We start from the raw sequence: 72089 nt of genomic DNA, 5'->3' as shown, positions 1-72089 counted from the left end.
TTAACGCATGAATATTGTCATTGATTCCCTTACCCCATCACCAATCATATTCGGGGGTCATCATGGAATTTACGATAAATCTTTTCATTTTGTGGTTTGGTTCAAAGTGTTTGATATTTCACGAACCTTTTTTTGTAATTATCACCTTTGTACGCAAACTCACATTGAGCCAACCCTTGCGTTACCGGTATAAACTGCCTCAATACAAGTAGAGTGGCATATCCAACAACTCCCCATATCCCAAGTAGAGGGACTCAGTCGAACTCTCCATATCAGTACAAAATTTCATCAAGGATCATCTAAGGGGCCCTTCATTCAACGTCTTCATCTTGGAGACTCTAGAGAATTGCCATACACTTTTCTTCATAAATGTTGTCTTGTCTTGGAATAGCCACAAATTCTTTCAACAGAGAGTAGTTTTCGGAGAACACTCGATAAGAGATTTTATCTACCTTCTAAAAGTGATTATGAAACCAGATTAGCAAGAGTTGTGCACATCTGATAAATTTTCCTTCATCCGCTCTCCGGTATGCACTTAAAGATCTGAAAGTTGCAGCCAAAATTGCCGAAACGGGTGTGACCCTTTTGTTGAGCAGGTAAAATAGATCTGAAACTGTATCATTTATGCACCCCAGTACTTTGAGGAAGATGACCAACCCGTAAATACTCAAGGCAAAGACGTCGACCCTTTTCCTCGTATTCAGGTGTGCCAAGATCAAATCCTACTAATTTTTCCAAGGGATCCATTTTTTATCTCCCTTTTGTTTAATCTGGGTTGCGACCCATTGCTCGCTCATCCCAGTTATGTTCATTAGCCTCTATAAGAAAGTCAGGACGTTGGGGGCTCTAGAATATGCTTTGTCAGCTTGGATTTTCGGGTAATGGAGCAGAGTTGTGTACTCTTCTATGGTGGGCGCCAAGTTTTTCTTCCCAAAAGTGAAGCAGCTATAGGCGGGATTCCAATACTGGGCAAGAGCTCGAAATAAGTGTTTATCCACTTTGACATCGAGTAGATAAGGCAAATCTCAATGTTCACGGTAGAATAACTACTTGATTTAATCATCCCATTGGTCTCATATTTCTTTCAACTCTTGAATATTATTTTGAGTCAAACTGATGCAATTGAAGTCTCATAATTCTGACATGTACCCCTCCATCAGGCTGTCACCGTTCTCTTGTTGTGTTTTCTCGGACCATATTCGTACGACCACATTGTCTTCCACTTTATCAAGAAATCTCTTTTCCATGACAAGCTCTCTATTTAGCAACTAAATGAGAATCAACAACCTTTTCTATGATGAAAATGTAATGCAATCACAGCCAAAATAAAACAAAACAAGTCAGTACATTTCATACAAAACTATAATACAAAGCAAGAAATAGTAAATAGAACATCTATTCTAGTGACCACTAAAGGTTTGACATGTAACTACCTAGGGTGGGTTCTTTAAGGCTCATTATATGTGGTTCGGTTCTAAAGTAAGGGTACCTGAACCAGCAGATTCCTCAATCCCCATACATTATAGGCTCATATGAACTGAGTTCAGTTCAAGGGAATACATTTCCCTATGGCTATATGGAGGTGAATACCTCACGAAGACATAGGTACGGATGTATCCCGAAAGTGATCCACTATCCTATACGGAGGTCAAGACCTCACGAAGGAATAGCTTCTCACTCCCACTTAAGAAGGGCAAAATGGAACAATTATGCCATGCAATGTGCGGAAATATACCAAGAGAAACTCGAACCAATAAAGCATACATATTGAATCATTATGTAACCTAAAATGATGAAGACATTATTTACCACCAAAATAAAATATGAAGGATGAAATGTAAGGATGGGATCGTTAATTTAAACCAAATTATCAATTTTCGACAAAAAGATCAAAAAGTAATCAACTCGCGGCTTGACTCTCTTATTTTGTCCCCAGTGGAGTCCCCAAGCTGTCGAAACCTTTTCTTTTTTGGAAATCGACTTTATTTTAGAAATGAAAATGGAGTCGCCACTAATCCTTTTTATTTAGGTGTGATTGGATCACCTCAAAATTTAATTATAAAAGGTTAGGTTTACTGGAACAATGATTTTTGGCCTACAAAATTTAAGAAAATAGGTTCAGGAGTCAGTTACTTGTGAGGAAGGATTAACACTCTCATAACGCCCAAAATTGGTACCTAGTTGATTACTTGATGTTTTGATGTCGAAAATTGAAAATTAGAAGGGAACTTAAAATACGATCCCTCTTTGCATCGTGTTACTTGATGGTATTGAAAGAAATCTAATCTAAATTGAATTTTTAATAAGGATGCGCTCTCATTTTGAGTCGATCAAGACAAAACATCATGTCTCATAAGTTGGGGCACAAAATCTCAAATTCTCAAAAATAATGATGCTCTCCGTTTAATTATAGCCCAAATCTTACGATCTTTTTTTTTTAAAAAAAGGGAGGGATATTCAATTATTTTTGTTCAAGGAAAAATCATACCCTGTAAGTTAGGGGCACAATTTACCGAATCTTCGAAATAAAGAATATCACCTTGGTTTCAATTTCTTCTCATGAGTTGTGTAAAAATGGACGCATCACTTGATATGATATGCAATTGAGCATAATACGGGAATGATTAAATATATCTAAGTATAATGGTTAGAATAATAACATAAGAACATAATAATAAAATAACTAAAATAAAAAAATAAAACGTAGATAAAATTTGAAATGACTATCGTAAAATAATAATATAAGAACAAAATAATAGTAGGTATCATTATCAAATGGTGATGAAACAATTTTAATAATAAATTGATGATGATAATAATAATAAAGACGATAATGATTTAATTAATGTGATGTTTAATAATAAAAAACCAAATGATAGTAACAATGAATCAAGGATAAAGTAAAATTTGTTTAATTTAGAGGGTAAAAAATGCACAACAAAAGGAAATATAAATAATATAAAATTTAAGTATTAACAGAGGTAAAGAAATAATAAATAAATAAAAATAATTCATAAAAGGGTGCAATTAAATAAATGAAGGATTGAATTGGAATTTAAACGAAACATAAAACATAAATTGCGAAAAAAAAGGGGAAATAAAAGACTAAATCGAAAACATAACAAAGTTTCGCGCCTAAATTACAAAGAAACAGAATATAAAGGATTAAATCAAAATAAGATAGAAAACTAATGGGAATCAAATGGCAATTATCCCCATCACATTGACATGTGTCGTTCCCCAAATGATTCACAGTGAGTCAGGGGACTAAATTGCACAAGAATTTAAATTATAGGGCGAGAATTAAAACAAATAAAAATGAATAGGACTAAATTAAAGAGATGAAAAAAAGCGAAAGAACCAAAGCTAAAAATATCCCCTCCCCTTGAAAACCACGCGGATCCTAGGGGGATTTGGGTCAGGTCATCAGGTCGGCCTAAAACGACACCGTTTATGACATCTAGAAGTTATGCCCAAAACGACGTCGTTTTAAAAGGCTATATAAGTAAAAAAAATGTTTAAAATTTCATTTTGCTTCAATTTAAAATAAAAACTCGTTTACTCTTTTTTTTTTCATTTTATAGGGCCATGGGAGCCGCCGCAGCTCCGCTGCGGCCATCGCCGTCTCCGTTGGCCGGAAAATTTTTAAAACTACCCTTTCAAGTCCCTTTTTCGCGTAGAACACGAATTTGGGGTCAAAATCTCCGAAAAACAACCCAAAGTTCAAAAAACCTGATGAAACCTTTCGATTTCTTGGTTTTAAAAAAAGAAAAGAAAAGAAAAGGCCCTTGCACATATTCGTCCGACGAAAGGCTCCCACGACGGCAGGGGACAAAGCGCCACGGGTAAAAATCGAGCCTTTTTTATTTTCTATTTTTTTCCTTTTTTAAAAATAAATAAAAATCGAAATAAATAGACTACTTTTATTTTTAGAAATTTTGTTGTTTTCTTTTTTATATTTGATTTCTCCCTCCTTTTTTGTTACAAATCATTTTCGGTCTTTATAGCCAAAATAAAATACTTTATATTATTATTTTGTTTCGTCTTTTCTCTGTTTCTGCTTTTGTTCTTTGTTGTTGTCTTGCAGGTGGTGGTGGCAGAGGTCAACGGTGATGGAGAAGGGCGCCCTTGCCATTTTGGTGAAATGGCGGCAGAGAAGTCGGACCATGGAGCGAGGGGACGTTGGGAAGCATGCCCGCAGACGTGGCGAAGCAGAGGAGCGGCGGTGGCTAGAGTTAAGGTTTCTAAAAATTATTATGCTCTATTTTATAATTTTAAATGTATTTTAAAATTGTATACATAAGAGAATTAATGAGTATGCTCACTTACATGTTAAGTTAGTATTTAACTCACATGGGATTCCTTTGATTTCGAGAAATAGAGATAGTTTTTGTTTTTGTTTACTCAAAAAATGTAAAATGTTAAAGAAAATATGCTTGGCTGAAAATTCTAAAATAATTTTCAAAAAATATAAATGGTAATATGTTATAGTTCAAACACATATAAATATAAAATTATTATTTCTAATATGTTTTTAAATGCTCAAATAGTACTTTAATTCGAATCCATATAAATGTAGATTTTTATTTTATTTCTTATATTTTTATTATAAGAAAATAGATACCAACATATTTTCATGTTTTTTTGTTATTGAAAAACAAAACTTTTTCTATTTATCAAAAAATTATTTTTTAAAAATGCCAATAAAAAATATTTCCAGAAATCGAAAAGGGACAAGTTTCTTTTTCTTTTATTTTTTCAAAAGGATGACTCATGGCTCGATTTAAAATCCATATTGAAACCTATAAAAATAAAATATATTCAATTTTCATTACTAACTAAATGTAAGATATTATTGAATAAATATAATAACTATTATTTAATAAATTTCATTTGTTAAATTTTATTATTACTTAAATAAAAATTATATTATATTTGAAAATCCCCGCAAAACCCAGAGAAAATTCTAGTATCTAACATAAAAGCAATCCCATAGGATTGCTTGATTCAAGATTGAAGATACCCTTGTTGCTGATTCCTAACTAATATTAATAAATTTAAATGGAAGGGTAAGTATGAGAATATAATAAATGGTAGAGGTAATCGTGGGTTGGGTTGGGTTTAAGTATCATCAAGTTTAAAATTTTGTCTAAACTCATTTATATTTGTAAAAGATTAACCTAAGTTAAATTTATGCCCTCCCAAATTATTTTTAATTTTTTTAAATATTTATATTATATTATTTTGATATTTAATAATTTTATATTTTTTTATTTATTGAAACTTTTTATATAGTCATCTTGACATTATTTTAATGTTTACATTAGAGTAGTATATTATATATTTAGTATAGGTTTATTTTTTTTAATGTGTTCTAAATAACATAGTTTATAAAAATAACATTATATAAAGTATTATAAACTTAAAAGCGAGTTGGGTCGGGCCTTGAATGTTCAAGTCCAAGCTTGACACATATTTTAAACGGGTATATATTTTTTTAACTAAATCCTCCTAAATTTTGAGTGGACCTTTAATCCTGAACGGATAACTCGACCCATAAACAAGTCTAATCAGTGGCTTTGAACATGATTTGAGAGATCAATTTAGTTATTTAGTTACAACATAAAACAAATGTGTATTGATGTAGTTAATATTTTAAATAAATTTTTATCCGTCAATAATTTATTAGGTATTTTTACAAGTTTGTGTTATGTTTATGTTATTTTCCATATTTGTGTCTTTTTTTATAATATTTGAGTTAACTTTTGTAAATTTAAAATATTATAATTTTGTCTAACGATTTTTATATATTATAATTCTATATTTGTAGGATTATAAATTTATATATACATTTATATTGTCTTATATAAATTTTTGATAAGTTGGTGTAAAAGAGTGATATTCCTGATTTTTTTTCTTATTATATCTTGTTTTGAATAGTTTATTGTTGGTGTTATACCTCCTTTAGACTTGGACATGTGTCAACATGACAGGCTATCTGAGAAATGCCCACAATTAGCTCTTCAACTCTACATTATCCGTTCTTTTTCACTTGGATGTCTGTATGGCTAGTCCTCTCGAAACTCTGCTCTCCATCCAATCCTCCTACATACTCCCTTCTAAAAGACATGGACCCCCCTCTTCCATAGACAATCTGCCCACTTAGCAAACATCTTCATTTGTCATCCTCTTTTCAGGTATGAACACTCTCTAAGTGTGAACATGCCATTGAAGGTCATTGGATCCCATTTGAGCGTAAAAATTTCATATTGCCATAATAGAATGGGCCCTGTTGTGCACTTCCTTCGTGCTCTCTCTGATGACAATTTCTCTGCAACGATCTATTATATCACACTAGACAAGAGGACATTTCTTATAAATAACTTCCTAAATGATGAAAAAGAGATCTTTTTGGAGTCCTTTAAGATATCCTTGAGCACTAAACCTCCTCAGTTTTCTCCCTATCCTCTTGTATTTTTTGGCCCTCCACCTCTTAAATTGAGCTAGCCTCCTAAACACCACTATTTCCTCTTTCTTGATCTCCTCTTTGTTATATATTGTAATAACAAATTTATATGTTTATATCATGTCCTAATTCATAACATATTTTCACATAATTTATTACATTTTTTATTTAAAATTTGGTTTTGACTTCGTGTCTTGTGTAAAGTAACATTAAGTTATATAATTCATTACACATAAATAAATCATTTTAGATAAGTTTGAATATATCATTATATTCGTTTTATGATAATTTTTCTCATGACATGAACTATCATATAAATTTATCAAATAATTAAATATTTTAAATTTAAATTTATTTATTTAAGAATAAATTATGGTACAAGTCATATTTAAAAGTTAATCCAACTTTGCGAATTGCAGTGAGTAGACATATTCTAATTAAATTATGAAAAAAGGCGACGAATAAAACCAAGATATACGAGTCAAGATCTTGAAACTTATTAGACAAAGATGTCTTGCTTACTTTACTTAATTCATTAATACGAAGAAAGTTTTAAATAAAAAAAATCCTAATTGACTACATTAAATAATAAAAATTAATTTAATTATAAAAATATTTAATAATATATAATATATGAATAATAGAAAGGAATTTAGATTTGGATGTCTTTAACTTATATGAAACAATTATTAAAGTTATTATTAAATGATTCCAATATTCTATAAATAAATGTCTCCCGTCAGAGGAAACTAAGAAATTTCCAAGTGATCAGACTTTTGATGTTATCCCATTTATTTGTTTATTTTTTAGGTCGACATCAGAGTTCTTTTACTTTCTAGAAAGATTGTAAAAAGGTTTTACAGTTTTTTGAGGGAGCAAGGCTCTTGCCTCCATTGATTTAGTTCTTGGCTCCTACAGACGTCAAAATTAGGCTTTGATTTTAGAGATTTTTTACCCAATTTGATTGATTGCAATCATTTGAGATACGGTGTCACAGTTCGACTCAGATTTTTGTGCTCCTTTTTTCAACGCCAAAAAATCTTAAACCCTAATCCTAAGCCTTTCTATTAAACCATAAAATTTAACTGCTTTATTTAAATATTACTAATCTAAGTATTTGTTATATTTATTCTTCGTATGTCTTGTTACAGTCGTGGTATTGTCATTATGTAATTTATTACAGGAAATGATACCGACTCAAATGTGTGTTCAATGTGAGGAATTAGGAAGACTTGATTTGATATCTGAATGATAATGATTTGATTGTACATATAATTACCATCAACAAGCAAATGCATGAATTAGATTGTAAATGTTGCATCCTAATTAGAGATTGGTATGCTCAATATAGATCCTTAAGAAGATTGCTTATAACCATTACAACGTATTTTAGCTTATATTCACCAATGATGAAAAAATAGGGCTAAATATGATATTATAATTGAAGAATTTGTGAAGTTGTAATGTAGGAAGGAGGCTACGAAGATGACAACCTTCTTTACTAAATGAATAATGCAAACTAAAAAATAATAGTTGTTCAGTTTTTCACCAAGTTGCCCATTTTGATGTCAGAGTGGGTAAGAAACTTTTAACTTCATTCCTGCCATTATTAAAGTGTGACATAATTAATCCATTTGATTGTAAATGCTGTGTTATTATTATTTTCTCTAATTTGCTATTATTTGTACTTACCGTAAAAATATAATAATAAAATTAATTGAATTAAACATTTAAATTACATTGAGTCTAATCGAATTAACCATAAAATATATGTTTGATTGGGCGTTGAATTCGACCACCAAATATGGGCTGAATCCAACCCTTTCTTATAATATGTAACACCAAACTACAACCTTTGAAAATCTTAATTCGAATGCTTTTCTAGACCATAGTTTTTGAAGTGTTGGAGCTGAGCTGTATTTGACTTCTTTTATTATTAAAGAATTCGAATTATGTATTTGATTTATAGTTGGATTATGTTGGGACTATATTCCTTATATAATTGGCTTAATTTGATCATATTTAGATTTTATTTTATACATTTACTTTAAATCAAGTATATTGAATTAAGATTATAAATAAATTAATATTGCAAATGGGATCTCAAGGGTCTATTTCTTATTTTTATTAGACGGGTCAGTATATGTTTATAGGAATTTCATATAATGAAAACATTTACCCACGATTCATATTACCGCAATAAGTTCAGGGGGATAATTGGAATTTCACTGATAATTTTATTGTCATTATAGGTACTAGAAAATCAACTGTAGTGGACGGTGCCTATATTGACACCTGCTACTTTAGCAACACTAAAAATTGTTGGTATAGACTTTTAGACCTATCGTCATAAAAGTATATACCGATGTTACATGTATTAACAGTTATATTTTTTCAGAATACCAATATAGGGTTTTTAGACCCATACTGATGATTTTTATTTTATTTTTAGTGACGGTTTTTGAGCCATCACTATTTGGTAGTTTGTTTGTAGTGACAATCCTGTGTACAAACATATTCCAAATTTGGATATCAACTCTACCACCAAATTACCAAACTTATATTTTGGTTATAGTAATCCAACCAATAACCTAGCTCTGGCACCATTGTAGAAAAAAAAATACTAACCGTATACAAAAACACAAACTAATATATATATCAAATCATTGTTGGATTGGTTCAATGTACTGATCAAGAGCAAAATCATGTACTAAGAAATTGTCTATGTTCCACAACTCTAAATCCAAACTCAAGAGAGTACAAAAAAAAAATCCCTTTAAACAACACCTTTTTTTCTTTATTTTTTGAGTGAGAGAATCCACTTTCAACACTTTTCCTTTTTTTCTTTTTCTAAAACCCAAATTCTTGGCTTTTAAAAATAACTAAAATTTTAAATTCAAAGCCCTTTTTTATTAAATTCGTTTTTTTATGTTGCAAATGGGTCACCCATTATGGGCACCCAATCCCAACATTGAAAAAAAGATAAAATTACCTCATTTGCTCTACTTGAAAACTCATGTTTGAATACAAAACATTGTGAATATGCATTCATTATCGAAGGTTAAGGATGATAAAAAGAAATAAAATTATTGATACCAGTCCTCGACAATGGCACCAAAATTTGTTAAGTTGTTAAGACCTACAAAAATAAAAACCTACTTGAAAATATAAAATTAGTAAATAGCAGCAAGTAAGGTCGTATCCACAAAAACTAATAATAACTTTATTTTTTAAAAAAACTTAATAAAAAAAGAAATAATTAAAAGTTGAAGAAAATTTATTAAGGCAAAGCTTTAATCAAAAGTAAATTCTCCATTTGATTCATAAGTCCGACCATCGACGGAAGTATTGCTTCAATGCGAACAAATTAGTTTTAAAATCAAAGCCAAAGGAATTTGTTGCCATGATTTGCCAACTTAAACATGGCAAACTTTCTGATTAGACAGTGTCAGGCACCTAGCATTGGTCCTTGGCAGCACTCAAAAAACTGCCTCAACAAAAGACTGGGGTATGATATCATACATGCTTTCGATATTTTTTATGGAGAATCTAACTTCCAATTGCATCTTGTTTTTCGAGAGTTCTAAAATAGTGTCATTATCGTTTTTTTAGGCTTATTCAAGTAATGGTGATGATCATAGTTATTCTTCACAGAATCCAACCCACTTCCGAAATGGGTCAAGTAGACAAAATGATAGATCATCGTTAGTTGAATCATCTTGTAACACCCTAACTCGGCCTAAACGTTATGGCTAGATTTGAAGAGATTACTATGATTCATTTGAAAATCCAGAAACCATTTGAAACTTGTAAAAATAGCGCTAGATTTTGATAAATAAAATTCATTTTATTTGGAAAAATACCTTTCTTAACCAATTCATTAAATTTATCGATTATATATTTATAAAACACTTAAGTTTGTAGCAAAATTCTTAGTTAAATTCAGTTTTGAAAAACACGGTTTGTTATTGAAAATCCAACGTTTTGCAGATAGAATTAATATAATCTAAAACATCAAAAGAACTTAAAATGAAAAATAAAGTCCAAACTTTAAAAAAATAGGCCACAAGAAAAACGAAGTTAATACGAACAAGTTAAGAGAAACACAATGATAATAAAAAAGCGAGCTGCCGTTGCACTGATCTGCCCTAAGTTTGTGGATTACCTAACAACAAAAAATAGAAAGGTGAGCATACAAGCTCAATGTGCGAACTAACTCAATCAATAAATCAGATGCACAAATTTCACAAGAAAAACATATCAGATCATGCTCGGTTACAGATTTCAGATATTGTTCATTAACAAATTGGATGCAGAATCATTTCCAGAGACAGATTCATAAACAAATGCATATATATATCCTACCCCATCTGCTACACATCGTCTCAGTCCATCCCTACACACCAGTTAAGAAATCAAGTACTCATCCAACCCCACACACTAATAAGTGAGTGTATGCCATTTTATAGAATCACTGCAGTCAAGCTGCCAGATACAATATGCGATAAACCACCAAATTCTGATGTATGTGACTAAGCCATCAAATAAGGTAGATAAATTAAACTACAAACACTTCCTCCACCATATCATAACCCAACCCAATGCAAGTAATCATACTAACAGATAAACAGAATATGGATGTCATACATGCTTTACAGAAATAGTCATGCTTTCAAAATTATCAACACATATATCATACATGTAACTTGCATACCAAACGTATCAACATATACCTCATTTCCGAGTCTTATTTAAGCAATATGGACCCCACCAAGGATCTAATTACAAATTATAGATTAAATTGGCCCTAAATGAAAATTTCCAACAAAATAGGTCACATGCCCGTGTGGCCCACACGACCCAAATGACCAGCCCATGTGGTCCACACAGGTTACTTATCCTACCTGTGTGATTTCACATCCCCATGTGTCCCACAAGGCCTACCTGCTTTGCCCGTGTAATCGCGTAAACCCGTGTAAAGCAAAAGTACTTACAGGACCGGTACTAGAGATTCAAAAATTCATAAACTCATTTTTCATATTTAATGAGAAATACATTTTGTTCAAGAACACTTTTCATAAAAATTTAAACCCAAAAATTACAGCCCAAGATTTGAATCTAGGCTTTGATATCACAAAATCTAACACCCCAAACCCAGCCTAGACGTTATAGCTAGATCTGAAGAGATTACTATGATGCATTTGAAAATCTAGAAATCATTTGAGCCTTGTAAAAATAACATTAGCTTTTGATAGATAAAATTCCTAATTATTTGGAAAAATACCTTTCTTAACTAATCCATTAAATTTCTCGATTATATATTTATAAAACACTTAAGTTTGCAGTAGAAGTCTTAATTAAATTTAGTTTTGGAAAACGCGATTTGTTATTAAATATCCAAAATTTTGCAAATATAATTACTATCATCTAAAACATCAAAAAAACTTAAAACGGAAAATAAAGTCCAAACTTAAAAAAAAATAGCCCCCAAAAGCCTAAAAAAAAGTCCACAAGAAAAATGAATTTAATACGAATAAGTTAAGAGAAACACAATAATAATAAATAATCGAGCTCCCGTTGCACCAATCCACCCTATGTCTGTGGATTACCTTACAGCAAAAAATAGAAAAGTGAGTTTACGAGCTCAATGTGCGAACTAACTCAATCAATAAATCAGATGCAAAGTTTCACAAGAAACACATATCAAATCATGCTCGGTTACATATTTTAGATATTGTTCATTAACATATCAGATGAAGAATCATTTCCAGAGATAGATTCATAAACAAATGCATATATATATATCCTACCCCATCCGCTACACACTGTCTCTGTCCATCCCTACACACCAGTTAGGGTATCAAGTACCCATCCAAACCCACACACCAATAAGTGAGGTATGTCACTTTACAGAATCAATGCAGTCAAGCTGCCAGATACAATATGCGGTAAACCACCAGATTCAAATGTATGTGGCTAAGCCACCAGATAAAGCAGATAAATGTATAAATCGTACCACGATATTTTGAAATGATGTGTGTTTCAATGATTTTGAGGAGATAAGTATGAGAATCCGATGCTGGTCCAAGGTGGAAATTTGAAACTGTAAGATTAGATATGTATATTTTCATATTTATTTTGTGTTTGTTTTCTGAAAATATAGATACTCTAAGTTAGTCACAAGATCGATATGGATTCTGATGGTAAGCATGATCGTGAGGGTCAATCTGGTGAGACTCTATAAGAGTCGTTGACTTTTCTGGGATGTGAGCTTGTTCAAGAGTCAGAAGTCAATGTGGTTCCGTCAGCTTTAGGTAGCGATAACTCAGAGGTTGGTACCAAGGCATTGACTCAGGTGGTGAAAGAGGTGTTAGAGAAAGTCTTCGAGGCTAGTTTAGAGAGGAATAGGGAGTTAGTTCAAGATAGGTGAGTGGATTATGGAAAGAAAAGGGATTGTAGTCCTTTGAGGTTGGAGCCTCAATCTGCGAAGCATATAAGAACAGAGTCGGGTGTTACTAAAGGTTGTACGAATGGTTCTGGTAATGAGGCGAACGTTTTGATTTGTGGGCACTGTAAGAAGCGCCATTCGGGCGATTGTTGGAAGAAGTTAGGAGTGTGTCTTAGATGCAGGTCCACGGAGCATCGAATTAGAGAGTGTCCGCGACGACATTGAGACAGGTATGGTTGTAGGTTGTTGTGATTATGTGTGTTATTTATTTGAATGACGTTAATATTTATTCGTTGGATAACGTTTGTGTGTGTGATGGACAACTGTGTATCTACTTTAGTGGTTAAGTGTTCTGGTTGTGTGTCAGGTATTGAGTTCAAGTCTAGCGTGGTAGCGATTCGGGACTAGAGTGAGCAAGAGCGTAGTGGTATAGGTTGTGTTATACTATCATTCTGTTAGTTGGAAATTTTAGGGACGAATTTTTTTTAGGAGGGTGAGTTGTAATACCTTAAATTTTAGGGTTAGAAATTTTAAGCTTTAGGGTTAGGGTCAGTGAGTAGGTTGTGCTATTGTGTTTAGTTACGCGTTTAGGTGACAGAATGGGCCTGCTGGTCTAGTGGTTTGTGGTGTGCTAGTGTACCTCTGGGTTCTGAGTTTGAGTCATCATGTGAGTGGTTTGGGGAAATAATTTTGCTTTTTTTTAAAGTCCAAAATACCTCTTTTAATTTTAAAATTTAAATTTTTAGGGATAAAACTTCCCAAAATTATTTTCACATTTTCTTATTTTCTCTCCCTACACTCTCTTGTCAGTTTTAATTTTTCTTCTCTTCTTTTTATATGGATTTTGAGTAGTTCAAGGTTTTGAGTAGAAATTTCAGAATTGTGTTGAAGAGGCATTCTGATCTTCTTTGGTGTTTGGAATCGTGAATTCAGGTGTAGGTTTGAAAACTTTTCCTTTTTGTTATTGACGAAATTTTGATTTGGTTCTATGAATTTCGTCATGGTTTGTAGGCTTTTGAAATTTATCAACTGAAGTGTCGTTGTTGCGGAATCGTTTAGAATTCTGTGTGTTTTGACTTATTCTTGTGTTATGGAGGGTTGAGGATCGTTTCGACATCAAAGGCACGTTTTGCAACCTTTTTCGATGTGGTTTTGTGACCACACGGGCATATGCCCCACATGGGTGGTTATACGGGTGTGTGCCCTACATGGGTGGCTCACACAGCCGTGTGAAATTAGGAATTATGGTTTTTGGGTGAATTTTGGTGCCACACGGGCATGTGTCCCCACACGGGCATGTGAGATCTCCACACGACTGTGTCTCCCCTGCTCTTAATTTTTAGCATTTTTGGACAGTGAGTTACACAGGCTGCTTACACGGGCATGTGGCCCCTCCACACGGGCTTGTCTAGCCTTCACACAGGCATGTATGGCCTTATGTCGCTAATTTTTGTACTGTATCTATTTTTGACTTGTTTGTGATCCTGTGTGTTTCGACCCTCGGTTAGGCCTTAGTATGGGTGGTTGGGACTCTATTTTGGCCCGGACGTATATGTTATAAGCAATCGTTGCATTAGTTAAGTGACACGTTAATGTGATGTTGCCTAATATTTGAGTATTGTGATGTATGGTCCCGGATTTGGTCGATTAAACATGCGTACTTTTGATTATGTTTAACTGGTGTGTGACTATCTAGAAACTATGTACATCGATTCTATAATTGATTGACTGATTACGAGCTTATGTGTTTGTGTGATTGACAGTGATTGGTGTGTATTTTTACATTTGCATTATGTTTTCGGGTTTGGGATATAAAGAGAAGGAAGTCTGTGTCTGATCTGACAGTTTAACTGCAACTTATTGGTACAGTGGTTTACCACAATGCACAGTACGACATACATGACAACTTTGCTATATATTAATATTTGAGTGGCTTTGTTCCTCATGCGTGGTGTGTCCGGTTGGATGGGTCTTTCGAGGTCCTATGTGGTGTGCAGGGCTAGTTGAGTTTCATATAGCTCATTTGTGGTGTGAATGGGGGACGAAAAGGTGTTTGGCTGGATGGGTGGGTTTCATGTTGATGCATTTGTTCCGCATTTTGTCTATCTGCTTGTTTGATTATGAGATTAACGGTATATAGTTAGATATATTCAGTAATGATGTGTCTGTTTTGGTTGTGATGATTATTTGGATATCGAATTGTCATTGTAACTTTTTCTTTTATTATGGTACTTAATTTGCATTTTTTCTGTCGTTTCAATATCACACTAAGCTCGTGTAGCTCACCCCCCTTAGTTTTCCTTTTTCAGGTATTTTCGTATGCTGTTGCTGGACTCGGCACGTCGGAGGTCTCGGACAGCCACATTATAGAATCAACTTTAAAAATATTTTCATAAATTCTGCATTTATAAATAAATGATTTGAATTGTAAGTTTTATTTTGAATATTATGGTATGAAATTTGGGTTTTACGTACGTAAGCGTCTTTTGGACTAAAATTTTTGTAATATCAGGATTTTACAACGGAGAGTTTTACGTAACTTAAATAACATTTGTATTCTAGCTGGTTAAACTAAAATTTTACCTATGATCACTTCGGTGATCAATGTAACCTCCGAGATTCGATCTAAACTTCTAGGTCAGGTTTTGGGGCGTTACCATAAATGAGGATATGGTTGGAAACGAACTAATAATTGTTACCATGGTGGTTGTAATAGTAGTACTTCTAACCACTAGAAAAAGAATAATAAGGAAAAACAAGAAAATGGTGGTCAAAATATTTGAAGGTTATTGAAAACTCATGCTACCAATGTGGTATAGAAATGCATCGGTCACATAGTTGTCATATGTTTAAGCATCTAGTAAAACTTTATCAAAGCATCCATTAAAAAAAAGGGAAACAATATTGAGACCAATTTCATTATCCCAAAATGATGAAATAGAGGATTATTTTTGGGCAAAAGATGAAAATTTTCAATATTATGCTAAAGTTGACCTTGCATACAAGGATGATTAAATTATTCTTAGTTTGTGTCAAAATTTTGTTGGGATCCAAGCATTGGAATTTAATTGTTTGGTTTAAAAATCATTAAAATCAATGGCTACTTGATATTTGCTTGAGGATGATCTCTTTGTCTTCATTACAAAAGATGCATATAATCGCAACTTCTAATCTATGGTAACCTAAGTTAGTCTAATCAACTTCTTTTGAAATTTGATTTGATTTCTATTAAGAAGTTCAGTTTATATAATTTTGTATTTGTAACTATGAATTTATAAAACTCTTCACTCATTTAGTTATTGAGATTTTTATATGGAGATAAATGTTTTTATTTTCTATTGGTTCATTTTTAATAGAATTGATTGGTTTAATTTTAATTTTGATTAAAATATATTATTATTGCGGAATGGGAGTTAAAATACTTACTTGTCATAAACTTTGGGATATTTACCTTGTCTGGATAGTTTCATGATTGAGGTAGAGGTTAGAAAATGTTTATGTTTAAACTTTTATGGTTGTAAAGTTACTTTAATCTGACCTTATAATATTTTGTATTTTGTTGTGTTATTGTAACATGAATTTATTATTTTTTATGTTTAATATATGTTTTATTTATACCTATTCATTTTATTTTTATATGAATAATAAAGTTTTGAAGATAAATTTTTTTGTCACTCATGTTGAAAAGAAGTACAAAAGTGTATATTATTTAAAATAAATTAAGCATTCATTAAGGTTATATAATAAAATGATTACATGTTTCTAAAGAGCTAATATTGCATCAAACTATAAAAAGTCTTTAAGAGCTAATATTTTACCTCCTTATGATGCAAAATTTTGTAAAATATAATATTATTTTTCAGATCAAGAAGATATATGTTGAAGGAAATCTTTTTGTGTTATATATATTCCCAAAAGATTACATTATATTTATATGATTCAGATATGAGATAGTGAAAAGAAGTTCATAGTGTTGGTATGACCGGTTAGACCATCCCAAGTTAATGATGATGCAAAATAATTTAATGAAAATTTATATGACTTTAATTAGAAGTTATATTTTAATAATTATCATGAATACTAGTTCTTTGGACAACATATTGAACTAACACCAGCTAAAGTTAGAGGTCGGTTATATTTTTGGATGATAGCCAAAAAATATATGAGCTCATGTATCACATGTGTGCAACCTGAAGTTTGAGATATTATTTCTTGAAATAATTTAATTGTGCACAATCTCTGTAGTATGCAATTTGTGCTAACAATGCTGATGCATTATATCCCAAGCTTGATTTTCATAGTTTTAGCTGGGATAATACTAGTTGTCTATGTCTATATATGTTATAATTAATGATTAGAAAAACTATGCCTCCATTTAATTGCTTAACCATTAATATAAGAATAGATTTACAATAAGCATGTAATTTTATTTACATCAAGCCAACATGTAAGAAATATTTGTCTTGTGAGAATTGACTTTCATTTATAAGCCGATATGTAACACCCCGGAATTTGGGGTTAGAATTTTTGAGATTTGTAGGTAGGGTCAGTGGCTAGATCGGACAATTGGGCTTGTTGCTGTGTTTTATGCCAGAATGGGCCTGCTAGTCTGGTGGTTTATTTTCTGCTAATTTGCCTTTGGGTTCTGGATTTGAATATTCATGTGTTTATGGGAGTAATTTTATTTTAGATTTGTTTTTTTAATTGCTAAAATATTTATTAGTTTTAGCTATTTTAATTTATTTTTTTTATTTTGAGAATGGAAAAAAAAATCCCAAAAAGAAAAAAAGAGCCACGTTCTTCTCCTCTTCTCTATTTTGTTCTCTGTAACTTTTCAATTTTCTTTCTTCCTAAAAAAAATATTCAGTTTGTTTTGATTCATTGCTTCTTCCATTTTATCGTTGTTGTCGATTGTCAAGGGAGTTTTGTTCTCGGGTGTTCGGTAAATCAGAAAAGAAGAAGGTAGGTTTTACTTTTGAGGGTTTTGATAATGTCTCTTTTATTTTCTATTTTGTTATTGAATTGAAGTTTTCGTTAATTTGTACGTTAATTGAGGTTTTTTAATCAGTTTGGAGGAGCGAATGGAATGATTCTGGTGTTTGCTATCGCGTCTAAGGTGTGTGTTCGAAAACTCTCCCTTTTTGTTATCGAATTTCTGATTTGTTTCCGGGAAATTCGACATATTTCATGTGATTTTCAATTTGACCAGTCGAAGTATTGATTGTAGTGGAATTGCTTGAAATTTTCAGCATTTTTGGTGTGTTTCTGTGTAATTGAGGGTTGGGGATCGTCTCGACATCAAAGGTATATTTTATAGCCTATTTCGATGTGGTTTCGTGACCACACAAGTAGCCACACTGGCGTGTGTCGCACACAGGTGATCCACACGGCCGTGTGCAATTGGGAATTTAGTGTTTTTGATGATTTTTGGTACCACACGGCCTGGCCACATAGGCAGGTGTCCTCACACGGGCATGTGAGATCTTCACATGGCCGTGCCTTCACTACTCTTTATTTTTAGCACTTTTGGACAGTGATTTACACGTGCTGCTCACACTAGTGTGTGTTCCCTCCATACGGACATGTAGCCTTATGTCTCCAAATTTTGTACTGTGTCTATTTTTTACCTGATTATGATTCTGTGTTTTTCGACCCTTGGCTAGGTCTTTGTAAGGGTGGTCGGGACTTTGTTTCGACTCGGACTTGTGCGTTATTCGCAATCATAGCTCTAATTAAGCGATTCAGTTGAGTGTTAATTGATGTTATGTTATATCTGATTCTGATTCTGGGCATTTGAATATGTGTATTTCTGATTCCGTACTCTGTTTCTATAAGTCTGTCTTCAAATGGTATGCATTTTGCATTTGCATTAATCTTTTTGGGTTTGGTTGTGAAGAGAAGGGAATCTGATCTGTTTTGGTAGTTTTAACTGCAACATATCTAAACAACGGTTTACCGCAATGCACAATACAACATACATGTCAGCTCTGCTGTATATTAACATTTGAGTGGCTTAGTCCACATACTTGGTACATAGGGTTGGATGGGCCTTTCGAGCTTCTATGTGGTGTGCATGGTTGGATGAGCTTAAATAGCTCTTTTCGGGGTGTGATTGAGGGACGGAGAGGTGTTTGGCTGGTTGGGTTGGTTTTTATTACTTGTTGCATTCATTCTACATTTTGCCTGTCTGTCTGATTACGAGACTAATTATTTATAGATCGAGGTGTTTCAGTGCTGATACATTTGATTTGTTTGTGAAGAATATTCGTATATTGGATTGCTATTTTTTTGTAACATTTTCGTGTTCATTTATCTATCATTTTCGAACTCACACTGAGCTCGTGTAGCTCACCCCCTTAGTTTATTCCATTACAGGTACCTTTATTTTCTGTAGCTGGACTTGGCATGCTGAAGGTCTCGGAGTGACATCTTTTAAGCCGAACTAATAAAAGAACATTTCAAATTTTTAAATTTGTGAACTATTTTTGTAACACCCCAAAAATGCATATTTTTGTTTGTAAAAAAATGACACAAATATCTGTTTGTTTCAGTGGTTAAGTGTTCTAGGTGTGTGTATGAGGTCCCAAGTTCAAGCCATGCCTTTGGCGAAATTTTGGAATTTTTTCTGATTAAAGTCTTGTCCTTGTTTAGTGGGCTTAAGTTTAATTATTTGTAAAACCATATCAGAATAAGCCTGCTGGTTCAATTGGTAAGGGAGTTAGTGGATTCTGAGTAGTGGATTGTTAGTGGGTAGTTAATTGAGAGAAATTAAGGGAGTTGGGATTTTGGGAGTTATTAGGATTATTTTTGTTCTTTTTTTATTTAATTCTTTTCAAAATTCATTTCTCTCATTCTCTCTAAAATTCTGACGTCGACTTTCTTCTTCACTTTTCTTTTTCGATTTTTCACGACTTCCTGTTGGATTTTTCGCAGTCAATCATTGTTCTTGCGTTCGTGACCTTTTTTCATCTAGTAAGTGATCTCTTTTGGCCTTCTTTCTTTGATTTTGGGTCTAGCAAGGTTAGTTTATGGTATTTAATCGATGTATCATGTGTTTATGGGAAGATCAAGGAGCTGGGGTTTCCCAGTCGGTGCTTTAAACGTGCGGATTAATGTTGCTCGACCTAAGGTAAGATTTTAGTCGATTTAAGTGGGTTGTCCATCACTTTAGGTTCGATTTAATGTCATTCTAAGTTTTTAATTCTAGGTTCTTTTTTTCAATTTTAGGTATTGGAGTGCTCGAGAGTGTTTTTGCAACGAAACAAAACTAGGTGTGTACCCGAAACACAAAAATAAGGGATTCGACGAAAAACCAAAATTACTTGCTGTTTGGAGAGCAGCAGTAGGCTAAATTTAAAAATTTTCCATAAATTGTGGAAATCGAATTAGAGGATGGAAAAAATATGGTATTAAATCTTATTGAGTCTAGTTTTTCATAGAAGAAACGGTGTAAGTAATGGAATTGTAAATCATGAGTTATAATAAACTTAGTGAGACAAGGTCAGAATGAATTCGAGTTTCCCTGTTCTGACTTTGTAAAATTATCAAATATTTGAGAAAAATAATTAGGGGTTAAAATTTACATGATTAAACTATTAATGAGTCTATTTTCAATAGAAACAAATAAAAACATCATCCAAATTTTATACTAGGAGATAACTAATTTTTAGCAAAGAAGAGTCGAAGCTGTCAGACAGCATAATAGGGTTAAGTTTAAAGATTTTACTATACTTATTGGCTAAACAAAAAATTCTGGAAATTTTATGGTAGAAAGGTATTTGAGTCTAGTTTCAAAGAAATCAAACAGATCTTAATTCAGAATTTTGTAACTCAAGATATAAATAATTTAGTAACAGTGACTCAAGTACACAGCTTTGAAGGATCATAAAAGTAAATAGTGGAAACACATATGAACAATTAACTAGCACGGGTTACATTAAAATGGATCACGAGGCCCATTGTCACCGTTTTATTTCCAAGGTTGCACGGGTAGCCCGAGTCGACTGTGGACCTACTGTAGGGTTGGTAAGCTTACCTAGACCCCTAATTGACTGAAATGACTGTATGACTGATATGATTAAGCATGACGATGTCCCACTGATTTGATACTATATGCCCTGTTTACATGCATGATATTATGTTATAGCATGTCATATTTGTATATTGCATTGCACTAGGTTGAGGGATTATAATGTTCAGAGGAAGTGCACTGAAAGGCATTGAGCCTAGCTTACTGGCAGCTCAGCTGCAAACTACTGTCTAGTGCCGCATTCGATACTACTTGGAGTGTAGGGATAGGTGGGTTGATTATATCCCCACACAGAGTGTAAGGTTGGACAAAAATGGTGTGTAAAGGCTAGATGGGTAGGAATTTTGTGACTGCATATCTGTTACTGCTACTGATACTGTGATAGAATAAGGGCCCTACTGTATGACTATTTTTGTATTGAGATGGGCTAAGGCCCAAACTAGACTGATACTGATACTAAAAAGGGCTTAAGCCTAGACTGTGATTATCTGTTTATTGTCTGTTCATTTGTATGGGGATTACACATTGAGTTTACGTAAACTCACCCCTTCTATTTAATCTGTACAAGTAATCCTCAGATATAGGTGGATCGGTGTAGCGGAGAACTCAGTGGTGGCCACACGACTTCTTTTACACTGTTTATTACCTATTTGTGATTTTACTTTTATTTGGGATTATTTTACTGTAATTATGACCTTTACGGATTTTGGTTTAAATTTGGATTTTATACGGTTTTATGATTTAAACCTGCTAGTGTTAGGTAAAACTCAGATTTTCAAATGAAATTAATGTTTTATAAAAAATACCACAAATATGCAAACTGTTTAAAAGCTTCCGCAATAAAAAAAGTTTTGAAATTGAATAACGATTTGTAAATGTATAATGTTTTGGAAACAAACGACACGATTTGAAATTAACATAAGATATTGAAAAAAAATGGTTAAATAGAAAGGGGATTTAACGACTATATATTTTTTGAAAAGCACTACCATGTGACATCGTCAGATTCTGCCATAACGTCTAGGCTGGGTTTGGGGTGTTATATTTAGTGGTATCAGAGTAGGGTTGCAAAACTCGACTATGGGTGTGGGTTTTTAAGATGTGATTTCTGAGAACTGATTTCTAAATGTTTTTATTGAAAGTGTGGTACACCGAGTCTTCGGCGCCAATCCAGTAAGTTTTCTGAAACTGTGAATTGTTTAAACTGAAACTGAAACTGTCTTTGATAGTACATCCTAAAACTGCTATAGGTAGTATATACTGAGAGTACTATAGATAGACTATACTGAAAACACTTAAAATAGTGTATATTGAGACTGTAGTAAAACTAATGGACATTGATTGACATTGCGATGTACGAAACAAACTTTACACTTCTGATATTATTTTCATAAAATATCTATTAATAAACACTAGAATTGTAAACTGATCCATAAAACTGTTAATACAGATAAAATGCAATTAGACAATGAGCACCAGAGGTACTCGCGGTCGGGGTACAATATGTAGTGGTAGAGGCTGTAGAGGTGCTTGAGCTGGGTCTTTGTCATCTGGCAATCTGCCTAATTTGGATACTAGTGAAACATCAGCTTCACCTGTGACTAGGACTGGGTCTCATGATCGAGTGCCTGGGGACAACGCACTGTCCCAAGCCATGTTGAGGATTTTAGAGAGGGTCGTTGGGCCCAATACTAGAGCTGGAGGTCGCAGGTCAGTTACGGAATGACTCTGGTCTAACAGAGATGTGCTTTTAAGGGGTATTGCTGGAGTTTCCCCTAATATGGCTGAGTACTGGATAGATGCCACAGAGAGAATTGTGGACGATTTGGACTTTACCCCTGAACAGAAATTGAAAGGGGTTGTTTCCTTGCTTCGCGATGAAGCATACCAATGGTGGCTAACCGTTAAGGACGGCACTTAGCCTGAACGACTGACTTGGGATTTTTACAAGTCTGCTTTTCAAGGTAAATATGTGGGGGCAAGCTACATTGACGCTAGAAGACGTGAGTTTCTGAATCTCACGCAAGGGGATCATTCAATGGCTGAGTATGAGGCCGAGTTTTTTAGATTAAGCTGCTATGCGCGAGGCATGGTGGCGGTTGAATATGAGAGTTGTGTTCACTTCGAGGATTGATGATTTTTTTTAACCAGTTTCGAGGCGTCTGTGTTCTCCAAAATTGACTTGCGTTCTGGGTATCATCAGTTGAGGGTTAAGGAGGTTGATATGCATAAGACAGCATTTAGGACTCGTTATGGTCACTACGAGTTCCTAGTGATGCCATTTGGACTGACTAATGCACCAGAAGCTTTCATGGATCTAATGAACCGAGTGTTTCAGCCCTACCTAGATCAGTTTGTAGTGATGTTCATCGATGACATATTGGTTTATTCGAGGACTGAGGATGAGCGTGACGAGCACCTTAGGATTGTTCTTCAATTTTTGAGGGAAAAGTAGCTCTATGCTAAGTTCAGCAAGTGTGAGTTCTGATTACGTGAAGTAACATTTCTGGGTCATGTGGTGTTCGCTGAGGGAATTTGAGTCGATCCTCGAAAAATTGAGGCTGTATTAGACTGGAAGTAGCGTAAGAATGTGTCTGATATTCGCAGCTTTTTGGGGCTAGCAGGTTATTACTGACGGTTTGTAGAAGGATTTTCACTGATCGCAGCACCCTTGACTAAGCTATTATGTAAAGGTGTATCGTTTGACTGGACTAATGCGCAGCAAGAGAGTTTTGGAAAGCTTAAGACTGTACTAACTGAGGCTCCTGTTTTGGTATATCCTGAACCTGGAAAGAAGTTCACGGTTTATAGTGATGCATCACATGTCGGTTTGGGATGTTTGTTGATGCAGGATGGTAAGGTGGTTGCATATGCGTCTCGTCAGCTTAAGACACATGAGACGAACTATCTAACGCATGATTTGGAGTTAGCCGTTGTAGTCTTTGCATTGAAAATCTAGAGGCCTTATCTGTATGGTGAAAAATGTATCATCTACACTGATCATAGGAGCCACAAGTATCTCCTCACTCAGAAGGAACTTAATCTTACGCAGCGCAGATGGATTGAGCTGCTTAAATACTATGATTGCACAATTGAGTACCACCCTAGTAATGCCAATGTGGTGGACGATGAGTTGAGCCGTAGGGTTATGACCAATCTGAAAGTAATGTTCGGTCGCAAGGGCAATCTGAGCCCTCAATTTATTGGATCTTACCACATTCTGAAATGTATGGGACATTTCGCATATCATTTGGAGTTACCTCCGGAGTTGGACCGCATTCATGATATTTTTCACGTCTCAATGTTGAGGCACTACGGCTCTGATCCTACACATGTTATTTTTGTTGAGGAGATTGAGGTTAGGCCAGACTTGACTTTCGAGGAGGAGCCAATTCAGATTCTTGAGCGTGATGTAAAGGTCCTTCAAAAATGTCTATTCCCTTAGTGAAGGTCCTGTGGCGTAATCATAGCACTGAGGAGGCCATGTGGGAGCCTAAGGATGCGATGCGTCAACAATATCTTTATTTGTTCTGATCAGGTAAATTTCGAGGATGAAATTTTTTTACAGGGTAGAATTGTAACACCCTAAAAATGTATATTTTTGTTTGTAAAAATATGACACAAATATCTGTCTGCTTCAGTGGTTAAGTGTTCTAGGTGTGTGTATCAGGTGTCAAGTTCAAGACATGCCTTTGGCAAAATTTTGGAATTTTTTCTGATTAAAGCCTTATCCTTGTTCAATGGGCTTAAGTTTAATTATTTGTAAAACCATATCAAAATGAGCCTGCTAGTTCAAGTGGTAAACGAGTTGGAGTGTTAGAGGTTCTGTATTTGAATCTTTGCGCGAGAGAGAATGTTAATCTTTTTACTCGGTTTCCTGGAAGAGTTGTGTAGAAGATCGATTCTGAGTAGTGGATTGTTAGTGGGTAGTTAATTGAGAGAAGTTAGGGGAGTTGGGATTTGGGGAGTTATCAGGATTATTTTTGTTCTTTTTTTTTTATTCTTTTCAAAATTTGTTTCTCTCTCTTTCTCTCCAAAATTCTAACATCGACTTTCTTCTTCACTTTTCTTCTTCGATTTTTCGCGACTTCCTATTGGATTTTTCACAGTCAATCATCGCTCTTGCGTTCATAGCCCTTTTTCATCTGGTTAGTGATCTCTTTTGGTCTTTTTCCTTTGATTTGGGGTCTAGCAAGGTTAGTTTATGGTAGTTAATCGATGTATCATGTGTTTATAAGAAGATCAAGGTGCTGGGGTTTCCCAGTCGGTGCTTTAATGTGCAGATTAATGTTGCTCGACCTAAGGTAAGATTTTAGTCGATTTAAGTGGGTTGTCCATCACTTTTGGTTCGATTTAATGTCATTCTAAGTTTTTAATTCTGGGTTCGTTTTGTCAATTTTAGGTATTTGAGTGCTCAGGAGTGTTTTTGCAACGAAACAAAACCAGGTGTGTACCAGAAACACAAAAATAAGGGATTTGGCGAAAAGCCAAAATTACTTGCTGTTTGGACAGCAGCAGTAGGCTAAATTTGAAAATTAGCCATAAATTGTGGAAATCGAATTAGAGTATGAAGAAAATATGGTATTAAATCTTATTGAGCCTAGTTTCTCATAGAAGAAACGGTGTAAGTAATGGAATTGTAAATCATGACTTATAATAAACTTAGTGAGACAGGGTCAAAATGAATTTGGGTTCCCCTGTTCTGACTTTGGAAAATTATCAAAAATTTGAGAAAAATAATTAGGGGTTAAAATTTACATGATTAAACTATTAATGAGTCTATTTTCAATAGAGATAAATTAAAACATCATCCAAATTTTGTACTAGGAGATAACTAATTTTTAGAAAAGAAGAGTAGAAGCTGTCAGATAGCAAAATGGCTAAACCAAAAATTCTAGAAATTTAATGGTAGTAAGGTACTTGAGTCTAGTTTCAAAGACATTAAACGGATCTTAATTCGGAATTCTGTAGCTCAAGATATAAATAATTTAGTAACAGTGACTCAAGTACACAACTTTGAATAATCATATAAGTAAATAGTGGAAACACATATGAACAATTAACTAGCACGGGTTACATTAAAATGGATCACAAGGCCAAGGCAAATTTGGTCCGTATAGGCCACACGGGCGTGTGGGCCCACACGGGCGAACATCATAGGCTTATAGGCCAATTTTCACTGTTTTATTGCTAAGGTTGCACGGGTCGCTTGAGTCGACTGTGGACCTACTGTAGGGCCGATAAGCTTACCTAGACCCCTAATTGACTGAAATAATTGTATGACTGATATGATTAAGCGTGATGATGTCCCACTGATTTGATATTGTATACCCTGTTTACATGCATGATATTATGTTGTAGCATGTCATATTTGTATATTGCATTGTATTGGGTTAGGGGATTATAATGTTCGGAGGAAGTGTATTGAAAGGCCTCGAGTCTAATTTACTGGTAGCTCAGCTGCAAACTACTGTCTAATGTCGCATTCGGTACTACTTAGAGTGTAGGGATGGGTGGGTTGATTATATCCCTATATGAAGTGTAGGGTTGGACAGAGATGGTGTGTAGAGGCTGGATGGGTAGGATTTTTGTGACTGCATATTTGGTACTGCTACTGATACTGTGATGGGCTAAAGGCTCTACTGCATGATTGTTTTTTGTACTAAGATGGGCTAAGGCCCAAACTAGACTGATATTGATACTGAAAAGGGCTTAACCCTAGATTGTGATTATTTGTTTACTGTCTGTTCATTTGTATGGGGATTACACACTGATTTTACGTAAAATCACCCCTTCTGTTTAATCTGTACAGGTAATCCCTAGATATAGGTGGATCGGTGCGACGGAGGACTGAGTGGTGGCCACACGACTTCTTTTACACTGTTTATTACCTATTTGTGATTTTAATTTTATTTGGGAGTATTTTGCTATAATTATGGCATTTACGGATTTTGGTTTAAATTTGGATTTTATACAGTTTTATGATTTAAACCTGCTAGTGTTAGGTAAAACTCGGGTTTTCAAATGAAATTAATGTTTTATAAAAATACCATGAATACGCAAACTGTTTAAAATCTTCTTCAATAAAAAAACGTTTTGAAATTGAATAACATTTGTAAATGAATAATTTTTAGAAGTGGACGACATGATTTGAAATTAACATAAGATATGAAAAAAAATCGATTAAATATAATAGGGGATTTAGTGATGACATATTTTTCAAAAAGCACTACCATGTGACATCGTCAGATTCGACCATAACGTCTAAGCCGGGTTTAGGGTGTTACAGTTTTGGATTGTAAACATCTATAAAGACTGTGGCACAATCTAATTTTGGATTTTCGTAAGAAGTTTTGTTTTGATTTCTAGAAACTTCGAAACTTTATTTTCAACCGCTTTCAATGTGACTTGAATACTCATTTTGAATCCTAGAACAGCTAAATGGTTTAGTTCAATTTTAATAACTGTGTTCGAATAAGATTTTAACAACTCATTTTGTAAAATTATTTCAGATCACTTCGGTGATCAACGTGACCTCCGAAATTCAATCTAAACTCTTAGGCTGGGTTTTAGGGCGTTACACGATAGATTTCATCTAAGAATATTTGGATGTGCAATATCTATTTTATATTCCACTGTAACGCACTAAGATGGATCATCAAGTATGAAGTTGGGAAATTTTAGAATTTTCATTAGATGTGAAAATGTTTAAGGGAGATCTATTTATAATTTTGAAAACTTATAGTCATGTTGCAAATTTTCTTAGTATTAAGGGGAGAAAAGTTGGTTAAATAATTATGCCATCACTTTTTGTGATCCTCACTAATATTATGTGCACAAAGTTGGAAAGATAAAATTATTTGTCAGACATGTTTAGTGATGAAATTTCAAGATTGCATATACTAGTTGATATATATATCAGCTAAAATGCTCCAAATAATTATATGTCCCAGGAGGAAAATGTGATAAAAATAAGTCTTGAGCATACTAGAAGCATGATAAACTAGTCGGTTCCATGAAATGAAAAATTCTTCAAAGAAAGGAGAAAGAAATGAAGATAATCACATGCTAAAAGAGACGAGTACTCATGAAGATACTCAAGGGAGAACTTTTGATAAAATCCTAGAAGAGGTTCAAGTACCTGAACTTATGAATATAATGAGATATCTCAATTAGTTATGTCATAGCCAAAGATGATGGAGTTGACAAAAGGAAGTATTATGGAAAACTGAGGATTTTGAATGAAAATATACTTGAAAGCATTCAGATGAGAATAAGTCATCAAAATAAATAAACACTTCTATTATAACTTAGAAATTGTATCTCGTACATGAAGTCCAAACACTCGGAAGGTGTAAAGCCAAGTGGAGTACATGTGACCATAATAGCAAAAAAATACAAATCATAATATATAGAATTGACTTGTAACACAAATTTTCACAATACACTTGGTTTTGGTTATGAAAAATGATTAATGTATTATGGATGCAATATTTTGACACTAAATAAAATTATTTATTTAGGTCTAGTGAATTTGTATTCAGTTGATATAAATTATTTGATAGTATTGATGCCTAAAGTATAAAACTTAAGTTTCATGATAAAATCATTAAATGTAAGTATGGTCTTGTTCAGGAGTTTTTATTAATTAATTTATTTATACATATAAGTTATTATCATCATTGTTGATATTAATGTATCAATTATCATTGGAGTTATTGAATAATTTTCAAGAATAATAATTATTCGGTAGATAAATTTTATAATGAAAGTATATCTAAAAATTAAATTTTGTCTCGACCTAAAGATCGAGCGTTTAATAAGAACAAATGGTCATACAATGATGTTATGAAACAATGGTTCTGAAGTATTAACTATTTATGTGTTCAGTGCACTCATTGTATTGGTAATAATGAATGATACAATACATCATGTTGTATGAAGTTGCTGGCAACATCTAAAGCATGAGAATGCAATTGAATTTAATTACTATATTGATACGCATCAACAAAATTTGTTGTATATGTTGATGATTTACCATTGATAAATAATGTTAAATGACTCAATATTGAGTTGTAAAATTATGTTCAAATAAGGGGAGCAAAATATGCACTATTGTAACACCCCTCACCCAATGCAAAGAATAATCAAGAAGTCAATTAGGCACTCCCTACCGCTACATTTGAGAAGTTACTTTTCAGCATTGGATTATGTCCTTTCAAATATCTTAAGTGATGCTTACATGAAGGGGAGTAAATTTGCACTACATTTTTCTTTTAAGGTTGTGACATACTGTATATTAAAGGATTGTGTACTCTTTTATCCTTCACTAAGTCTTTTTCCCACAGAGTTTTTCCCAATAAGGTTTTCAATGAGGCATATCTTTTACACAATAAACATCCAAAGGGGAGTGTTATGAATGCTATTAAGTGGATGTTTATTTCATCTTCTTTAATTCTTCACCTTTCATTTTATTGTAACCTCTTTCCTATTTATATATTAGAAAATAAGGAGTCTAATCTCCTTATATATATAGGAGTATACTACTTGTAATGGTAATGAAAAAGAAGAGAAATGCAATACAAATCCCCCTTATTCTAATCTATTATGCTTGTGTTTTTGTATTATTATTTCCTAACATTTGAGAATCAATTTAGGTGGAATTATGATTAACTGTAATGCCCTAGAAATTCAAGTATTTGGTTTGTTGGATTTACTCAATAAATAAGTATATGTTTCAATAAGTTAAATGCCTCGATTTTGTGTTTGAGGTTTTGGGTTCGAATCTAATTTTAGGAAATTTTAATTATTTTTGTTCCTAGGCTTTTCATTGATTGTTTGGCTTAAACAATATTTTCGGTCAACTTATGTCAGAATGAGCTTGCTAGTTGAAGTGGTAAGGTGTTAACTTTCCTTGAGATCTTGTGTTCAAATCCCTGCATAAGCGCATGGTAATATTTTTTGCTTCTGTGTGTGCCTGCCGTTTGTGTAGTAGAGGTTTGGTGGAATTAAAATTCTATAATAGTTGGATGAGTATTAGTGTGTCAAATTTAGTTGGTAGTGGGGAGTTGAGATTATTATTTTGAATTTAATTTAATTTTTTGTTTTTTGTTTTTATTTTGTTCCCAAAAAAATCCCTCTTTTCCCGATGTTTTTGTTTCTCTGTAATTTTATTCTGTCGTTTTTTGGTCCCTTCCCATTTTTTGCTTCTTTTATTAATTTTGGCCTCTAATTTTTTGATTGAATCGTTACGATTTGGATTTCCTTTTATTTCTTATTTCGGCTTGGTAAGTAGGGTTTTGTTCTTCTTTATTTTCTTGGTTTTTGTATGTTCATTTGGTTAAAGGATTTTGGAGTGGTGAAGTTGTGATGATGGTTTTTGTAACAGGAATTAATGGTTGTGAATCTATTTATTTAGGTGAGAATCTTGAGTTTAACGCTCCTTCGACGAATTAATCCTCGTAGGAAAGTGTTGTTCGTTCAAGGATAAGTGATTCTATCCATTTGGTATAGTTGTGGTTGTTGAAGTTTTGACTTATTAGGAAGTCGATGGACTTTAGTTTCGTAATTGGAGTGTTCGAGTAATAGCCCGTTTTCGGTAAAATCAGAACAATGGTTTTGGAACAAAAAATCTAATTTTGGAAAAAAAAATTATATTATTTTATAGTCTATAGTATGATAGTAATGTCGTATAAAAATTTCGTAAAGAAATTTTACCGATTACATGTTTAATTTGATAAAGGACCAAATTAAACAAAGTGAAAAAGTTGAGTTCTAATAGCTAAAAGGATTAAATAGCTATGAATTTCAAAATTTGAGGCCCTTATATGACAAATAGAACATTAAAAATGCTTAGTGGTTAAGGATGATAATTCATCCATGGAAAATAAAATAAAGAAAAGGATGAAATTGGAAAGTGAAATAATAAAAGGTGATATATACCAAAAAAATAAAACTATCATCATTTATATCATCTTTCCCAAATTAAAAGCATGGAAACCCTAGCCATGGAAACCTAAGCTCAAGCCAACTTATTTTGCTTGATTAGGTAACTATTCTTGCCCGTTTTTAATGATTTTTATATTTTCGAGATCGTAATAGCTTAATCTAGCTATTTCGGGGATTAATTTGCAAAGTTATCAAGGTAAGTTATCAAGGTACTAAGGTTTTGCCATGGATTAACATAGATGAATTATGAGGTTTTATGGTAGAAAATGAAAGGTTGTTGATAGATAAACAACTTTTGTAAATGGAATTTTGATGAAATTATGATTTAGGGACTATATTGAAAAGATGTAAAATTCATGGAAAATTTATAAATTTTATGAAATACATGGGCTGTAAATTTTATATGTAAAAATCGACTAGGCTTGGAATAAGGATTAAATTGCATGAATTTTATTTTTCGAGCCTAGAGACGAAATCGTCATTAATTAAAAGTTTAGGGGCAAAATGGTAACTTTTCCTAAGATGTGAATTAAATTGAAATGAACATGAATTAATTTTAAATTCATTCATATAGATTCGGATAGACCAAATTTAGAGTTAAAACGAGGAAAAGAGAAAATATCGGATTAGTAGATTTTACGTATACGAATATTTGTCAAGGTAAGTTTGTGTAACTAAATTGTGTATATTTATATGATTGAATTAAATCTTGTGTATGTGAATTGTATAAAAGCCAAATGTATGAAATTGGTTACATATCCGACAAAGCCCGATAAATATTAAATCCCGTTTGAATAATGGAATTTGATGGATACAAGATTTCCTGTTTGGTTGTGGTCTTGCATATGTTGTGGACACACCACAGCTCCTACAAGCATCCCATTATAAGCCTTCTCGAGCTTCCCGTTATATGGTTCCTGTGAGCATCCTAATCGGTAGTGATCTTGTATGTATTGCGGACTACAACAACTCTTTGTGAGCGTTCTGTTATATGATCGGTTGTGATCCTACATATATTGCGGGCACAAATGTAGCTCTTTGTGAGTGTCTTAAAATGGCTCGCTTGAACTTCCCGATATATAGCTATCCGGAGCTCCTGATTAAAGGCTCTTCGTGAGTTTCTTGATTAAAAGTTCTTTGTGAACTTCTTGATTATGGCTCTTATGAGCTTTATGTTATATAGCCCGGATAAGCTTCGTGATAGGCTCTTTGTGAGCTTCCCAATTAATGGCTCTTTGTGAGCTTCCTGTTATATGTCTTGGGAGAGGATTTCCTGATTATGTGCTTTAAAGAGCACTCCTGAATATGAATTTTCGAATTTCTGATTTGTACACTTCGAATGTACTACCTGTGTATTCATCGATTTTTTTCAATCATTTAACGGGCAAAATCTTGACATGAGAAAATATGAACATGAAATGAATTAATACACGTATCTGCCTGAAATACATGAAAATGATGATACATGGTATACAAAAATACAAGATGATAATATATGAACATGGAATTTATTTGATGAATATGTTCATCCATGATTATATATTTGTACACCTTGAGTGTATTACCCGTGTGACACTGACATTTCAAATGATTTAATAGGCAAAGTTCCGACATGAAATAATCTGAACTCGAGACGAATTATTATGCAAATGTACTTGAAATATAAGGATATGATTTGTATATGTTATATGATTACATAATGTAGAAAGTATATGTACATGGAAATCTAATTATTGTTGAGCCCATACATGTTTCTTGATATTTATATGAAATATATGACTAACAAGGGTGATGAGGATATGTGTTAGGGCTCGTGATCAAGTTGATTGAATGTGCCTTATATGTTTATATTGAATTTAAATGAGTGGTAAGTTAATTACCATGTTATACGAATTTACTAAGCATTTCATGCTTACTCTGTTTTATTTTCCCCTGTTCTATAGTAATTCGGAGGCTCGTTGGATTGGAAGCTTGGTAGAGATCACTTACACTATCTATCAACCTATTTCGATATATATATATAGTAAATCAATTATGGTTATAATGGCATGTATAGGTTGATTGACCAATATCGGCATATAAATGCTTTAATTGTAACTAGCCATTGGAATAGCTTGTGATGGATATGTTTGGTATGTGTTTGAAATGGTTGATTGATAGATATTATATTGGCATATTGATGAATGAATTAAGTTAGCATATTTGATAACATATGCATATATGTGAACTTGGTAATTTAAGTAAGTGTGCAGACTTGATTATATGAGGTATTATATCATGTATAGGACTTGATTTTGAGTTGGGTTAAATGACCTATAATAGCTTGTAAATACGTTAGAGTGTTGGTGTAGGAGGATGACAAAATAGGGTGAGAAATATGGCTTGAAAAATAGCCTATTTTTGTCTACACGAGCAGAGACATGGGCGTTTGTCTCAGCTGTGTGTGACACACGGCCTAGCATATGGGCATGTGACCTGACCGGGTGTCCCCTACATCTTTAAAATTTCAAAACAGAATGCTCAGGTATTTACACATAGCCTAGCACACAGGCATGTGGCTTGGCCGTGTGACCCAAGTCAGAGAGTTACACAGTCTGAGACACGGTCGTGTCCCTTGGCCGTGTGAACCACACGGCCTGACCACATAGGCGTGTGACCCCTACACCTAGGAAAAATTTTGAAATTTTGCGAAAAATTATCTGAATACTCGGTTTAGTCCCAACTCATTTCTAATGCATGTTTTGGACCTCGAGGGTTCATATAAGGGACTTTATGTTTGATTTCTAACATGAATATTGTATAAAATGAAATATTTGTTTACTTGATCTGTATATTCCGTAATGCTTCGTAACCCTGTTTCGGTGACGGATACAGGCTAAGGGTGTTACAGTTCGTAAAGAATAATTTGTTAAGTTTGTGATGTTTTTTAGGTACTGGTTATCTCGTGGGAGCGCTCGTATCGAATCTAGACCAGGTGTGTATTAAAAATACAAAAAAAAAAGCAATTAGTGAAAGTCAAAAAATTTCACTGTAGACGCCACACGGCCATGTGCTGGACCGTGTGTAAAACACGGTCTGGGCTAATTGGATCGTATGGACCAGATGGGCGTGTCGGCCCAAAATTCTAAAATTTTCCCTAAGGCCATGCGGAAGGTCTCGATCGACTGTGGGTCTTCCGTAGGGTCAGTATGTGAATAAATGTACTAAAAAACATGAAATATGGACATTTGTTAGTACAGTTTCTGTTATTTGTAAGAGTAATTAAGATGCTGATTGATAGATAAACCCGAAAACTAATGTTAAGTTTATGATTTGTATCAGATATGATGTGCATGTAAAATTATAGCATGTATAATTCCTGCTTTGAATATGCATGACATTTATTATTTTCTATATCTGCATTTGGGTTGGGTTGTAAATAACATGTAGAGGAAGTGATTCTGTGGCAAAGGCGTTAAATCACCTGTTGATCCAGCAACTCAGCTGCAACTATTCTATAAAGTGTCTGATTGACATTAAGTGGTGAGTAGGGATGGATGACTGTTTTATACCCATATGGTGTGTTAGGATGGTCAAAGATGGTGTGTAGCGGTTGGGGTAGGATTATATGTCATGTTTGTTCTATTCAGTTCTAAATCTGTTTCTGATAATCTGTTTAACATGCATCTAACTGCTTTAAGTTATTTGATCTACACTAAGTTTCAAAAACTCACTCTTTGTCTGACTGATATTTTTAGGTAATCCTTAGACTTAGGCGGATCGGTGCAAACGGGAGCTCGGTTAATGTCATAATCTTTTTAAATTGGATTATTTAAGTTTTGGTGTTTTGGTCTTGTAAATTTTTGGACTCCCTAGACTATTTAGATTATTTTTAAAACTTATTCTCGTATTTTGCTTAATATTGCTAAAATGATCTAGTCGACAAAATTTGCATTCCTACCAAAATAAAGGTTTTTCAAACAACGAACTGTATCTTCTCAAATATCCTTTTTTAAGGAGTCTTTCGCTGTGAAATTTATAAATTTTAGAAAATATAAACAAAACAACGTTTTAAGTAAATAGAATGATAAGAAATGATTTTGAATAAAATCGGGATCTTTGAATTTTATAGATATAATTGTCGTAAATCATATTAAGTAGCAACTCCAGATTTGGCCATAACGCCTAAGCCGGGTTTGGGGCGTTACATTAATTGTTGAATTTTATTGATATAATTGTTGTAAATTTTCGAACTAATCCGATATTTTTTATCATATCGATCTAAAATATTGTTTATACTAATATATTGAATGGTTAAAAGATTTTTACATAAATTGAAAGTTTTGTTTCACATAAAGTAAATATTTAAAAAATTTCAAGTAACTCCAAGTTTGATATACATGATTTACATGAATAAAATATGAAATATGACGATCAAAATATTAAAACATTGATTGTAAAAAAAATTATGAAAATATATAAAAATATATTTATATAAATTAAATTTTAATTATACAACATTGGAAGTAAAATTTCACTTTAATTAAAATCTTCATTATTACTATTCAGATAAAAACACGAAATAATTTAAAGATACGAAGAGTTGAAATTTTGGAAATCTACTCAATATTAATTTGGAATTAAATTTGAACATTGATATTCGATCATAAGATAAATAATAAAAAATGGTTATTAGTATACCAAAGCATTTCAAAATATTCCATAAATTAATGATTTTATTTAATGTTGTTAAACAAGTTTTATAAGTCGAACTGAAATTCAATTATTTATTTAAATTTAAGAAAATAAGAAATAATCATAAAAGTAAGTTGCAGCTAGCCATCATAAAGTAATTTGAACTAGCTAACAAAAGAAAATTTGGAGATGGTTATCTCAATCCAAGGTCAAGGCATGCCATTGGCATCATAGAAAGCTGAAAATGATACTTACACAACACTTGCCATATCAGATTACTGATAAGAATCAAACCTCAAAACATTATTTATCGTATTATGATAGCAACTTTTAATCTGCAAAATAAATAAATAAATATAAAGAAAAGCTATCTCAAAAGGAAGTTGATTAAATTCTATGTATTCTACGTAAGCTTACAATATATACAGAAATAATTGCATTCCTTACCGTATTAATCTTCTTCTATGTCATTCATAAATTTTCTTTTGATGTTCTTGAGCATGGAAAGAACATTGTTCATATCAGTCCTATCTTCAGGTAATTCAGCCGAGCAATCTAAAGCCAATTTCATAATTGAGGATATACAATTTGCTTTAACAACAAAGTATTTGTCATCTTCTTCAAGTAAACCAGAATCTCCTACCCCAATTATTCCATTACCTAGTGATGTTTTCACCCAATGCTTCATGCTCATTTCTCCAGCAAAAATTTCATCTGTAGGCTTTTTTCTTGTGAAAGTTTCCATTAATAAAATACCATAACTATAGACATCACTTTTCACGGAAATAATTCCTGCTGATCCATACTCTACATTTTAAACATATAATTAAATCAATAATGATGCTATGATGCAATTAGAGATTACTTTAATATCAATAAAAAATACTAAAATGTCACAACAAAGAAAAACAAATAGAAATCAAAACATCACCTGGTGCCATATAGCCAATGGTGGCAAGCGTCATTGTTTGCTTCATGGAATCTCCTTCTCCTAATAATTTGGCAATCCCAAAATCTCCCACATGAGCAATCATGTCTTTGTCTAGTAAGACGTTACTTGGTTTTAGGTCGCAATGGATTAGAGGAGTCGAATATCCCGAGTGGAGGTATTCTAGTGCCGATGCAACATCTATCATTATGTTGATTCTTTGTAGAATATCCAAGAAATGATTGTTAGAGTATAGCCATTTGTCAAGGCTTCCATTTGGCATGAGTTCAAGCACTAGGGCTTTGAAATCAGTAGTACTAGAACAACAAGTAATGACCTTGACGAGATTACGATGAATGATCTTACTGATCACTTCGCATTCGACGTCGAAACTCCTAAACGCTCCCTCTATTTGCAAATTAAAAACTTTTATTGCAACTTCGGTCTCATCAAAAAGTATTCCTTTATATACAGTGCCGAAACTTCCCGAACCAAGAATGTTTCCTCCGCTAAATCCATCTGTCGCTTTCGATAACTGATCATACGAAATTCTTTTCCATTCCTTCAAAGGAAATGAATCTTCTATCGTAGTGGAGCTTGTACTCTTCCTCTTCTTCTTCAGTGGTGTGCAGACAACTATTAAGGTAACGACTATGATGATTGAAGCAACTATTGGTAAAACATACCTCAAAACATGTAAAAGGGTCTTCTTTGAATTTCGATGGGTGTTACTTTTGCATGGTGAGACTTGTAATCTAGGTGAACCACACAGTGCGTAATTTTTCATGAATGATTGGCTTGTGAAGTTCGCAAAAGGCCCTCCACTTGGTATCTCCCCTTCCAATCTATTCAGAGACACATTAAAATTATTGAGGTGACGAAGCCCTTCTAGAGATCTGGGAATGACTCCGGAGAGGTTGTTGTCTGATAAATCCAAGCTTTCCAAACTCACCAAGTCACCGAATGACGTAGGGATAAGGCCTTGAAACCTATTACTTGAAAGGGCTAGAACTTGCAGATCACGAAGATTTCCAATTGTGGATGGGATGTCATTTGATAACGAATTCATTGACAAGTTCAAGTGTTGCAGTACGCTCAACTTTCCGATTTCAAGTGGAAGGGAACCGTTGAAATAGTTGGACGACAAGTCTACTTCTAAGATATCTTTCAAGCTCCATAAACTGAAAGGTATTGATGAATGCAACTTGTTGAAGGACAAGTGTAGTTTTCTCATAGAAGTCAACTCGCCCAAACATGGAGGTAAAGGTCCATCGAGCTCGTTATCATCTAATGATAATTCAAACAATCCCTTTAAACCGCAAAGATCATGTGGGATGGAGCCTTTCAACTTATTTCCACTAAGACCCAAGTATTGGAGATTCGTTAACCCTCCTATCGTTGTTGGAATGGATCCAATAAGTTCATTGTTGGTAAGTTCCAAAATCATTGCATTGTTCAAGCGACCGATTTCCGTGGGAATGGTGCCTTCAATTCTGCAATCCGCGCAAGAGAAAACTTGAAGCGTTTCGGAGAGATTGGAGATGGAAGTTGGAAGAACTCCCTTCAATGGGTTGACCGATAAATCTAACACCTTCAGATACTTGCAATTCAGCAAGGAAGCGAAGAAGCTCCACTCACCATTTGAATTAGTTTCAATGGTCAAGTTGTTCTTCCAAAGGCGTAACTCCTCGAGAAATTTTAGATTGCCAAGACTATTTGGAATATGACCAGAGAATGAGTTTGCCATCAATGCGATGTTTCTGAGTTTAGAAACATTAGAGATAGATTCAGGAATGTCTCCACTAAGATTGTTTCCCCATAGGTGAAGCTCCTCAAGATTTGAATCCGACCTTATGTCTGGTAATTTACCTTGAGAACGGAAAAAAAAATGTTTGCATCAGTACCTAAAAGACATAAATTAATTTCTTTGTTTTATTATTTTGCAAGATTGTATGTGGTAAGCTAATGTTTAAGTAATGGTTTAAGGAAAAACACGATTGCTAATGAAAATATTTGGAAGTCCTAGCGTTGGTGTTTGTATGCTTTGTGTGAATGTTTAGAGTAGCCTCTTTTTCTATAGAATTTATATGCACTGTTATGTGTATGTGTTGTTTTCCTTAGGTTTTTCATATTGTTGCCTATCGTCTTCTATATTTTAGGTGATATTATCTACTGTCTCTTCTTATTTCAATGAGTGATGACTGACTCAAGTATATTATAGATGAATATTAAAATTTGTCTCTATATATTATTTTAATCGATCTTTGTCATTACACTTTGAATATAAATAAATCTATCATTCAACTATTATATAATTGAATTTTTCTACTAAACTTTAAATTTTACTAAAATTTGTCATTAAATTTAATTCATATAATTAAATTATTTTTCAATTTATAAAATATTAAATTTATAAAATATTAATAAATTAACTTAGAATTCTAATTTAGTGGAAGAAACACTTGCATTTTTTTAAAAGAAAAATAAAACAAAAATAAGTTTTTTTATAAAATAATTGTGATTTTTATATTATATTATTTTAAGCTATTAAAATAAAATACTTGAAATAAATTTTAATTTACAATCAAATTATTTTAAATTGAAATTAAATCGCTAAATTGAAAGAAAAACCAAATATTAGTACCAAAATTCAATCAAGTAAAAATAACAATGCAAAATTCAATATAGAGTCTATGTAGTGGTAAATGTACGACAAATTTTGATTAATGCAAAATAGAGTGAGAAGTTTCAATTTTCACTTAAAAGTATAATGACGAATTTACATATTAACCCGCTTCTTTTTATGTACTCCACAAACTCAAGTAGTTCTTGATCACTTTTAATAAAGGTTAATTTGAATGAGGAAAAAATTTATTAATTTTTTTACATAATGTCTAGGACTATTCATAATAATTGTTGACAATATAGGGCGTAAGTTCAAACACGCTAAGATATATTTATCCTTATATTTAAAAGTTGAAGAGAAATTATGCGTAATTTTAAACTTTGTATGAAATAATTTTTCTTCACTACACCAAAACAGACTTTTAGCGGCGTTTTTAGAGGCGTTTGGATAAAAAAACGCAGCTAAAGATCTTACATTAGCGGCGCTTTACGGAAATCGCCGCTGAAAATAAGCATTAGCGGCGTTTTTGAGAAAGCGCGGCAAAAAACTAAGCCCAACGACGCCGTTTTGTGAGCTTTTGTTGATTTAGCGGCGTTTTTAAGAAAGCGCCGCTAATGCTCAGGGCTTTACCGGCGTTTTGGAGGAAGCGCCGCAAAAAAACCTAAGCCCAACGACGCCGTTTTGTGAGCTTTCGGGGATTTAGCGGCATTTTTAGGAAAGAGATGCTAATGCTCAGGCCTTTAGCAGCGTTTTTGGGGAAGCGCCGCAAAAAAACCTAAGCCCAACAACGCCGTTTCCTGAGCTTTCGAGGATTTAGCGGCGTTTTTAAGAAAGCGCCGCTAATGTTCAGAGCTTTAGCGGCGTTTTTGGGAAAGCGCCGCAAAATCACCTCAGTCCAACGACGCATTTTTCTGAGCTTTCGAGGATTTAGCGGCGTTTTTATGAAAGCGCCGCTAATGCTCAGGGCTTTAGTGGCGTTTTTGGGAAAGCGCTGCAAAATCACCTCAGTCCAACGACGCCGTTTTATGAGCTTTCGGGGATTTAGCGGCGTTTTTATGAAAGCGCCGCTAATGCGCAGGTTTTTAGCGGCGTTTTTCGGAAAGCGCCGCTAAAAATATTTTATCTTAATTGGTTTATTCATATTAAATAAAATTCAATTTATTTCTAATTGAATATTTAAAATCTTCAGAAAAAAGTAATGACACGTAGAAATAATTTGAAATAAAACACACGGAAAAATTAAAATGCTATTATTTAAAATAATTGTAAGAGAGATAATAATAAATTTGTTTAGGGTTTTTGGTTTAGGGTATATGATTTATTTAAGATTTAAGGCCGGTTTAAGAGTTCATATTTTAAGGTTTAGGGAGTTTGGGTTTAGAGATTATGGATTAGGGGTTGGTATTTAAGGTTTAGGGGTTAGAGGGTTAGGGGTTTGGGGGTTAGACGTGCTAGGGGTTAAAAGTTAGAGATCCAGGGGTCGAGTTAGGGTTTTGGGTTTAGATTAATTATTTTTTAATTTATATTTTAAATATGTTCTTTATAATTGTAAAAGGGATAATAATAAATTTGTTTAGGGTTTTTAGTTTAGGGTATATGATTAATTTAAGATTTAAGGGCAGTTTAATAACTAATATTTTAAGATTTAGGGAGTATAGATTTAGGGATTATGGTTTAAGGGTTGGGATTTAATGTTTAGGGGTTAGGGGTTTAGGGGTTAGATGTTAGGGGTTAAGAGTTAGGAATTTAAGGTTTAGGGATTTAGGGGTCGAGTTAAGGTTTTGAGTTTAGATTAATTATTTTTTTTAATTTATATTTTAAATATGTTCTTATATAATTGTAAAATAGATAATAATAAATCAAATATATTGAAATTATGAGTATTGTTTAAATTATTTAAGAGATATATAATAGATAGACTTTATATGTATTGAATGGTTAATTTAGAGGGTTTAAGGTTAAGGTTTACTTGAGATTTGTTAAATGATAAAATTTTATACAATTAATTAATGCTTTTATATTTAAAAAAAATTTAATCTAAATCATTTGATATATTTAAATATTAGTTTAAATAGAATTAATAAATAAGTTAAAAAAGTAATAGATTGATATGGATATTTATGCATAATTATTTATTTTGGAGAGGACCAAATTATAAGAAATAAATACAAAAATAAAAATGATATGAATATATAGGAAATTATTTAATTTAGATAATTCTAACTTAATAATTAATTACAACCATTTTATCATTTGTTTTCTTATTAAAATATTTATTTTGAGAGTACTTGTTTTTTTTATAAAAATTATTTTGTTCAAAATAAATCAATTAATAAAAACCAAAATAGCAAAACGGCGTCATTTTGTTCAAAATGAAATAGCGGCGTTTTTAATAAAAACGCCTCAAAAAATAAATCAATATATATAAAAATAAAATAAAAACTAGCGTCATTTTGTTCAAAATGAAAAAAAATTTGCGGCGTTTTTCTCAAAAACGCCGCTAAAGGTAAGCAATAGCGGTGCTTTTATAAAAGAGCCGCAAAAAATAAATCAATTTATAAAAATTAAAATAAAAAATTTTTAGCATAGCAAAACGGCGTCATTTTGTTCCAAATGAAAAAATTTTTGCGGCGTTTTTTTGGAAAAAATAAATCAATTTATTAAAAAAAATAAAAAATTTTAAGCATAACAAAACGGAATCATTTGTTTAAAGTGAAATAGCGGCGTTTTTAAAAAAAAACGCCGCAATAATAGATCAATTTATAAAAAATAAAATAAAAAAATTTTAGAATAGCAAAACGGCGTCATTTTGTTCAAAATGAAAAAAAATTTGCAAAAACGCCGTTAAAGGTAAGCAATAGCCCGCAAAAAATAAATCAATTTATAAAAAATTAAAATAAAAAAATTTTAGCATAGTAAAACGGCGTCATTTTGTTTTGAAATGAAAATTTTTTGTGGCGTTTTTTTAGAAAACGCCGCTAAATGTGAGTAATAGCGGCGTTTAAAACGCCGCAAAAATAAATAAATTTATTAAAAAATAAAATAAAAATTTTAAGCACAACAAAACAACATCATTTTGTTTAAAGTAAAATAGCGGCTTTTTATAAAAAAACACCACAAAAAACATTTTAATTTAAAAAAATTAGGCCATTCTATAAAAATTCGCCCTCCGAAATCCCCCAACTTTCCCCCCTAAAATTCCTAATCCCAACTTTCCCCCCTCCGAAACGTCTTTTTCTTGTTCCTTACTAATGCAACATATTATGTTTTTTATATGATTAATTTTTTCGAAAACACTGTCATGGCTATGCAAACCGGAGTAGGTTTGTCGAAGATCTTGATCTTAGCCGGAGCCGGTACCGTTCCAACTGAATTTCTTACTTCAATTCTTCTTTTTTATTTTTCTTACTGTTTTAATTTTGACTTCAACTTGTTAATTTCGTTCAGGTTATACGGGTACTGTCCTCCTGAAAAACGGTAAATTATCGGACATATTAGGCGAATTGCAGGTTAGTTTTGATCGTTTTGTTTGTTTTGATTTGCTAGTTTCTCCCTGCCGTATGATTCAAATATTTTTCCTTTGGATTTTGTGTTGATTGACTAGGTTTCTACTTTTCATTCTTTTTCGTCTATTAATTTTAGCTTTTAACTCCTTTTTTCCTGATTTGGCAGTCACTGGTGAAGGGACTCGAAAAATCGGGGGAGCAAGCTGATGATTCAGATGCACTTCTAGCTCAGGTATATGAGGAAATAGAGCTTAAAGTTTAAATCTTTTGGTTGTAATATTGATCTTTTTCTATCAATTTGTAGGTGCGTCGTTTGTCAACGGAGAGCAGGCAACTGGCATCAGCACGGCAGATAACTGTTCTGAATGGGGATTCTGGTGGTATTTTCTTAATTATATTTGCTTAAATAGTAGTTCTTTTAGGCGCATATATGTGAAACCAGTTTATAATTGCATTAACGGGATTAGATGAACCATTTTCTAAGTGGATTTGCTTTGGTTGTATTAGTAATACAGAGACCTCGCAGGTAATTTAACCAAATAATTTAACCAAAAAGCAATTTAAGTATTTGAATTTTGGTTCTCAAAAGAAAAAAAATAGTGATTTTAATGTTAATGGAGTGTTTTACATAGTAAATAGTTAATAAAAAAAAGCATAAATTCTGTGTTTTGTTTTAATGTTAATGGAGTGTTTTTAAGAAAACAATTTCAGTTGGTTCACTTTCATATATAAGTCAGTTTCTAAATTACATTCTTTCTCTTCCAGTTTAATTGCTGCACGGTAAGATCAACTTAGTTCAGTCTGCTATATGTCTTTTATCTTTTTGTTACTAATGATGTTGCTCTTGTGACAGGAAAAGTATGTATTCAAACACACCCGGCCAAAAAGACCAAAATCACTTAGAATTTATGAGTCACATGTTGGAATGAGTAGCCCAGTATGCATCTCCCTTTTCCTTGGCATGTAGCAAATTGTTAGTCAACTCTTCCACAAGTTCAGTTGCATATGGTTTTTCTAATTGTGAAGGAGGATCATAATAAGTTCTATAAAATCTTCATTCAATGCTATAATATGTGGGATCTTATTTTATATTCTATTTCTTTCTAGACTTGTTAGAATAAATCTTCCTCCTAGGCATTAGGACTGAAAGTAAAGCAGTAGTTTTTTAATAAAATACATTTTACAGGAGAAGTTTTCTTTACATGTGCAGTCTTCTATTCGTCAAAGTTGAGCATCCTGTTTCTTTCTCTTCACTATATGAATTGTTCTGTTTACAGGATGAAGATTCATTTATGATATGTATAAGGTGATTGTTGTGCATTTTAATTTCCTAACTATGAGTAGTTGATATTTAAGTTTGTGATAATCACACTAGATCTTTCTTTATACTAGTTTTGGTGGTGATGGCATTTCTTAATAAGCAGAGAATATTTCTAAAGTTTAGGTTTTAGCTTCGGTGACATTTTCAAGAATTAACCTTGAAGCTTTGTTTTAGCTGCTAGTTAGTTCTCCTGCAATTTCTTCGAGTTTTCTTGATGATGGATTGAAAAAGATACGAAACATTGCAAAATTTGTTTGTTCTCAAATGTTCGCCTCTATTCTGTTCTTTGCAAGTGATGACTGCTGCGTTGTGTTTAATGTTTGTATCTTAAGACTGATCATTAGGATAGCATGGCTCTGAATGGAATTGAGGCTGGTTATTTTGAGCTATAGATCTAGTTGCCTTATTTACTCTTCTTTCAACAGTGTGCGGAGAGGTTACCTGCTCGGATGACTAGTTAGATCAGATAGCTTTCTTGATTTTTACTTAAACAACATTGTGAAGTTGATTGTTCTGGCAATTATCATCTTTGAAATCGACGGCAAGGATTTACATTAGTTAAAAAAGCAAACCTATTTGTCATTCACCATTTGAGCCTTGCATCATTTTTGATCTTTCCTTTTTTTTTATTTTTTAGTTTTTATCTATATTGATTTTTGGGCAGCTATAATAGAAACTCCTCTTTTTTTTTTCTTGGCAGGGATTAGGACCTTATTCAACCAGCATAAAAAAAGTTGAAAAGGAGATCAAGGAGATGGCAAAGAAAGTACGATTTATGTGGTATGTGTTTCTACTTTTTCTAGTGCTTATGTTTACGAATCCATTTGCTGGCTTTATTTCTGTTTTCACTTATTATTTGGAGCTAGACATAGGATTGTGTTTAGGCATATATTTTGGCTTGTTTTTTTATGTTTTTCTTTACAGCATCTTGAATGCAATAAGATACATTTCTGTGTACTATATGCATCTTTGCCCGAAAAGAAAAAAAAAAGGGGGGGGTCTATAAATGTTTATATTTCCATGTAATAATCTGCGCAAACGGTTAATGTAGATCAAGCGTAAGCTAGCTGCCTGGGAAATATACAACCTTCTTGTCTCTAAATTCCACAATTTGCAGTATCTAACCAGTTTTGAAATGGAAATGCTTCCCTAATGCCATTGGCACATTTGTACAATCTCTCTACCTTTCGTTCTGCTTTCTCTCTATAGCATTAGGTGTTATTGTCACACTAAGCTATTTCTTAATGAATAGCTTGTTTAAAGATTTTGGCTTCCTCCCTTCCAGTTGTAAATATTATTTCTTAATTGTTGCTTTAGGTACTGAGGTATCTTCTTTCAAATGCAAGATGGTGGCTGGAGGAGTATAAGTTTGATGGGTACAGATTTGATGGTGTGACTTCAATGATGTACAAGATTTTCTTGATTAAGTAAATGTATTATATCTTTTATTACCAAGATTTACTTGATTAATAAAATGCATTGTATGTTTTATTATCTTGCATATGTATTATTTATTTTAGTTTTGATTTTAAATTTTTATTTTTACTTAAGAGTTCTAACTTTTGGATTTTAATTGTGTTATTAATTTATTATTTTAAATTCTAAATTTAAATTCATTAATATTTAGTTTTAAAGTTAAAATTTTCGTATAAAATTTCATTTAAATAATATTTTTTATTTATCCTTAAAATATAATATAATATTTATTATAGAAATAAATATTATTTAAAAAAATATTTTTTAAAGATGTTTTTAGCGGCGTTTGTGTGAAAAGCGCCGCTAAAGGTCTTGATCTATAGCGGCGTTTGTAGAGAAAGCGCCGCTAAAGGTATTGATCTATAGTGGCGTTTGTGTGAAAAGCGCCGCTAAAGATATTGATCTATAGCGGCGTTTGTGGAAAAATCGCCGCTAAAGGTCCTGATCAATAGCGGCGTTTGTGGAAAAAGCGCCGCTAAAGATCATGATCTATAGCGGCGTTTGTGGAATAATCGCCGCTAAAGGTCTTGATCTAAAGCGGTGTTTGTGGAAAAAGCGCCGCTAAAGATCATGATCTATAGCGGCGTTTATAGAATAAACGTCGCAAACATTTGCGGCGATTGCAACAGTGGCGTTTTTTGCGGCGCTTTTAAAAACGCCCTAAGGCATAAAAAACACCGCTAAAAACCTATTTTGGTATAGTGCTTTTAACTAAATATTTATTAAGTGATTGAACTTGAGGCTTAATGTATTTGATTCTTATAGCTATACTTAAAAGATAATATGTAGTAAATTTAGGATTCAAATTCTTAAGTTACAGTGCTCTCTATAACAATATATATTCGTACGAGAATTATGATTAATTATAATTTATTTATTATAAATCATATATTTTTATAATTAAGTAATTTTTACATAATATTATTTTTATATGAAATGATTTGTAAATTTATACATTAATTTTAAAAAAATTATTTTAACATTAATTACATTTTTTAATATTTCTATCGTTATCTTAATTATTTAACACATATATGGTTATCTCTTTAACGTACAACACATGAGAGTTAAAACTAGTGTCTATATATATATATATATATATATCAGGTACAATCTCAGTAAAAGTTTCACACTAGTGTCTATATATATATATATCAGGTACAATCTCAGTAAAAGTTTTACAAGTAGTGTTAAAATGATGACAAGTATTATATTAATTTATTTTTTAAAACTATATCTTAAGAGGTACTTGTCATGATTCTAACATTGATTGTAGAGTTTGGACTTAGCTCTTTGACTGAGCTTAAAGTTTTGCACAAAATTTAGACAAAAAACATTAAACTTAAAAAATAAGATTAGACAAAAAAAAGTCTATTTAAAATTTGAGTCAAGCTTGAGGTCCAATATTTAAAGTTGAAGGTTAACTCGACCCATTTTGAAGTTTATAATATATTATTTTTTATGAATTTTATAATTTTTATCAATGAAAATTAAATATAATTTAATATAATACAAATATTATAAAAATATATTAAATTATTTATATTTAAAAATTTAATAAAATCTATAATAATATTAATGTATAATAACTACTAAATATTAAATAAAAATAATTTTATATATATATTTAAAAAAGTAATATATGCCAACTTAAAGATAGTTAAACAAAATTTGAAATGTATATTCAACACCTTTTCTTTTAATTCCCTAATTTAATTGCAAAGGTAATTTGGTGTTTTGCATTATTTGTTATATAACCACCAACTTCGAACATAAAAAGAAGCTTAAACTTACCAGATAAATGATTGAGCATGAGATAAATGGCTGTCAAAGAAGAACCATTGAGAATAGAACGTGGAATCTCCCCATTTAAGCTCATATTTGGTGCTGAAAATATCTCCAATGAATGAATATTCCCAATCTCCCATGGAATTTCACCTGCATATGTCAGCATCCACTTCTTTTTAGACTTTCAAATTTTAGGCACCATGAAAATTAATTAAAATATTATATTATATTATATATGAACATATCAATATTTATAATATTTTATATTTATAATTATATTTAATTTTCTTTTTTGGCCAGACAAGATTAAGGTAAAAAATTATTTTGTCCAAGTTTGACCCATAGACATCTCTTCTCTTCAAATACTAAAATTCTTTTTTCATGAGAAATAAATACGAAAAGCTTTGAATAAAAAAAAGAAAGGCTATTTTCTTTTAGGCCATTCTATTAATTTTATAAAATACATTTCTCTCTTTTTTATTTATTTTTGTAATATAATAATAAATGTTAGTTAATTAGAAGTACCTTCTAAAAAATTAGGACCTAAATATATCTTCTTGAGGTTGGTTAAATTGCCGATGCTTGTGGGAATGAGTCCAGTAAGCCTCATATCCATAGCGAAAAATATCTCCAAATTCAACAGATTTCCAATTTCCCAAGGGATCTCACCTGTTCAAATAACATAAATCAAGTTGCCACACCCTCTAATCTCACTTTATGGATTATTTCATTTCTTTTTATACTCTAAAATATCATCACTTTTTTTCTTTAAAACTTACCTCCTAAATTATTTCCACCCAAATATAGCTCTGTAAGTGCAGTTAGATTTCCAATACTCCTGGGAATGCTGCCACTCAACTGATTGTAATCTAATGCTAATCCTTGAAGATTCCTGCATTCATGTATAGTTGTTGGAATCTGACCTGACAACTCGTTTGTGCCCAAGTAAAGTGCCTCCAAATTGGAAAGATGGTGGCACATATCATCTGGGATTTTACCAGATAAACTATTCAAGGATAAATAAATCTTTCGCAATGAAGAAATGTTGTAAATGGAAGAAGGTATAGACCCATAAAGCTTGTTCGATTCCAAGTCAAGTGTTCTCATATTCAAAAGATTACTTATCTCGGGAGGGATTGCTCCAGTCAGATTGTTATTGCTGAGAACCAAGTCTGAAACCTGGTTCAATCTTCCAAATGATGATGGGATTTCCCCGGTAAAGAAATTGGAGCTTAAGTCGACGAGTTTCAGACGACTCAGTTGCCCCAACTCTACCGGCAAATCGCCATGGAATCCATTGCCACTCAAATTAAGAGAGGCTAAGAACGAGAGGTTCCCTAATTCCGGAGGGATAGTTCCGGCAAGATTCATGTTGGGAAGATTCAAAGCTACGATTCTGTTATGCTTAGCACCGCAAGTGACACCGATCCAGTTACAGAAAGAGTGGCTGGTGGTCCAGTTGTCGACTAGGATGCCATGAGGATCATTGATTTGGTGTTTAAATTCGAGAAGAACAGATTGATCGGTGGTGAGGTTTCTGGTAGTCACGGCGTAGATAACCATGAAACAGTGGAAGAATATTAATGCCGATGAAAGAAAATGGAAATTGGACATGTTTATGGGTTTGGGAAATGATGAAAGTGGAGGAGGGTCGTTAAGAAAGCATATTTAAAGCATTGGTTAAATAGGAGGATTAAACTCCAAGCGGAAACTCCTTGGTCTTCTTGGTCTTCGCAACAAACAAATTAGCAGCTTTTGAGTTCGGACCACATAATTTGCCCATCACTCCTTTGGCTTTCTCTTTCGCCCCCTTTATTGCGGTACACCGATTCACATCGAAGGTTTATATGAAAAGAACTACTCAAGCTATGGAATTTTTGAAGGGAGTAATGTATTTAGGAATTTATTTAAAAAATAAGTAAATTAGTTTTTATATATTTTGAAACGTGTAAATTAATTTTTTTTTTAGAATTTTATCTGTTAAATTATTTGTTAAATGATGATGTGTAACGTTAAATTTATTTTGAAAATTATTTTTTATGGATAAATTATAAAATTAGTCACTCAACTAGGTCTTTCGTTCTATTTTGATCATTTAACAATTAATTTTTCGATTTAGTAACTAAATTTTTTGAAATTAAATATGTTAGTCACTCTAAACTAATATGAGCTTTTTTATTGGTCTAGTAATAAATTTATCCCTCTAATTTTACAAATCCTATCAATTTCATCCTAAATATAAAAAAATTTTGGACTTCAATATTTACAAAACTGATCATTTTAGTTCTAATTTTAAAAAGTTCAATAAATTTTATCATCAACATTTACAAAATCTATCAAATTGTCATTTTTATTTATTTTTTTTATCTTTTTAGAATTATTTTTAGCTCTTTTTTTTTCTTGTAAAATGGAAAATCGTAACGAATTACTTAAGAAAATTTTTTAATTTTACAGGGAAAAATCATTTAATGTTTTGAATTTCCTTTATTTTTAATGTTTTGAATTTCCTTTATTTTTTTGTCCTTCTTAAAATTAATTTTAGTGTTTCCAACAAAAGCGAAAACATGTGATTTTACACGGAATTTGGGTTTTTATAGAAAAAACTATTTTATCATTTTAAAAAACAGAAAACACGGGATTTTACATAAAATTACTTGAATTTTTATAGGAAAATGTCATTTTATCTTTTTAATTTCCTTTATTTTTTCTTTTATTAGAAGTAATTTTAAATTTTTTTGGTAAAAAAACTTGAAGTTTTCCAGGAAAAACCTAAACTTTTACAAAGAATTAAGATATAGGGAAAAAGTGGGTTTCATCTAAATCACTGAATAACTCAATTTTTAATAAAAACCCTTTTTTGAAAAAAATAAAATTAATTTTAAAAATAAAAATAAATGACTAAAATATAAACTTATTAAAGTTGGGTGACTAAAATGATTGTACAATAAAATTGAATTAACAGTGGTGACCAAAATGAAAACTTATTAAAGTTGGGTAACTGAAATGAAAACGGCTGTTAAAAACAGCACCCAATTTGCAAAAGTTTTTATTTTTGATTCCCAAAATAAAAATCTATAAACATTGGTCATCAATTGTGGAATTTATCCTTTATATAATAACACAAACCCTTTAAATAAAATCGATGAACAGGATAAAAGATTTTGGGAATTAGCATGCAGAAGGTTTCTTGGCCAACCACTTGACTAAACCATGATTGGTGAAATCGAAAAAGATCCCATTCCATCAACAAATTTGTTTTTTTTCCCTCGTTGACGGAAAAAGTATGACCCAATTTTCCACGCCGCCCCCATTATTTCCAAATGCAGGAACTAAAGAATTTTTTAACCTATTTTTTTACTTAAATTTTTATTATTATCATAAGTAGTACTTATAACTTTTTCAACCCCATTTAGATGTTAGATCCAAATTTAGAACATTACATCGGTCACCGAGATAATTTTATATTGATCAGAATTTATAAAGCAATCAATTTAAAATATTTATTTATTTTAAAATGAAAACTTAATCTATTTTCAAAAAAGCTCACAAGTTAAAAAAAAATGGTTTAGATTAACTATGTAACGATGCCTAGTTTTCTTTTTAAAACTTAGTTAAATTCTCATTAATTCATTACTTAAATCTTTAATTAAACTTAGTAGCGGAAAAAGTGATAATAGTTTAGATTTTTAATAAAAAATTGAAGTTCATGCATAATTAATTAATATTCATATTTCAATGTCCTAAAAATCAATTAAATGTCATGCATGCTAAAAGAAAATAAATCCTAAGTCTCATGTCATAGTTCAAAATAAAATAAAATAATATAGTCTCTAAATGATAAAAATACCAAATAATATTTTTAAAATATTTTAATAAGTAAAACCGAGCCGAGACCTTCCGGATGTCGTGTCCGAGTCCTAACCTGGTGGGTTATCTAAAAATATGGAAAAATAAAAGGGGAGTGAGCTATGAAGCTCAATTTGAGTTCCATCACAAAAAAATATGTGCAACCGATTGGCATACAAAATCACATCAAACAGAATAATTCACAATAGCAAATTTCAGTATATCGGAATATCAGGTCACTCAATAATTTATACATATGTATATATGTGTCATCTTAGAAAATTCAATGTATATGCACATGCTTTATGAATGTCATAAATTTTCGGTTTAAAAGAAAAGATCCTACCCCACCACTACACATCGAGTTGTGGTTTTAACCACCAATTGTTTGTAGATAAATTGCCAATGGCTATGGACATAGAACAAAATCCCGAAGATGGAATTTGCCTTTGGTTGTGGGTACACAACAAAATAATGCAGATAAAAACTGCCACTAACTATGGATGCACAACATGTTTGCAGGTAAGAGTTGTCCATAGGTTGTGGATGCACAACAATTAACCCGCAGATGGAATCTGCCTCTGGTTGTGGATACAGGGCAAATACCCGCAGATGGAATCTACCTCTAGTTGTGGATACACAACAAATACCCGCTGTAACAGCCTGTTTTCAGTGAAATCGAAACAGTGGTTTCGGGACCACAAATCCGAGCCCGTAAGAAAAATTATTTTAATATTATTTCATGATCTGCATTATGATAGGAATATTGTATAAACATTTTGTTAAGAAAATTTTACCGATTTCATGTTTAATTGAGAAAAGGTCAAAATTGCATAAAATGCAAAAGTGGAATTCTAGTAGCTAAAATGATCAAATAGCTATAGAATTAAAAATTTGAGGTTGTTATATGGAAAATAGACCATTAAGAGGAGTTAGTAGATAATTTTGATAATTCATCCATGAAAAATTAAATAAAGAAAAGGATGAAATTGGAAAGTAAAATAATAAAAGATGATAAATAATAAAATAATGAAAATATCATCATTTTTATATCATCTTTCCCAAATAAAAACATGGAAACCCTATTTTAGAAGAGCTTGAAGATAGCAAGTTATTTTGGTTTAATTAGGTGAGTATTCAAGTCCCATTTTTAGTCATTTTTATATTTTTGAGATCCTAATATCTTAATTTAGCTATCTCGAGGATTAATTTGCAAAGCTATCAAAGTACTATGGTTTTTCCATGGATGGGTATGTATGAATTATGAAATTTATGGTAGAAAATGAAAGGTTGTTGATAGATAAACAACTTTTGTAAAGTGAATTTTGATGAAATTGTGGTTTAGGGACTAAATTGAAAAGATGTAAAATTCATGGAAAAATTAAGAATTTTATGAATTATATGGGCTGCAAATGCTACATGTAAAAATTAGCTAGGCTTGTAATAAGTATTATATTGCATGAATTTCATTTTCCAAGCTTAGAGATGAAATCGTAATTAAATGAAAGTATAGGGTCAAAATGATAATTTTACCTAAAATGTGAATTGAATATGAATTGTATTAAATTGAGTTAAATTTACTCGAATAGATCTGGATAGACCAAATACGGAATTGGTTCGAGGAAAAGACAAAGTAATGGATTAGTAGATTTTGTATACACAAACATTGTCGAGGTAAGTTCGTGTAACTAAATTGTGTATATTCATATACTTGAATTGAATATTGTGTATGTGATTGTATTGTTTCTATGAATATGAAACTAATATTATATCCAACAATGCTTGACAAACATCAAATTCTGATTGAATAAATAAAATTCGATGGATACAAGATTTCCCGAATTGGTTGTGGTTCTACATATGTTGCGGACACACCACAGTTCGAAAGAGCGTCCTGTTATTAGCCCTCTTGAGCTTCTCGTTATATGGTTCTTGCAAGCTTCCCGTTAATAGCTCTTCGGAGCATCTCGATCGGTCGTGATCCTGCATATGTTGTGGGCATATCACAGCTCTTATGAGCATCCCGTTATATGGCTCTTTGTGAGCTTCCTGATTAAAAGCTCTTTGTGAGTTTCCCGATATGGCTCACTTGAACTTCCTGATATATGGCTATCCGGAGCTTCTAGTTAATGGCTCTTTGGAGCTACCTGTTATTTGCTCACATAAGCTTCCTGACTATAGCTCTTATGAGCTTTCTATTATACAGCCCTGATAAGCTTCTCGTTACATAGCTCACATGAGCTTCCTGTTATATGACTCGAGAGAGGGCTTCCTGATTATATGATTTAACGAGCATTCCCGAATATGAATTGACAGATTATAAATTCGTACACTTCGTGTGTACTACCCGTGTATCCATCGATATTTAAAATGGTTCAATGGACAAAGTTCTGATATAAGTTAAGATAAATTTTGAATGAGATATTACGTATAAACACCTGAAAATACATGGAAATTTGATATTTTATTAGCTCATCCCTAATTCTTGATATTCACACGAAATACTTGACTAACATGTTTGGTGAAATTGTGTGTTTAGGCTATTAGCCAAATTTGTTTGGATGCATTTTTGTATACTTACCTTAAATGTAAATGAATGGTAAGTTATTTTTCTATTATATGAACTTACTAAGCATTAAATGCTTACTCTGTTTTATTTCCTCTATTTTATAGTACTTCGGAAGCTCGTTAGGTTGAAAGCTTGGCGGAGATACATCACACTATCCATTAGCTCGTTTCGGTATAAAAAGTAAATTAAATCTTAGGTTATAATGGCATGTATAAGCTAAAAGTGGTCAAGAGTGGCATGTATATGTTTGGTTGAATTTAGCCATTGAAATGGTTGGTGATGAATATGTTTTGATGTGTAAATATATAAGGATATATCATGTTTGGTGTGAAATTGATATGTTTGGTTTGTTAGTAATCTTATAAGTATTGTTTATATGCATTTTTAGAAAAATAGGTAAGTTTGAATATATGGATTTATGAAGTGATATATTATGTATAAGACTTGATTTTTGGTTGGATTTGAATGTCTTGGATTGGCTTGTGAATGTGTTAAAGTGATAATATAGGTGCAAGGCAAGTTCGGGTGAGAAATATGGCTTGAAAATGACCTTATTTTATCCACACGGGTAGAGACACAGGCGTGTGTCTCAGCCGTGTGTGACACACGGTCTAGCATATAGGCATGTGTTTTGGCCGAGTGTCCCTTGCATCTTTAAAAATTAAAAATAGAATGCTCATAATTTATCACATGGACTAACACACGGGCGTGTGGCTTAACCGTGTGACCCTTGCACCTACACAAGGCCTAGCACATGGACGTGTGACCCAAGTTAAAAAGTTACACGGGTAAGATACAGGCTGGGACACGGCCGTGTACCCTATTTCGAATGCCCACACGGCCTGAGACATGGGCGTGTCTCTTGGCCGTGTGACTGACCACACGGGCATGTGTACCCTGCACCTAGAAAGAATTTTGAAATTTCACAAAAAATTCTTTGAGTACCCGATTTAGTCTCGACTTGTTTCTAATGTGCATTATGGGCTTCGATGGGTCATATAACGGACTTTATGAATAACATCTTACAACAACCTTTACCCCCTCCTGTTTCTCAATCAGTTCCTGATATGCCACAAGGTACAGAACTTATTAGAACCAGTAAGCCTTATGTAGATAAAATTCGTAAGTATAGGGCTAAAGAATTCTTAGCTACAGGCAAAGATGATCCTGAAATGGCTAAATTCTGGTTAGAAAATACTATCAGAGTTATTGATGAATTATCTTGTACACTAGCTGAATGTCTGAAATATGTTGTATCTTTGTTAAAGACTTAGCCTACTAGTGGTGGAACACGTTAATTTCTATTGTGCCAAAAGAACGGGTTACTTGGGAATTTTTCCAAACCAATTCAAAAAGAAGTATATTAGCCAAAGATTTATTGATTAGAACAGGAAAGAATTTTTAGAACTTAAATAGGGGAATATGACGGTATCTGAATATGAAATAGAATTTATCCGACTGAGTAAATATGACAGATAATATGTCCCAACTAAAATTGCAATGTGTAAATGGTTTGAAGAGGGTCTGACTGAAGACATAAAACTGTTAGTTGGGATTCTTGAACTAAAATAATTTGTTGTACTGGTTGACCAGGCCTATAAAGCTGAAGAGCTTAGTAAAAAGAAAAGACAAGCTGAGATTAAAGCTCGAACTTCAAGTAAAAGATTTACGGAAAAATCACAACAGTCGGCTTCAAAGAAATAGAAGAAATATCATGACCGTTTTACCACTTCTACAGGGTATTCTGGGAAAGACAGAAGTATTCAACGCTCTAACCTGACCTCTCGAGTTTCCTATTATTTGGTTTTTGCGAGATTCTCATTAATAGCTCTTCGGAGCATCCCAATCAATCGGGATCTTGCATATGTTGTGGGCATACCGCAGCTCTTATGAGTGTCTTGTTATATGGCTCTTCGTGAGCTTCTCGATTAAAGGCTCTTTGTGAGCTTTCTGATATGGCTCGCTTGAACTTCCTAATATATGGCTATTTGAAGCTTCCTGTTAATGGCTCTTCGGAGCTACCCATTATTGACTCGCATGAGCTTCCCAACTATGGCTCTTATGAGCTTCCTATTATACAGCTCGGATAAGCTTCCTGTTACATGGCTCACATAAACTTCCTGTTATATGGCTCGAAAGAGATCTTTCCGATTATGTGCTTTAACGAGTATTCCCGAATATGAATTGAGGGATTATATATTCATACACTTCATCTGTACTACTCGTGTATCCATCGATATTTCAAATGGTTCAACAGACAAAGTTCTAATATAAGTTAAGATGAATTTTGAATGAAATATTACCTGTAAACACCTTAAAATACATGGAAATTTGATATTTGATTAGCTCATGCCAAATTCTTGATATTCACACGAAATACTTGACTAACATATTTGATGAAATTGTGTGTTTAGGCTATTAACCAAATTTGATTGGATGCATTTTTGTATGCTTACCTTAAATTTAAATGAATGGTAAGTTATTTATACGAACTTAGTAAGCATTAAATACATACTCTATTTTATTTCCTCTATTTTATAGTACTTCGGAAGCTCGTTGGGTTGGAAGCTTGCCAGAGATACTTCACACTATCCTCAGCTCATTTCGGTATAAAAAGTAAATTAAATCTTAGGTTATAATGGCATGCATAAGATAAAAGTGGTCATGAATGACATGTATGTGTTTGGTTGAATTTAGCCATTGAAATGGCTTGTGATGAATATGTTTTGATGTGTAAATATATAAGGCTATATCATGTTTGGTGTGAAATTGATATGGTTGGTTTGTTCGTAATCTTATAAGTATTGTTTATATGCGTTTTTAGACAAATAGGCAAGTTTGAATATATGAATTTATGAAGTGATAGATTATGTATAAGACTTGATTTTTGATTGGATTTGAATGTCTTGAATTGGCTTGTGTATGTGTTAAAGTGATAATTTAGGTGCAAGGCAAGTTTGGGTGAGAAATATAACTTGAAAATGACCTTATTTTGTCCACATGGGTAAAGATACAGGTGTGTGTCTCAACCGTGTATGACACACGGTCTAGCACATGGGCATGTGTTTTGACCGTGTGTCCCTTGCATCTTTAAAAATTCAAAATAGAATGCTTAGAATTGATCACATGACCTGACACACGGGTGTGTGGTTTGACCATGTGACCCCTACACCTACATACAACCTAGCACACGGGTGTGTGATTTGACCATGTGACCCAAGTAGAGAGCTACATGGGTACAGACACGGGCTGAGACACACTAGCAAATAATATGCTTATAACAAATCACTTCAATAGCAAAAGTCATGCTTATTAAGTGTTTAGTTTAACAATAGTCTTAAGGTAGGTTGTACGTACAATCAGAAATTCATATACAATATATATATCATTAACAATTCATGCAAATATACATAACATTAATTCAACCAATTAGATCATGGATTTTAACATTATTCATACTATTATGGATTTAATTGAATAAAATTAAACACTAAAAATAATTCAGAAACCATTCAGGGAGTAAACTAAACAAATCATAAAATTTTGGGCAAAATTGTAAAACAGAGGACACACGACCGTGCGAAAGATCATGTGGAAAGGTCTAAGCCAAGTGGAGGGGTTACACGACCGTGTGACGTTTGCAAAATTAAGCTCCAGGGTTATTGGCTGTGTGGTTCACAAACTAGCTTAGGGTTTCAAGGAACATGACTGTGTGAGGGACTGTGTAGTAGATTGTATGGCCCTATTTGTATACACGGTTTGCCCCGATTCGCTTGTAAAAGAACACACACCTTTTATCAGGATCTTGATCGACGTTTCTCGCTTTCAAATCTAGTCTGATGCACTTAAAATGAGTATTTTAAATGACAATTCACACTGGTTAACGTTTGTTTTCCAAGATTTATCAAGATTCAACGTATTTAATGAAAGATTCATCAAGAATAGTGAAATTTGACTAATCGGTTTGAAATATTAATATTGGATAGAAATGCTTTTGGGGTCTAAACTTTAGATCGAGATGTACTTACCGAACTTGATAGAATTATGGAGACTATCAACGAAAAATTTAACAATCAGTAGAGATTCGATTTTATCAAGGATTGATTTGACATGGAAAGTAGAAATAATTTTATCAACAAAATATGTGAAACTTGATGTAAAAGAGAGGAAGGAAGAGAAAAAAAAAGAAAATCCTATTTAGGTTTGAAGAGAATACAAAATCCTAGTTAAATTGGGGAAAGTTGGATTAAATATCTACTGTTTGGGAACCTTAGGGTGGTAAGGGCAATTTTTCCAAATTTTTGGGTCGAAATTTAAATAAAAATTTAAAAGAAAAATAAAAGGGAAATTTTGAGAATGGGGTGGCTTAAACTCAAGTATATAAGGGGAAAGGAATAATGCTTAACCATTGGGCTACTACCCACTCTTGTTAAATTTTCAGTACAAATAATATTTATTTTGGTATAGATTTTACCTTAGTTTGTTGAAAGTTAAAGAAAAAAAATGGGAGAGGAGTGGAGTGGTTTGAACCTAGGAGCTTTAAAAGGTGTACTAGCTACTTAACCTTCAAGCTTAAGGCTTATTTCTTTTCTATCCATTACGATTAACCCCCTATATTTCGGGGTGTGACAGTTCTCCTTTCCTTAAAGAAATTCCGTCCTCGAAATTTTCCAGTTGACACGTCAGTTGCTTAATCACAAAATTTGTTATTCCTATTCTCAAAACAACCACCATGCTTTCACTGCACAACCTTGATTCCTATGCATTTTTATACAATACTTCTCTTTAAACTTCCTATGGCCTTACTACGGTAATACCAGTAGTGGTTCTCTTTTGCGCGGACTTCCCTCTCTGACTCGTTTTATAGGACAATACTTAAACTATTTCGAGATGCGACAACACTTAAATTATTTTTTCCCAAGTTGGTATCTCTATTAATCAAACCATTAGTCAAATCGTTATGTTTATTTTTTTAAGAAAAAACTTAATTTATAAACTGATGCTTAAACTATGCCTTTTTCTTATTGTGGTATCTAAACATTTTTTTGGTCACAAATGGTACCTAAACTATTTATTTTTCAAGTTGATATCCCCGTTAATTTAATCGTTGGTCAAACCCTTAAATCTATTTAAAAAAGATTGCTAATTAAAAATTGTCACATGACAAAAAAAAGACATTAACATTATTCTCTTTATATATATTATTTTTAATTTACATATTAATTAAGTAAATTAGGTAAATTTATTTTCATTAAATAAATAATATTTTGAGAATACAAAATTGATTATTGAGTTGGATAAATCATATGAGTTAATTTGAAGTGTTTGCAAAAGGGGGCGGTGCCACCCGCACTATATAGTTCTAGTGGGACTATGTATTTTCTATTCACATATTATTATTATCTCTTGTTTAACTAGAACTTTTATGATTTTTCTTTATAAATAGAGATTATCGGATTCAAGAATAGTGGTAATCATGTTGGTAAAAATTTGGAAAACGACCAAGTCCGCTCAACCCAAAAATTCATGTACTAATTTAATAAAGATTTATTGTTATAAATTGCACGGGACAAAAAAAATATTGAAAAAAATATAAAAATATAATTTTTTTTGAATTTTGGGATGCTTGTTTAGTATTTATAAAAAAGAAAAAAAGAAAATGGATGGTTATTTAATAATAAATTTAAAATTCTTATCCTGTTGAAGGATATCCATTTAGAAAGTTGGTGAGGCTTTTATGAAAATAATTTATTTATAAATTTTTGAACTAAATATTTAAAATATTATGGAAAATATTGTCTTGAGCTTAAGTTGTAGAGAAATAAGTTCTAAGCTAAAATGATTAGGCATCAACATTACTCAAATAAAAAATCCAAATATGGATCTAAAATATAAAAAAAATGATTTGAATACTAAATATCCCATTAGTGTGAGTGCTAAAAAATATAAAATCATTCAATTAACTCAAATCAACTTTAGTTTTTGTTCTTATGTGATTGTAGGGAGGAATAAGTGAGCATTCTGGTGGTTTTGGGGGATAACTTTTAATGTAGAACTCCACTCTGCCTTTCTTTTCATTCAAGCCTAGAGGATTTTTTATTTTTATTTTTTTTATAGTCAACCAAGTACTTCCAACTTACATCATTATCATGCCTTGTGTTCCCACTTCACAAAATTGATTTTTCTATTTTATTTTATTGTATCATTTAAAATATAAAATTAGTGTTACATTTATGATAATCTTAATAAAAGTTTTATTGAAATAAAAAATAAACTTATCTATTAGTTGAGTTGGCACATCGATTTGCTGAAACCCCGCTTGTTCCGGCAATCTTATAAAATATTAAAAACATAATTTTGTATTTTTATAATTAACTTTTAAGAATAATTTTTATAATTCTTTAAGAATTTGATAAATTCACTCAATAAATACATAAATTTAAGAAATAATCATGAATGTTATATTTATACGTATTATCATTTAATTTACATTATTTAAAATCAAATATATATTTCGAAATTTAAATTCCCAGACATTACTTAAATAAATTCAAATAACTTTTGAAAAAAAACTCAATGTAGTGCAAGATATACTTTATAGATATTATTTTATTTTTCAATTGAAATTTTAACACTAAATCTGATTTGTTCGAGGACTTTATTATTTTGCAATCTTATTTCAAATATAAATATTAATTTAATATGTAATTTAATAACATAATTTTAATTTATAGTTAAAGTATCACATTAAAAAGTTCATTTTAACCCCTTTACTATTAAAAGGAATAATTTCAATTAAAAAGTTAATTACATTTATTGATTAAAGTAGGCCAATAAGGTTTTAATTTGATTTAATTTCACCTCAGCCACTGTTAAACCACACCATTTCATTAATGGTAACGTGTAAGGATTAAAATGATGACTTTTTAAATGTAATGGGACTAAAATATTCATTTTGATAGTAAAGGGACTAAAATGAATTTTATGATATACTACAATGACTTGTAGTAAACTTTAACCTTTAATTTAGTGTATTTATATATGTAAAAATATAATTTTGATTCATATTTCATATATCTTTAAAATATATATTAAGTGGTTTTTTTTTTCATTTTAATTATGTATATGTTAAATATAAAGTCGATTTTAAATAAATCATCTCTTTACTTTAATATTGTACTTAATTGAATTAATTTTTAACATTATAATATTAAAACTAATGATAATTAAATTTTTAAGTTTAAAATATAATTTTTTTTAAAAAAAAGATACGTTAGTAACATTTATCAAACTAAATTTCTACTTTTCAAATATGAAAAGAGTTACTTACATTTATGGATTAAAGTAGAGCAAAAATAAATATAAAATTACAAAAAAGAAAACGAGGAGGAAGGATCGATCCTTAATAATGCTAATCAAATTTGGAGAGGAAGAAGAGGAATGATTGATTTTTATCATCTTATACCTTATCCTTTCACTTGGAGACTAAGTTGACTACTTTATAAGGATACAAAGGGAATTATGAGATAACTATTAAAGATATTTCAAGAAATAAATTTAGGCTTTTATTGAGAGTTTTAAGCTTATCAAAATGTTGCTTAAAACTTCTTATATTAGCTTATATGTAGGTTGTTGGTCGACTACATTTGATGTGTCGAGTGCATTTTGGGAGCTTTTGTTGAGTGTCTCATTGATCTTTTGCTTCTTCTTTTTTAAAAAAAAATTCTTGTGTTAGGCATTAATTGTAAGTGAGGTTATTTTGAGTGAGTGATTTGACACATTTTAATATTATAAATTTATTTAAAAATGATAATATGATTTTTTAACTAACAAAAATTAAAACTTATAAGTTAAATAATGATTTAATACATTAAAAGGTGAAATTAAAATATAATTTAAACATTAAAACCTCTTTTAAGCTAGAAAAATAAATTGTTTATTATTTATAATGGCTAAAATTAAAATAAAATTTATTTAAAAATTCACTTAACGTTAGAATTAGAATATAATTTTTTTAAAAGTGTAAAAAATAAATAAATTTATGTGATTAAAATATCATATCTAAAATACTTTATAAATATTTTTAAAACATTTTTAAAATTGATTATAATATGTTTATAATACGATAAGAAACATATTTAAGTTATTAAATAATATAGTTAAAATTAGTTTTGTTTTCAATTAGAATTAAAATAGTTAATTTAAAATATGTTTAAAACAGTTATACCATTAAAATCAAAATCAAAATAAATTAATTAAGACTATTTTAACAATTTTGCAAAAATTAAATTGTTTAAACATGATATAAAATTACTTAAAATTATTTACAATTTTTTTTATTGTAAAAAGTTTCAATTAAATTGATTAGTGCTTTAATAATATCCCCATCCAATACAATCAACAATCACTCTGCCTTTAATACAATATTAATACGAAATATATTATTAAGACGAAACCTACCAAATAAAACTAAATAACCGGGGTTTTTTTACACAAATAGTATAAAAAAAATACTGAAATAGGATGTCAGAAAAAAATTTACCAAAATAGGTTACTTTTTCATTGGAGCCTATTAGATAGGCGCCAATGAATAAAATAATAAATTTTTTTTGAATAAAATATAATTTTATACTTTTCCGGGTTAGTATATAACTTGTATAATACATAGTATTGGCGCCTATCTGGGAGGCGCAATTGGTGGTGCCTACCTGGGAGGTGCCAATGGTGGTGCCATTCTGAGAGGCACCAATGCTGTTATTTTTCCCTATAAATACCCCCAATACAGACATAAATTTTACTCCAGAAACGAAAGAAATAAGAAGGAAGGAAGCAGAAGAAAAGAAGTAAGGAAAAGAAGAAAAAAATTAGGTATTTTGGTTTTTCTTTTTAAATAGAATGTAGAGTATTATTAGTAATTTTATTATTTGAAAGTTATTTTGTCATGTTATTAATTTTGTTAGTTTCTGAATGAAAAAAATTTTGCATTAAAATTTTTATGTAATTTGTTTACGTTTTGAAACTGTTTTAAGAAATTTGAAATTCTTTTTTACAGATCTAGTATTGAAAATGGAGAATCAGTTTTTTGTATGTGTTTATTTCGATGGAGAAATTTTGACAACAACTGTGGGATGTATATTTGAATGTCGCAAACAAGTAGCAATGAGATTTGATAGAAATATCTCGTTTGATGATATGAAGGAAAAAATTAGTGAAAAAATTTATAGACGTTGTGGGAGAAGGATATCAAAAGTTTTTTACAAGTTTCCAGTTTCAACAGATCTAATAAAATTTACCGAAATGGAACTTGTAGACGATGAAGATGTGGAGACAATGGTCGCTCTTTATTGTGGGACTGAGAGTAACAAAAATGCACCGATTCAGTTATTTGCTGAGTTAGCCAGTGTGGAGGCAACTGAAGATCCCACTTCATTAGGTGAAGAAGATGGAGCTGAAGCGCCGTGTATGGTGGTTCCGGTATCGTATGTTGATAGTCAATCACCTACATGGGATAAATATTGATCTTAATGCTGCAGCCGAGACTGATGTGGTTGGTGATAATGTATACTATAGTAGTGATCCTGTTGATTATGAAATGGATAGTGAGAGTGATCCCGACGCAGATGAGGTCCCGGATGATATTGACGACGAAGGCGTGAATGAGGATGGAAATATTAATGTGTCTTCAGTCGGAAACCAGATTCGTCGTATTGTGATACACAATAATCCTGGGGCACACATGTCTCGGATAGACCCCGATGCAGCACAGGCAGTTGAGTTTCCAGAGTACTCTAAAATACCACATGCTTACCGAATGGGCGTATATTCTGATCCAGATGAGTTATGCGTGGGCCAGAGATTTGAAAGTAAGGAAGAATGCATGTTTGCGATTAAGCGGTATGGCATGAATATATCAGTAGATTACAAAGTCATCGAGTCTAAACCAACATTATATATTGGAGAGTGTTGGACGTCGGCAGAAGGCTGCAATTGGTGGATACGAGCTGCATTTATGCAGAAGTCGCAGATGTGGGAGATACGAAAATTTGTTGGGTCCCACACATGCACTTCAACACGTATGACAGAAGATCATCGAAAACTTGACTCCAAAACTATCTGTACATACATCATGCTAATGGTGAAAGACATGCCGACCATTAAAGTTTCGGTACTGATTGCTGAAATACAAGCACGATTCCAGTATCGAGTATCATACCAGAAGGCATGGATAGCTAAACAGATGGCAATGGAGCAATTGTACGGAGATTTCGATGCATCGTACAATAAATTACAGGGATGGACAGCCGCCATGAGGGAACACGTGCCGGGGACTGTAATTGAGTTGCAGACACGATCTTATTACGGGCCAAATGACCAACTACAATCGAGAAAAAGAATTCTCCATCAGATGTTCTGGACTTTTGGTCAATGTGTGCGCGCATTTCCCCACTGCAAACTATTTGTGCAAGTAGATGGAACCTGGCTATATGGAAAATACACACAGATCTTACTTTTAAATATAAGTTTTAATATTTTAGAGCAATACTGTAACTTAAATTTTTTTAATACATATGCAGCGTACGAGCTAAAACCATACATTTTTCGCTAAAGAATGGCCTGGCTTGAGAGTGACATGGAGGGTCAAACCAACACATCTTTCCGGCAATGGCTGGGTACCACAGAGCTGTGGCAATGGGCTTAATTTTTTGACGAGGGCTTTCGTTATGGTCAAATGACTACAAACTTAGTAGAGGGGATCAACGCTGTGTTATTAAAAACACGACATCTTCCAATTTCATCTGTCTTCTCGGCAACGTTCTATAGGTTGGATACCTTGATGCCAAGAATGGGTCAGCAACAAGTGAACCAGATGGAGGCGGGACATGTCTTTGTCGAAGGCATTAGGGATGCAATGGTTGTAAACCGTCGAATGGCGAGGTCGATGACAGTAGAAGTATATTCACGACATAATGAAACGTTTCGAGTTACAAAGACCATCGGTTGTCGACCCAGTATACCACCTAGGTCCTACGGAGTTGATCTCCAAAATAGACGGTGCGATTGCAGGAGGTTTCAAACACTTCATTTTCCATGTGCACACGTCGTGGCAGCTTGTGCTAAAGTAGGGCTCAATGTAGAATAATTTATCGATGAAGTGTACACCAACAAACGCACATTGCGTGTATGGGAAAATGAATTCCCCGTGCTTCCTAACCTATCTACTTGAGAGGTACCTCCGACGACCTTCGAGCTAGTCCTAGACATAAGGTTGCGTAGAAACCTGAAAGGTCATCCGCAATCATCCAGAATCCATAACGAAATGGACATTAGGGAGAAATCTGACGGGAATTTGTGTGGCGTATGCAGATTACTCGGTCATAATTGGAGTAAATGCCCTCTCCGAAACTACCATGTTGGACAATCGTCTCAATCGGGTAGAAATTGATATGTACTTCATTACATAAATATGGTTTGAATCACAAAATTGTCTACAATTTGTTACAGTTATGGAGACATTTTTAAACCATTATAATTTTATTTAGATAAGAACTATCATTACATAAATATGAGGTTGTTTATTACAAAAACCCCTAAAATTGATGGTTTGATGGTGTGGTTCTATGGGTATATTTTTGTGGAGCTCGACGCTCACGTTGTGGGCGATTACGGTTATCAACATTCTCCTCGATAGTATGTTGGGGTGTGTGAAACATATATGAATATTCATATGTCTCAAATGCCATCGATGAACTTGATATGTGATTATTATTATTAATTAGAGAACCCAGTTCCTGCAAATCTGCAATAAAAAAAATGAATTCAGTTAATTTGTTTCAAAAAATTAATAATTACTATTAAATAAATACAAAATCAAATAAAATTTAATTATATAAAAGTTACATTATATAAAAATTAAATGAGTTAACAACAACTATATGATTAAAAAAGTCAGTTATAATTAAACTTTTAATAAAATGATTTTTAATTTTTTTTATAATTAAACTTTTAATGAAATGATTTTTAATTTTTTTATAAACTTTATATGTTAAACTCACCAAATACTAAACTAAACACAACAACTTATAGCTTAATCCTAAATTACTAATAAATTAAATTTTAAATAATTACAAACACAAAAATTTATAACATAATCCCAAATTACTAACAAATTAATTATAAAATAATTACAATATTCATACAAAAAATTACAATATTACTGTAGTGCCCAATTTTTGCCCAGCCAGCTAAAGAGAAAACAGAAACAAACAAAAATAAAAGACCCAATACAGTGGCCCAAAAATTAATTAATTACAGGCCCAAAATAATGTCAGCCCAACAAGCCCAAACCTTAACCAATTTCCAGTCAAATCAGAAACCCTAGGGCAACTTAGCGCCGCAGCAAGCTGGCGCCGCAGCCGCCTCTACCGCAGCAGCCCGAGTCCTTCTCCGCGTAAATCACACCTCTACGACCGTCATACCTGCAAGGAAAACGGATTCAAAGCAACAATAGCAGAAAATAAGGATGTTTTTTTGTATTTTGCGAGATTTTTTGTTTATTTTTCTTTGTTTTCGATTATAAAAACCGAGGAGAATTTAGTGTAAAGGGGGGATTTCAGTGAAAAGAAAGAAGAAAAAAGAAAATATAGAGAGAAATAAAGAGAAAATATTGAAAACACAATTTTTTTAATGTAAAGGTGATCTTTTACTTTTCTTTGCTTTTGTTTTATTTTTTTTTTATTTTTTTTGCTTAAAATAATAAAAGGGGAAGAAGAGGAGACTCACCTTTTGTCTCTGCCGAAACCACCCAGTTGTTGCCGGCTTCGTCGTGATCGGGGCTCTGGCATAGGGCTGAACGGCGGCATTTGGGGGTTGAAGATACCCTAAGGAAACTGTTTCCTTTGCTGAAGGGGGAAACAAAATTAACTTTTGATTTTTTTTAAAACCTAAAGAAGAAACAAGAAACGGCGCCATTTAGCTTTGGGGGGGTCTGCGTGTCTCCACCTAAATGGGGAAATTACGCAGTTAGCCCTCCCCTTTTTGTGACGCGTTTTAATCAAGTCCTTTTTCCTCTTTAAAATTTGGCCCAAATATTTTACCCGCGTGACGATTTAATCCAGTGCTGCGCAACATGTAGGAGGGAGGGATTAATTCCCCTTTTGGTCCTCCATTGTTTCCTGCGCATTCAATTGGGTCCTTTTATTTATTTCGAATTTGTCCCCGATTTTTCGTCTTTTGTTCAATTTAATCCACTTTTTCTTTTTGAAATATTTTTTTATTTAATTATTTTTTTAACAAAAAAACATTATTATTATATTATATATTATCATTATTACTATCATTATCTCTATGTTCATTCACATGCATTTTTCTTATATAATATATATATGCATTTTTTTATATAGTATTCACATATTGTTTTTTATATAATATATATGTATATATATATATGCATGTTTTACATTACACGTCTACCTATATATTTTATACATGTGTTTATATATTTTCTTTTTTTTTTATTTTTCAACCTCTATATATATATACTTTTATATTTTTAGTTTCAAATATTTTTTACGTTTGTAAATATGTACATACGCATTTTTATATATTATTCTTCATAAAGTCTTTTTTTACAAACATATATATATACGTATACATATACATTTTAGAATACTTACATGTTTCCCCATATTTTACAATTTAAAATACACATACATTTTCCATGATATATTTATGCATACATTTTCATATTTTTAAATCATTATAAATATTTTTATTATTTTATATATTGTACATATATGTAAATATTTGGATATATACATAAGCGTATTTTCATGACTTACATATACATATACGTTTATTTTTTTTATTTTGTAAATATATATTCATATATGCTTTAAGTTAAAGTTTTTGTCTCATCTTGTACACTAACTTTTTAACTTACCTTTTGGGAAATACATTTTGGTTTTGACAATACATCAAAATTATTTTCTTGATTTAGAAGTTTTTTTTGAATAAAAGCAATATTCAAGGTCTGGGATTTTCGAGGAAATTGAGCCCTAACGTATTGGGTTCCGATTTTTTTTGCTAATCCTAGATAACCGATGATTCTTTATTCAAAATGCATGAGTATAAAAATCATTTTGGGAACTTAACTTGTTGTGTCCTAACGCATTGGGTGTGGCATGTTACTTTCTCAAAATGAAGATTTTCACATAAAATAAAAGTGATATTCAAAGTTCGGGGATTATGAGGAATTATACCCTAACGTATTGGGACTCGATTTCTTTACATGACTTGAACAATTGATTATCCTTTTTCAAATTTCATCATTTGAGTTGATTTTGAAATCTTTTTTTAAAAACCTTCGACACTAAGACATCAAATAATCAATTTGGTACCGATTTTGGGCGTTACGAGGGTGCTAACCCTTCCTCGTACGTAATTGACTCCCGAACTTATTTTCTTAAAATTCGTAGACCAAAATAATTTTTAAGGTGAGTCGATCACACCTTAATAAAGGATCGGTGACGACTCCAATTTTATTTTTAAAGTCGACAACTGAAATTTTTGTTTTCAAAAAACGGTTCCGACAATTCCAATTTAATTTTTAAAGTCGACAACTGAAATTTTTTGTTTTCAAAAAACGGTTCCGACAATTACAATATATACCCACATTACAATATTCATACAAAATTACAAAATTACAATATTTATACAAAAAAATTGTAATATTCATACAAAATTATAATATTACAATATTCATACAAAAAAATTGCAATATTCATACAAAACTATAATATAACAATATTCATACAAAAAAATTATAATATTCATACAAAATTACAATATTCATACAAAAAATTACTATTCCAAAACTATAAATACAGATTTAATTATAAAATAGTTACAATATTCATACAACATTACAATATTCATAAAAAATTATAATATTCATACAAAAAAATTAAAATATTCATACAAAATTCTAATCTAAACTATAAACACTAAATATAGATAATTTATAATTAATAATTAATAACAAAAAATTCACAATATCTTCTAAAATATATCTTAAAAAATTCACAAACTATAAACTTTTTAAATTATAAACAAAATTATTTATTAAAAAAATACATTACCTTTTTTCTTTCTTTCTTCTTCTTCTTCTCCTTTCTCTCTTTTATTTTCTCTACCGTGTGGCGTTGGGACCATTTGCAATTACTTATAGGCAAAAGAAAAAAAACATGAAGGGACAACACATGCAGCAGCATGCAGGGGCTGCAACGGTGGGCAGAGGGCACCATTGGCGCCTCTCCATGAGGCTCCTTCATTGGCGCCTACTAGACAGGCGCCACCTGACCCGACCCGACCCAACCGTATTTTGACCCGTATTTTTTTAAAAAATATTAAAAAAGGTATAAAATTATATTTTATTCAAAAAATTATTATTATTTTATTCATTGGCGCCTATCTAATAGGCTCCAATGAAAAAGTAACATATTTTGGTAAAATTTGTTCTGACATCCTATTTTAGTATTTTTTTTCTATACTATTTGTGTAAAAAACCCAAATAATCCAATATATACGATTCGAGATTTTGAGATTTATTATTAATTAAAATTTAACTCAATCAATAATAAAGAAGACGTAATTAAATATAATTAATTTAGTTGACTTAATTTATACTAACAAAGTTTAAAGTAAATTTAGATTAAAAAAGTAAAATTATAAAATATTTTATAATATATACTAATTGAGTTTGATTTAATTAACATTATCGACTTAATAATATATTATCGTTTGAAAGAATTGTATGAAAAGATATAATAAACGAATAAAAAAATCTTCTGACAGAGTCAAATTTAGATTTGTCAGACCCATTGAAAGAAGTAAATAGTATCAACTCTTTTGAGTCTTTTCCAAATATTTAATTGCCGGTGTCAAAGGAAACTAAGAAATTTCCAAATCAGAAAGGTCTGCAAAAGGATCAATCAAAATCAAAGCTTTCCGACTTTTCATACGTTATCTCGGTCAACATCTGAGTTCTTTATTTCGGAGTCAAAGGCCCTTGATTCCCCTGTGGGTTCGCCATTTATTTAGCTCAACCTTGGCTACTACATATATCAAAGTTTGAATTTTCTTTTCAAAAAATTTGGGATTTGATTTCTAAGAATTTTTTTTATGAAATTTGATTAATTACTATCATTTGAATATAATTATAATGATCTCCACATTTATAATATCAAGATGTTGTACTTTTTTTAACACTAACGAACCTTAATCCTAAAAGAAAGATTTAAGAATAGAGATCAATTAAAGTGAAAGTTAACAATGCTCTCTCTTAGTGTCCCAAAGAAATAGTGATTGTTGTGGTTTTGTAGGAGGTTGGTGACTGTTGCTAGAAGATGGAGAGACACGAGATCTCACTTTTAGAGGAAGAACTCGTTCAGTTAACGGCGAAAAGTTCGAAAGTTATCCCTGGTGATAGCCTGACGTTGTTGTGCTCTGTTTGAACGAAAAAGTCATATAATCCATATAGCTTTCATGCTCAACTTAAAATTTTATGGAAGACAAGGAAGAAGTTTGAGATCCAGGTGGCAGGTCAAAGCTTATTTTTAATCTCTTTTGACAGTGAGGACGACCTGGAGTTGGTGTTGGAGGGGAGACATTGGTTGTTTAGAAGACAACTCATTATTTTTGATCGGTTGTTGGGTCCTACAGATCGAAAGCAAATTAGGCTTGTTTGTTCACCTTTTTAGTTAAAAATTGGTCCATGCCTGCCAGAATGTGATAAAAAGGACCTTATGCATGTAATTGGCTCGACGTTTGGAGGGGTGATTAGATCAAAAGTAAAAGGGGATTTTTTCCGATTAAGGGTCCAGTTAGAAGTGCGGAAGCCTCTAAGAAGGGACATATTCATTTCGGCTAATAAAAAGAAAAAGGTTTGACTTTCATTTAAGTATGAAAACTTGTCGACTGTAACACCTTAACCCTGGTTTAGACGTCCAGACCAAGTCCAGAGAGTTACATCAACGATATTAAAAACACCACATTTATAACGCAATCAAAAGGAACCATTCATCACATAATATCCAACACAGCAATTAACTAAATAAATAATCTTTCCAAACTTCACAATATCATAGAATACTGAATTTCCTACTAGTAGTACTTAAAAGAAAGATAAAAGCTTGACCGATTCCATGACGCCAACCCGTTCAAGTCTGAGAACCACATGAAATCCAATTAATAACAAAGTGAGTTGTGAGCTCAGTGCGTAAAAGAAGTTTGTTCAATTAGAACACATTAATAAGATAGTTTTTGAATTCAAAGATTCGGTTTGATAACAGAAGCAATTTCAGTTCAGATTCAGGACAGATTAGTTACATTTATAGAAGCAATTTCAGTTTCATATACAGAACAGATCATATTGAGATGCAAACATTCCTACCCCCATCTGCTGCACACCGTCTTCAGCCATCCCGACACATCGTTAAGGGCGTTTAATGCCCAACCAACTTTACACACCATAGAATGTTTGTCTAAAATGTTTATAGAGACGCAACTTAGCTGCTAGATCGAAATGTGACAAAGCGCCAGAATTAGATTTATACTCATGATGGCTTAGCCACTAATTCAGAGCATATTATTTCCTTCTTCACAATATCCCAACCCATGCAAATGCAGAGTACAAATATCCACAATATGTACTCAATCATTCTAAATTGTTTCACAAGTAGATAGTATAGTTTAATATCAGAATAAGTATCACAACACAGATACAGTTATGTTATTCATACTTCAGTCACAGAGTATCAGAGAGTTCTCGTATAATCAAATTCAAATCATTCATACATTGGGGAAGTCAATATCTGTAACACCTCAAACCCAGCCTAGACGTTATGGTCGTATCTGGCAACGTCACACGATAGTGTTTTTGAAACCTTGTTGTTACGATGAAAACATTCCATGTTATTATCTTTAGTAAACCTTTGTTAGAACTTAGGGAGTCGTCTTTATTCATTTAAAACATTTGTTTTGAAACATCCCTCATTGCGGAAGCTTTAATAAAACAGTCTGTGTGATCATGCGTTTAGAAAATACTTTAACTTTTTGAAAACCGAATTTCCTACAACCAACAAGTAAAAAAAATCCATAAAGTAAAATAAATAAATAAAAACCCAAAATTTAAAACCAAAGTCCCAGAGGGTCCTTAAATTACAACCCAAATAATCAATAATAATCAAATCATAAATTGTAAATTGAAAACCATGAAGTCCAAGAGTTACTGTGGTCACCACTGAATCCTCCGTCGCACTGATCCATCTAAGTCTAGGGATTACCTGTGCACATTAAACAACAAGGGTGAGTTTACGTAAACTCAGCGTGTAATCCCCCAGAAACAAACAAACAATCAGTAATCATAATGCACAGTTGAACAGTCTTAGGCATAAGCCCTTTTCAGT

At 32.0% G+C, this 72089-nt stretch overlaps 2 protein-coding genes across 20 annotated transcripts; one reads left to right on the top strand and one right to left on the bottom strand.

Moving 5' to 3' along the window:
- Positions 1–35647: 35647 nt before the first annotated feature.
- Positions 35648–49071, bottom strand: LOC107904179 (receptor kinase-like protein Xa21). Of its 2 annotated transcripts, XM_041094668.1 has the most exons (6): positions 47990–49071; positions 47736–47879; positions 47217–47360; positions 36497–38362; positions 36013–36372; positions 35648–35900 (listed from the first exon to the last, which is right to left on the bottom strand). In XM_041094668.1, exons 1-5 carry the CDS (start codon positions 48822–48824, stop codon positions 36017–36019), a joined length of 3345 nt encoding a protein of 1114 aa, XP_040950602.1. In that variant the 5' UTR covers positions 48825–49071; the 3' UTR covers positions 35648–35900; positions 36013–36016. The 2 variants fall into 2 exon arrangements, with proteins under 2 accessions (XP_040950602.1, XP_040950603.1); XM_041094669.1 differs by lacking the exon at positions 35648–35900 and having other exon boundaries at positions 36009–36372.
- Positions 42310–45440, top strand: LOC107904180 (uncharacterized). Of its 18 annotated transcripts, none has more exons than XR_005914211.1 (7): positions 42310–42475; positions 42567–42628; positions 42792–42857; positions 43479–43562; positions 43903–43931; positions 44647–44726; positions 45264–45440. XR_005914211.1 is itself a non-coding variant. In XM_016830461.2 (7 exons), the coding sequence occupies exons 1-7, from the start codon at positions 42394–42396 to the stop codon at positions 44651–44653; spliced, it is 327 nt and encodes a 108-aa protein (XP_016685950.1). In that variant the 5' UTR covers positions 42317–42393; the 3' UTR covers positions 44654–44726. The 18 variants fall into 18 exon arrangements, 8 of the variants coding, with proteins under 8 accessions (XP_016685943.1, XP_016685950.1, XP_016685952.1 ...); XR_001686153.2 differs by lacking the exon at positions 45264–45440 and adding an exon at positions 42930–43002 and having other exon boundaries at positions 42317–42475; positions 44647–44715; XR_005914210.1 differs by lacking the exon at positions 45264–45440 and adding an exon at positions 42930–43002 and having other exon boundaries at positions 42317–42475; positions 43479–43598; positions 44647–44715.
- Positions 49072–72089: the final 23018 nt, after the last annotated feature.

The sequence above is a fragment of the Gossypium hirsutum genome, chromosome D05 (genome assembly GCF_007990345.1).
Source record: "Gossypium hirsutum isolate 1008001.06 chromosome D05, Gossypium_hirsutum_v2.1, whole genome shotgun sequence".
NCBI classification, from domain to species: Eukaryota; Viridiplantae; Streptophyta; class Magnoliopsida; order Malvales; family Malvaceae; genus Gossypium; species Gossypium hirsutum.
This window is presented reverse-complemented; position numbering and strand designations above follow the sequence as displayed.

Bases quoted from the DNA above. Each gene is read 5' to 3' on its own strand.
- LOC107904180 (XM_016830454.2), top strand. From the start codon at position 42,394: ATGATTAATTTTTTCGAAAACACTGTCATGGCTATGCAAACCGGAGTA. The intron at 42,629-42,791 runs GTTAGTTTTGAT...CTGATTTGGCAG, and splicing joins ACATATTAGGCGAATTGCAG to TCACTGGTGAAGGGACTCGA. The intron at 43,563-44,646 runs GTATGCATCTCC...TTTTCTTGGCAG, and splicing joins ATGTTGGAATGAGTAGCCCA to GGATTAGGACCTTATTCAAC.
- LOC107904179 (XM_041094668.1), bottom strand. From the start codon at position 48,824: ATGTCCAATTTCCATTTTCTTTCATCGGCATTAATATTCTTCCACTGT. The intron at 38,363-47,216 runs GTAAGTTTAAGC...TCCGTTCTCAAG, and splicing joins CATGCTCAATCATTTATCTG to GTAAATTACCAGACATAAGG. The intron at 36,373-36,496 runs GTGATGTTTTGA...TTTAAAATGTAG, and splicing joins CATTGGCTATATGGCACCAG to AGTATGGATCAGCAGGAATT.